The sequence below is a fragment of the Panicum hallii genome, chromosome 1 (assembly GCF_002211085.1).
Source record: "Panicum hallii strain FIL2 chromosome 1, PHallii_v3.1, whole genome shotgun sequence".
NCBI lineage: Eukaryota > Viridiplantae > Streptophyta > Magnoliopsida > Poales > Poaceae > Panicum > Panicum hallii.
Window position 1 is genome coordinate 7378530 of NC_038042.1, and position 68350 is coordinate 7446879.

The window sequence follows — 68350 nt, forward strand, 5'->3', positions numbered from 1 at the left end:
TGTTATTTGACGAAACTATTCCATCGTTTTGTTGGCTCTTCGAGACCTTTTTAACAGCAATGTCAGGCAAGCATCCAAGTATAAATTTCACCGATCAGGACGCAGCCATGGCAGGTGCAATTGCTTATGTACTTCCAAACACAAGTCATCATCTTTGTTTATGGCATATTTATCTTAATGCTCCTAAACATCTCGGGCATATAATTCAGAAGCATCCTCAGAAGTTTCTACCTGCTTTTAAGAGTTGTGTCCACGAAGACAGATCAGAGTTTTACTTCAATAAGAAATGGCATGAGTTGTTGCGGGACTACAACCTTGAGGAGAATCAATGGATGTCAAACCTATATGGTTTGAGGAAGAAATGGGCTATTGTCTATCGTGACTCATTTACAGCTGATATGAATCTACTCAAAGGAGTGAAGGAATGAATAACGTCTTCAAGAAAAGATTTCGCCGGAAACTTGGTCTTTCAGAGCTCCTTGTAGAGTGTGATAAGGTATGTGCTAGTCTTCGTGCAAATGAGGTGGATGCAGATTTTCAGTCACGTCGAAAGAGCCAAATTACATACAGTCCACATTTACCTATGCTAAAGACTGCAGCTGAATCATATACAAGTAGAATGTATTCGGAGTTTGAGGCAGAATTTAAAGAGCAATTTGTGTTAACTGGACAATTGTTAAAAGCTGAGGGCTCAAAACTGACATATAAGGTTATGCATATGCAATCTGATCACGGAGCAACAGTTGTATTTAACATTACAGATTTGACCATCTCATGTTCTTGCAGAAAGTAAGAATGTGTAGGCATATTATGCAAGCATGCCCTCAAAGTCTTCAACATAAATGATGTTTTTGTTTTGCCACCACAATAAGAGATGGACAAAATATGCAAAAAGAGAATTTCTTGTAGAGAAAAAAGGAGCCGAGAAGGAAAATTTGACAACCCAAGCTGCATGTATATCACGGAAGGCAACATCTATTGCACTGAAGTGTTCGGTGTCAAAAGAGCTTCTTGATGCTCTAGAGAAAGCCATTGATAAGTTGGACTTGGAAGCGGATGATGGGATAAGCAAGGTGCAAGAAAAAGCCAATGAGGTTTCAACTGTTTGTCCAACTGATGCATTATCAGGAAAAGTAACATTTAGAGTTCCTAATGTGGTAAAAGGCCCAAAGAATAAACGTGGAACCATATCCCTGGAAAAGAGAAAAGGAAAGAAAAAGAAAAGTGTGAGCAACAAAGGTATTGATAATTACCAATTTTAGCCACTTAAGCATAATGTGCTCCTGTATTTTCTATACTATTTGTTTTAATTTTTACTACTGATTTCAGGAAAAGATGTTAATACCAGTACAATTGATGGTAGTAGCCAATCTGCAACCGTGGCAATGCCATCAGTTCAAGGAGGGGAAGCTCATGCCACAATGCCAACCTTAGATATGTACGTGAGTTCTTCTGTTATGGAGGCAGATGCTATGCAAGTAGGATATATAAGTCTCTTAGTGGGAGTTGATAAAGATGCTCTGTCAGCTGTTAGGAAATTGCAATTCGATGGAGTGCCAAATAATGAAAACATATGATGGTAAATGGTTTGTAGTCCGGTTCAATTACTCAGTGATGTTGTATTGTACACTAGAGAATTCTGTCAAGGTGAGATTGTAAGGTGGAAGCCTGGATTAGATGTTTTGATGTTACATCATTTTGTAACGGAAGAGCTGAAAGGAGAATGAAACATTGCAGCCTGTTCATTTTGACAAAAACTGCTGGGAAGGAGGCTGCCGCCACCGCATCCACCACCGTTGGGGAAGGATTTCCTTTTTTTTCCGTGCCGAAGACGAGCCCGTGCGGAGCCACGCCGATAATTGGTTGGAGCCGAGCCTGGACCGATCAGAAAGCGCGTGGAGGCGTTGTGCGCCCGATGGTCTCCAGGTCCACGCGTCGAGCATCGGGACTACGTCCGCACGAAGGCGTTGTGTGGCCGTCTCGCACGTAATTTTTTTCCAAAACGTCTACTGTTGGGCGTGTACGTGGATGACTTGATCATCACCGGCGCCGACCCGGGTGAGATCGAGACGTTCAAGAAGGAGATGAAGAGCTCATTCAAGATGAGCGACCTCGGCTGCCTCAGCTACTACCTGGGCATCGAGGTGAAGCAGGAACGTGGGCGCATCACGTTAAGTCAAGCAGCGTATGCAACGAAGCTACTCGAGAAGGCAGGGATGAACAGCTGCAACAGTGCGCTGGTGCCCATGGAGACACGCCTGAAATTGAGTAAGAACAGCTCTAATCCGGCCGTCGATCCTACTTTATATCAGAGTATTGTTGGGAGTCCGCGCTACTTGGTACATACCCGGCCGGACATCAGTTTCGCGGTCGGGTACGTGAGCCGCTTCATGGCGAACCCGACGATGGAGCACATGAACGCCGTCAAGCACCTTCTATGCTACGTCGCGGGCACACTGCATTATGGACTCATCTACACCAAGGACGGCAACGATCTCAAGCTCCAAGGCTTCAGCGATGCGGACATGGCGAGAGACATGGACGATCGAAGAGTACCACAGTCGTGCTGTTTTGTCTCGGCCGAGCTCCAGTAACTTGCAATCACAGAAGCAGCCCATGGTGGCCCTTTCGTCATGCGATGCCGAGTACATCGCGGCCTCAACCGCGGCGTGCCAGGGCATCTGGCTCGGGCGTTTGCTGGGGAGCTTCTACAGGCGAGAAGCGAGCGGCGCCACCATCTTCGTCGACAACCAGTCGGCGATTCAGCTCTGCAAGAATCCGGTCTTTCATGGCCGGAGCAAACACATCGAGACGCGCTTCCATTACATCAGGGAGTGCGTCGAGGGTGGCCACGTCGCCATCCAGAAGATCCACACCGACGATCAGCTGGCGGACATATTGACCAAACCACTTGGCCGGGTGCGATCCCTGCACTTGCGCTCAAAGATCGGCGTCGTCGACATCATCAACAACTAGATTAGGGGGAGTTTGTTAGATAATCTTGTTGTTTCAGTTTATTTTTCCCTTTTTTTCTTTCTGTTACTGAGCTTGTAATCCTAGGTGGAGCTCTCGGTGAGTTTGTTAGAGCCGTGACCGAGCTCCTGGTTGAGCATGCCTCCACGCTGCGCCATGCGAGCGACATGCGCGTCGCGGATGTCGTGCGCGGATCCCCCGCTGGTGCCACGAAATGGCCGGGCCACGACTTGTTCGTAGAAGAATAAAAGGAAGAGGAATAGATCAGGAAACGCTTCCTGGTTCTTTTGGGTAGCACCAAAACTTCGTGTGTTCTTGCGCGCGTGCGTGCGTGAGTTCTAGTCAACAACCTCCGCGCCCGTCGCCATTCGCGCCCCGTCCTCCGCGCCACCGCCGCTCCTGCCTCGGCGCCCGCCGCCGCTAGCACCTGCCGCGGTTTGCATCACCGTCCGTCGTGGGGAGGCCGCGCCACCGCCTCTGTCCGACGCTGGTACGCGGTCCCTTACGCACGCTCATGGCTAGCCCATTTTCCGCGAACCATGCCGCCGCCGTCTGCTCTCGTAGCGCCCGTCGCACGCTCGTCCAAGTTCCCATGACTAAAGGAACGACGTCCCAAGTATCGTCCCAGGCATCGACCCGGCGTACGTACCGCGGTGATCCCGATCCCGATTTGGAAGGAACGATCCCGGGCGCGGATCGTGGCTACGTACCGCGATCCGTGTGACTGTGCGTCCACCATGTCATTATCAGCTGTCCCGACGTCGTGGACGGTGGGGCTCTAACTGTATACCGGCGAGGTTGGAGTTCGTGGCCGGTCAGCTCTTGCGTAGAAAGCCTTGTCCTCCTCGTCATCCGACATGTGGTACCGCACCGGCGGTGTCGATTCCTCCTCCTCGGGGCCTCTCCATCCTCTTCCTGCCGCCGCCATTACATGAAACGAACCGGATTCCTGAATCGAGGAATCCGACTCCCTGTATCATCGTGATAGTCCCTGGATCAAGCGCTATCACATACAGAACTCATTTCAGGCATAATATCACAGTCATACTCATTATGAGGTCAATCACGGGTTTAATTATTACATAAATCCAGAGGATCTGTAGTACGGAATTTATTACAAGCCTCTCAGCTAAATCGAACAAGCAGAAGGCGCAAAACGGTAGCTAGGTCTTCGGCCATCCTTCATCTTCGGGAACCTCCTCCACAGGCGACTTGAGCGTAGCTCGGGCCTCAGTCGTACCATCCATCGTCGTTGGGGTCGAATTCCGGGTCGGATCCTGCATCGTACCAGGCTATCCCCAAGGAATGGGATAGGTTCACGTCACCATCTGTATGCAAGCTTTATTGTGGTCTACATTACGGATAAACAAGAGTTCAAGAGGTAAAGCTGGGGGTTTCCCTATGCATGCAATATATATATAAGAATACACAACTTCTTTCATTCCCGACTCGGGCTCTTCCGGCATTCCGGACTCCCGGTCACACACACCTTCCATAACCACCAAGTCGATGCGAGGACTCCCTCTCCTCGCATCTCAACTGCCCCCTGGCAGGAAAAATAATCTAGAGGGAGGTAAAAAACATGAGTAACACTAACTAATAAGAGCAACAGAGGAGTAGGGATGTCCATAACCGAGGACGCGGCTATACGTATAGTTTTCACCCTGCAGGGGTTGTACACCTGGACCCACTCGAATCGACACTAGCCGGAGATCAGCCGACTAGTATACGAAACACCGGTCTACTGAAACGGAATTAGGAGCCACGGCACCATCCGGCTTTCTCGGGTCTTGGGCGCATCCTCCCGCGAGAGGTCGCCCCGGGACTGTGAAGCCTCCCATGCGTCTCGGGGAACGTGAGGTCAGCACCTCCTCCCCCTGCACCGATACTCGATCCTCCTACCGGCTTGGTACCGCGCTTGCTAACCCCGGACCGGGCCCACCCTCATAATGGGTAAGTGGTGTGCACGCTTAACAAATTCCCACAAGTCATGGTTACTCTCACCCGGTCCTTATCTGCCGGAGCGGGCATCTTCGTCAAAAGCGTATCCACCACGGTGGTCCGCAACTGCACCCTTAACAGGTGCCCCAAACACCTCAAATACGTAACCAAAACTGTACCCGCCACAGGTACTCCGTAGGGTGTGCCAAGATACACACCCCAAGCCCTCGATCCACGATCGGGTTAGGTTGCCCACTCCCGGCTAAACCCTAATCACCAACTCCTGAAGAGAACCACTTCACACACGCCAAGACTATCCATCCATATCCCACACATACACATTCAAGGATTTTCAAGGCATTTCATATAATAAACAAGTAAGATAGGTTGGCAAGGAGTATGGTTCATAAAAGAGGCCATGCAGGTTTATCTCGATATACGTATATACACATACAGCGATAGCATATCTACAAGCAAATGCCTAATAGGGATTCAAATCCTAGATGGGCGTGAACCTGGTGTCTCGTCGAAGTCCTCCTGGGCCTCCGGGTAGTCCTGGTCGTTGGTCAACTCCTCGCGGTCGGGTCCTATTCGTAAATACGAGTAAGAGTAGGGACCAAAGTGCAAAAGTGCACAAAAAGGTTGCAAATAAGATCCAAATCACCACAATGCCTATTCTAACAGGTGGTTCTTGATTTTAGAAGAATTATGAAACTGGTTTCATAATTTCCGGAGGTCCGGATAATTTATTATGAATTTCCTAAGGAAAAATCTATTTCTGAAATTAATAAAAAGGATTTTGGAAAAGAAAACCATTAAACAGAGACACGTGGCAGCACCAGGGTGTGCCACGTGGCATGCAGACGTCAGCATGACGTCATCAGGGGGGGTCCGGGATGCTAACATCAGCAATGGGCCCTGCTGACGTCAGCGTTGACCGGTCAACGGTCAAGGTGGGGTCTGCGGTCAACGGGCCCCACCGGTCAGCCTCACCCCGAGGCTGACAGACGGGCCCCACGGGTCAGGCCAGAACAGAAAAAGAAAAAGGGTTCGGTCTGGGTCGGTTTTGGGCCAAAAGAGGTGATGGGCCGGCTCGAGGCCCAGCTAAGCTCGGCTAGGCTCGCGGTTCAGCCCGGCCTGCGGCTTAGCAGGCCGGCTCGGGCAGGTGGGCTATCCAGCCGTGTAGGCCGGCTCGGCTCGGGTCCTTCACGGGTCGGCTTCTTCTTGGGCCGCGTCGATCCTTGGGCCTTGGCGGCAGGCGGCCTTCTCCCTTCGGCTCCTCCTCCTCGCTGGGCTGGGCTGCTTCGTTGCCTTCTCCTCGCGGCCCGACAGCTTCTGCTATCCTTCTCTTCTCACTGACAGGTCGGGCTCAGGTGCGGCAGACGGGTGCGCGCGCGTGCATGCGGGCGACGCGGGCGCGTGCGGGGACGGACGTCCAGCTGGTGTTCGGGGAAAAGCCCCAAAGAATCGGCCGCGACGCGAACGCGATGTCGCGGCGCCAGCGTGTGGTCACCGCGCACGGCAAGGCTGTGGCGGGGCCGTGGCGAGGCAAGGCTGGGTTGCGGCCAGAAGTGGGGGTAGGCTCGGCCGTGTCGGTCTGTGCGGAGGTGTGTGTGCGCGCGGCACGGTGAAGGCGAGGCCAGTGGCGTCGCGGCGGCGGAAGGGCGACGGCGGCTGCGGGTCGATGGGCGGCGCGACGGGTCCCTGCACAAGAATGGCACAGAGGCCGGAAGGGGAAGGGGAGTCCTACGGCTGGCTACGGATGGCTCATCGGCGGCCCATGGCTCACGTCGGCAGCAGGGGAAAGAAAAGGGGCGGCGGCAGAGATGCTCACCGGCGGGGCTGAAGGGGAAAGGGCTTGACGCGGTGGCGGGTCGGTGCCGGTGGGTCGGGGCCGTGCAGGGCGCGTGGCAGCGTCGAGGGCGTCGTACGGGGCGCCGGCCTGGTGAAGCTCCGGGGAGGGGGGGCGGCGTCCTCCTCCTCCTCCTCGTGCTCACCTCCTCCTTCTCCTCCTCTCTGTGTGGCGGCGGCGAAAGGGAGACCGGGGCTTCTAGGGTTTGGGGCGAAGCGGCTTCGGGGTTCTTATGCGGCGGCCCTAGGGTTCGGGGGTGGCTGCGGCCGGGAGTTCTCGACGGCCGGGCCGGGACGCGTGGCGGCATCGCTGCGGCTGCGGCACGGGGCTAGGGCTAGGGCTCGCGGCGCGGGTGGTCGAGGCGCGGAGGAAAGAGGGGGGCGCGCGCGCGGGCGGTTACGCCGGGTTGTCGTGGAGCGGGGCGGCGCGCGGGGCTGGCGGATGACGCGAGCGAGCGGGGCCGCAGTGGGGGAGAAAAGGGAAAAAAGGCGCGGGCGGAGGGAAAAGCAGGTGCGCGGCGGTTGGGCTCCCTGTCGCGGAGCGGGGCGAGCGGCGTCGCGAGGCGGAGCGGGGCGGAGCTGCGGGGGTGGAGCGGAGCGGTTCAAGGCGCTGCGGGGCGGAGCAGAAGCTTCGGGTTGCGACGGGAGAGGGAGGAAGGGGAAGGGGAAAGCTGACAGCGGGGCCCGCTCGTCAGCCGTCCCGGGGGAAGGTGAAGGGCTGAGCGCGGGGGCGAGCGACGGACCGGGCTGGGCTGCGGTTGCTCGTGGGCCGTGTGGGCCGTGCGTGTGTTGTGCTGCGCGGGGGAAGGAAGAGGGAGCTGGGCCGGCTTGTGGGCTGCGCACAAGGTTTCGGCCCACAGGGGTTTCAAGGGAGAGCAATTGAGTTTGAATTTGAATGCCCATCTCAAATTCAAATTCCACACAATGGAATCACGCAAAAATGAAAATCAAACAAGAATATCCAACAACAAATTTAAAACAAGGAAGGTTGCAATAAAATATAAAGACTTCAAATATTCACACTAGCATTTAATAGTCCTTAATTTCACTTGAATTTTACTAAGAGTTCAAAATGGAGAGAACTTAGGCTTAAATTTCGATCTAGCTAAGCACAAACACGAAAAAGTTTTTGAAATTCATAATTTTTGCACCAAGATAACATTCCGGAAAAATCCGGGATGTTACATTACAGCTCTCAGATCGAATCCGTAGTTCCTTTTTCCGTTATATATGCGCAGGAGGCCCGGAACTTCGTAGGGTCGATCGCCGATACGGTGACGAGTCCGTTCAGGATTATTCCTCGTCGGACGTCGGAGTCCGGGTCCGACTCGGTGGGTAAGACGCGCGCCTCGAGCACTCCCGGTCAGTTGAGCTGGTTTGTTCAGATCAATCTCCGTCAAAATCGCCAACGCCTACACCTACGCGCACGAGGCAGTTGAAGTAGGAAACATGAACACTGGTTCGTTCAGCTGGAGTAGAGAAACGGCATGGCTGAGCTATCAGCTACCGTTGAAAGCTCGCGGCACCTGAAAACGACAGCACAACTGACTAAGGGCCTGTTCGTATCCTGCTATCTAAACTTTAGACCCATCGCATCAAAGAGAATCTTGTTATTTAGAAGTATTAAATAAAATCTGTTTATAAAACTTTTTGCACAGCTAGGTGCTAATTCGCGAGACAAATTTAATGAGCCTAATTAATCCATAATTTACCACAGTGATGCTACAGTAATTATTCGCTAATCATAGACTAATATACCTCATTAGATTCGTCTCGCGAATTAGCACTAGGGTTCTGCAATTAGTTTTATAATTAGATTTTATTTAATACTTCTAAATGATAAGATTCTCTTTGATGTGACCCATCTAAAGTTTAGGTACCCGGAAACGAACAAACCCTAACTCACGGTCAGTGAGCAGTGACCCCTCTGGCCCTTGCTGCCATCATTTTCCTCGCCACTATCCAGTTGCTGCCACTGGCCTTTCCGGATTCAAGAATTTTTTTGAAGGGTTCTAGAAGGGAGGACCGCATAAAATACTCCAGTTGCTCGATCAGAAAAGAAGATAGAATGCAATCCATAGGGACGGGCAAAATTGGCTCAGTCTGCTAGGATTCTGAAAGAATTCTTACACCCCTTTTTGCTAGGATTGTCAATCTATACCACCTAGATTGACAGCCGGGGATGAAGACGAGTTTGAATTACAATAGGAAGGTACCGTAATACCAAGAACTTCGGGTGTAGGAGCAAAGAAAAATCTCGTTTTCAAAACCTGCAAAATTACAGCCAGCGGAGCGTAGAATTTTTTGTGTGTGTGTCCCCTCTATTCGCGTCCTTTCGATTTTTTATTTTTCAAAGGCTATCACAATCGCATCACCAACATTGTTGAATCGCAGGTGCTAACTAAGTGCCTGTTTGGATCCAAGGGCAAATGGCAAAAGGGCAAATGGTAAAATTTTTGCTCCTGTCACATCAGATGTTTGGACGCTAATTAGAAGTATTAAATATAGTTTAATTAAAAACTAATTACATAGATGAGGACTAAATGACGAGACGAATCTATTAAGCCTAATTAATCCATAATTAGCAAAATTACGGTAGCATTTGACTTTTTGCACTTTGGGATGTTTGGATCCAAAAGTGCAAAAAAAAAAGTAAAAAAGCAAAAGTTTTGCACTTTCTCTTTCTCTTTTCCGTTGGATCCAAACAGCCCCTAATCCATCCTTGCGTAGCCACAGCAAAAGCAGTGTAGCTGGAGGTGGAAGAAGGCGAGGCCAGCAGCAAGACGAAGGCGGTGATGCAGCCAAGATTCGGGGGCCTCTCTCTCCTCCTCTTTCTGCTCCTCGCAGCCTCGCCCTGTTCCCCGCAGGAGCAAGAACACGACGTCGCCGGCGCCCTCCACGAGAGCTTCCTCCGCTGCGTCGCCAACGTCTCACCGACCACCGCCGACCCGTCCCGGATCGTCCACGCGCCGTCGGAGCCCTCCTACCCTTCCCTGCTGAACGCCACCATCCAGAACCTCCGCTTCGCCTCGCCACGGACGCCGCACCCGACGCTGCTCCTCACGCCGGCGACCGCCGGCGAGGCGCGGGCCTGCGTCGCCTGCTGCCGGCGCCACGGGCTCACGGTCCGCGCCCGCAGCGGCGGGCACGACTACGAGGGCCTCTCCTACCGCGCGGTGCTGCCCCGCGCCGCCGGGGCCCGCCCCTTCGCGGTCGTCGACGTCGCCGCGCTCCGCGATGTGCGCGTGGACCCGGCGCGGCGCGAGGCGCGGGTCGGCCCGGGCGCCACGCTCGGGGAGCTCTACTACGCCGTGGCGCGCGAGAGCGGGGGGACGCTCGGGTTCCCCGCCGGGATCTGCCCCACGGTCTGCGTCGGGGGCCACCTCAGCGGCGGCGGGTTCGGGCCCATGATGCGGAAGCACGGCCTCGCCGCCGACAACGTGGTGGGCGCCGAGGTGGTGGACGCCGAGGGGAGGTTCCTGGACCGGGCGGCCATGGGCGAGGGCCTCTTCTGGGCGCTCCGCGGCGGCGGCGGCGGCAGCTTCGGCGTCGTGGTCTCCTGGACGGTGCAGCTGGTGCCCGTGCCGCGCGTCGTGTCCGCCTTCACCGTCCGCCGCCTCCTCCGGCGCGGAGACCAGCGGCAAACCCAATCAACGCTCCGCCTCCTGACGAAGTGGCAGCGCGTGGCGCACGCGCTCCCCGACGACCTTTTCGTCAAGGCGGCCATAGAACCCAAGCTCGACTCCGCCGGTGAGAGGCACCCACTGGTGGTCTTCAAGTCGCTGTTCCTCGGCAACTGCAGCGGCATGGTCGCCGAGATGAGCACCCATCTGCCGGAGCTCGGCGTTAAGCCCAGCGACTGTAGGGACATGAGCTGGATCCAATCCATGCTCTACTTCTACGGCTACACCAACGGCCAGCCCGCCGAGGTGCTGCTCGACCGGACCCTGCAGCCCAAGGACTACTACAAGATCAAGCTGGACTACCTGACCTCCCCGATCCCGGCCGCCGGCCTGGCCGGCCTCCTCGCGAGGATCGTCGAGGACAGGGGCGGGTCCATCGACATCGACCCGCAGGGCGGCGCGATGGGCGCGACGCCGGAGTCCGCCACGCCGTACGCGCACCGGCGACGGTACCTGTACAACGTGCAGTACTTCGTCAAGTGGGGCGGCGACGCGAACGTGTCCTACGAGGACGGGCACCTCGGGTGGGTGAGGGGGGTGCACGGGTTCATGACGCCGTACGCGAGCTCGAGGCCCCGGGCGGCGTACATCAACTTCAGGGACCTTGACCTGGGGCGGAACGTGGAGGGGGAGACGAGCTACGAGGCGGCCAGGGCGTGGGGGGAGATGTACTTCAGGGGCAACTTCAGGAGGCTGGCCATGGTGAAGGGCGTGGTGGATCCCGAGCAGGTGTTCTGGAGCGAGCAGAGCATCCCTCCCCTGGTTGTGGCGGATGCAGGGGAGAAGCAGAGTGAGAGTGGATTGGTTTTGGACAGCTGATTGATGAGATGCATTGAGCTTCTGTTCTTGCAAACGCTGTGTAGGAGTGTGTATTACTGTAGGCTGATGTTGCAGTGGGCCAGTGGAGGTTGATAGGGAATGCGAGTTCCTACAATGCAGCGGAGCCGAGCTTGCTCAGCCGCCATTTCTGGTAGAACAAAGGGGTAAGAGGGGGGGTCAGCCGCCAATGGGTCAAATGGCGCTCTCGATTCGAGGTGGCTCCGCCAATGGCCCAAGATATCTATCTGATCGGGAAAGTTTGGATTTCACAAGGCAGAATCCGTTTTGTGCTTTCCAGCGCATCTTCAGCACCGACGATTGGAGTCAAGGAGCATTTTCAAACTTGAAGCGTCTCCGAAGATACCCAGCAGTCTCATGATCGTCCCGGTTTCTTGAGTTGCAGGGGAGGTGAACATAATTGTAGGAGAATAAATTGCGTATAATGAATGGATTGTATTGCATTAAGGCCTCGGCCCGTATATATAGAGTATATAGATTTGGGGGCAAGGCTCCCCTACGTATTGCAGTCTACAACTGCCAAATATACTCTAACAATAAATAACGTCGTCAGCATAGAAGCTGCAGTGGAACTTGACGGGCTCAAGACCAGTGGGTTGTAGAATGCCGACTACTGCTGCTTTTCTGATCACCCGATCAAGAATATCCATTGCAAGTATGAACAACATTGGAGAGAGTGGATCACCCTGACGAACTCCTCTAAAATGCTGAATCTTCTTGCCCGGAGATCCATTCAGCAGCACCTCGGAAGAAACAGTAGACAACAGAGCCGCGATATCGAGCTGCACCATCTATCACTGAATCCCCTAGCTCTTAAAACCTCCAGAAGAGAAGGCCAAAAAAGAGTATCGAAAGCTTTGGATATGTCCAATTTAAGCAATAATTTGGGAATCTTCTTCTTTTTGAAGAGAGACGCAGCACATTGGACAAATTTTCGTTATCCAAGATCGAGCGACCTTTGATGAAGGCGCTCTGGTTGCTTCCACTCTTATCGGCTAGCCTGGGTGCTAGGCGATTAGCCAACAGTTTGGAGAGCAACTTCGCAAAGCTATGAATCAAAGCAATCGGTCTGTAATCTCTTGCCTCCTTCGCTTCAGCCGTCTTTGGTAGAAGTACCAGGAGACCACTGTTAAGACAGCTGAAACTGCTCTTTGCAGAAGAGAAGAAAGAGTTGATCGCCCACATCGCATCACCTCTAATTATCTGCCAAGCTGTGAAGCTGATGTAGTATCAGTCACAAGTTACAAAACGCGATCTGATTTCTGAATCTTGCGAGAGGTCATGCGCTTTTCCCTTTGTTGCTTGTTCAGTTATCTCGGAACATTGCTAGTTTCAGCATTTTCCAATTCCAACACTGAAACAGCAGATCCTCGGCTGATGTTGCAGTGGAGGTTGATAGGGAATGCGAGTTCCTATGGTGCGGCGGAGCCGAGCTTGCTCAGCAGCCATTTCTGTTAGAACAAAGGGATAAGAGGGGGATAAGAGGGGGTCAGCCGCCAATGGGCCAAATGGCTCTCGCGATTCGAGGTGGCTCCGCTTGGCCTCACCTGGCTTGTTTGTTTGAGGCAAGTGGCGAGAGCGGCGGAGCCGAGTGACCGCAGCAGTAGCGAACCGTCGCAGCAATCCAAAGCTGGTCGCCTTTATTACCACCAGCTAGTTCAGTGCAAAGCAAAAAACCAGCGGCGCAGAGACCAAGCCCAAAAAGCCCACAGCTTTCCTCCCTCTCCCCCTCCCCGGCGCCGCCCAGCTCCTCCACCTCCGTCCCGGCATGGCGGCGCTGTCCCGCGCGGCCTCCTGCTTGACCCGGCGGCCGCAGATGCAGCCGTCGAGGCTGCAGGCGGCGAGGGCGATGGCGTCGTCGCTGTTCGGCCACGTCGAGCCGGCGCCCAAGGACCCCATCCTCGGCGTCACCGAGGCCTACCTCGCCGACCCCTCGCCCGACAAGGTCAACGTCGGCGTCGTAAGTCCTCTGATCCCCTCGCCGCGACCGGCGAATCTTGCTTTTGCTTGCTTTGCTTGTCCGAGGTTCCTGATGAAACGGGGCCGTGCTTTTCGCCGCAGGGCGCCTACCGGGACGACAACGGCAAGCCCCTCGTACTCGACTGCGTGCGCGAGGCCGAGCGCCGGATTGCCGGCAACCTCAACATGTCAGTGAGATCTCCCCCTCCTGCTCCTTGCCAGGGCCGTACCAAAGTTTTTGAGGCCATGGTTCGAAATATAAAATGTGGCCCCCACCTTTAGAAATCCAAATACCAAAAATGTATTTTGATTTCATTATATAACTTCATGTATTTTGTAATCCTAAGAAGTATCATAGGAATTCACGCGTTTGAGAAAATTTCAAGTCCATCTTGCTTCTTGTGATTTGAGGACTACATCAGTAATCTCTAACTCTAGAAGACATGACAAAGTAAATCACAAATAGAACAAAGCTAAATTAAGAATAAAGAGGAAATTCATGGTTATTAGTGGACAATTTGCTTTGCTTGTGATCAAATTTTGATGCAAATGTGATGACGCCAGGTTAATAGAACTGAAGTGTAAGCATCCACCGATCCACTAGATGAACAGAAGTAATCAAGGAGATAAGAAGCCAATCCAATAACACACTTAGATACCGTGGCATCCTAATTGAGAAATAAAAAATTAGAATATTATATGAGACATAGGAGGGCATGACTGCAACGGCAGGACTCCAATAACAGCATGCGTCCCCTTTCAAAAAATAATAGCATGCAGCAGCTCCAGGACAGCAGGACCTGTACTCGGCAGACAGCAACTCGCAGCAGCGGCGATGCAGCCCTTATGCTTATTGCCGATCGCGTCATGCATCCTGCATCGAAACCGCGAAGGCAAGGCTTTGAGTCGTGCTACATTAGTCTGCGAGATTTTGGTGCATGTTGAAGTGGATTCGTGGAAAGTAACTGATGCTTAGGTGGGCTAATTGCTGATTACGGGGCCCTTTAAATTTGGGGTCCCTGTGCGGTCGCGCCACTTGCGGCATGCCTTATATGGGCCTGCTCCTTGCCTCAGCCTCATGCTGCCGGCCGTTCTTCTTGCTTTCTTCCCTCTTCTTTTTCCTTCGATATCGCGAAAATGACATTTTTGGAGTGATGCTGCGTGTTTCTTCCTGAACGGTCTCTACTGTCCAGCTCATGGCTTAGCATTTCCCCATTTGCTCCATCTTACTTACCAGGATGCTGATTTGGACTTGCTCTTAGGATTCTGTAGCACAACAGTTGCTTCCATACTGCAATTGTGAAATTGGTCTGTTCATCCAAGACATGGTGCTACCGATTTGTAGAAGAACAGGATGCTATGGGTTCTGATCACCCTCCTGTTATTGATTCAGTGCAATTTTTTGAAACAGGGAGTACCTCCCAATGGGAGGCAGTGTAAAGATGATCGAAGAATCGCTGAAGCTGGCGTACGGAGAGGATTCCGAACTCATCAAAGACAAGAGGATCGCGGCAGTGCAGGCGCTTTCAGGCACTGGTGCCTGTCGGCTCTTTGCTGATTTCCAAAAGCGATTCTTGCCCGATTCGCAAATCTATATACCTACACCAACGTGGTCCAAGTGAGTTGGCATCATGATGTGACACTGGTTGATATTTTGTTTACTTAAAAAAAAAGAGTGAAACAGAGCTATGGAGATTAGTGCATTCCATTGCTATTTATTTGAGAGGGAGTTAGTCTCACTGTAATTCTAGCTGCTATGGTAGCCATCCAGGATTTTTCACTGGATTACCTTTGGCCTGTCAGTATTATTTATAAAATATTATAGCTAACTTCAATCTGGGAATTTCTCCAGCCATCACAATATTTGGAGGGATGCTCAAGTGCCACAGAAGACATACACATACTACCATCCAGAGTCGAGAGGGCTTGATTTTGCAGGATTAATGAATGATATCAAGGTGATTCATTTCTTTAGCATTTTTACAAGTTCAATATTGTTTCTTTTGACTTCTTCCATTCTTGCTGCTTCCTGTATCAACCTTTTTAAACATTTTTGTTATAAGATCTCGTGGCTAAGCAGCTACCAACTTAGCTTCTCTTGTTACTTTTGTCAGTCTTGCCTTGAGATCTCTTATGTGCATTTATAGTTCTTTTGGCACAATACAAATACCTAGTCACTTGAAACTTGGACATTGGAACCCAGAGAGACTAACTATTTTCTGCTCTGTGGCTCTGGCCTGCTGACAATTTGTCTGAAATTGCTTGTGTTTATGTTTTCTCTGTCATCTGCAGAATGCTCCAGATGGTTCGTTCTTTATGCTCCATGCATGTGCTCATAATCCTACTGGAGTAGATCCTACAGAGGAACAATGGAGAGAAATATCCCATCAGTTCAAGGTAAGGGGGACACAAAAGTATCAGACAACAGTATTACCTGCACTGAACTCCTACTAGCCACAACTGTCAAATTTCACTTTTCTTCCTCTACAGGTGAAAAAACATTTTCCATTCTTTGACATGGCATACCAAGGGTTTGCCAGCGGTGATCCAGAGAGAGATGCTAAGGCAATCCGAATTTTCCTTGAAGATGGACACCAAATTGGATGTGCTCAGTCATACGCAAAGAACATGGGACTTTATGGACAGAGAGTAGGATGCCTGAGGTATTTTTTACATATAGCATTATCACCTACAGTGCTTCTTAGTATAACGACATGCATACTTGTGTGAGATGAAGTATGGTCACTGGCAAATTTTGAGAAAAATAGCTGTTGGATTTCTCAAGATATAAAGCATTCAAAAGGAAGGGGAAAATACTTGACTTAGTGAATTTCAATTCGAGTGCTCCTTATTCCATTCTATCTGTAGCTAATTGGATGACATTAAATACTAGGTGGTCCTTTTAAACCTTTGGTCCAATAGTGACTATAGTCTTATCACATTTATTTCTTTAGACAATGGTAGTACAGCTCAGGCATCTGTGTCAACTAGGCATGCACAACCAGTTCTTGTCACTATAATAATTTGTGTTTGTTACCAACATGCAGTATTTTGTGTGATGATGAGATGCAAGCAGTTGCTGTCAAGAGCCAACTGCAACAGATTGCAAGACCAATGTACAGCAACCCACCTGTTCATGGTGCACTTGTTGTTTCTATAATCCTCAATGATCCAGAATTGAAGAGTTTATGGTTAAAAGAGGTCAAGGTAAACTGTGAAACCTACATAACTACTTAAGTTCTTGAATGTCCAAATGCTTAAATCTATTTTAAGTGCATAAAGAAATAATTGCATTAACAAACAATTTCAATCACCATTTATTGTCTCAGGGTATGGCTGATCGTATCATTGGAATGCGGACGGCACTTAAGGAAAATCTTGAAAAGCTAGGTTCATCTTTGTCATGGGAGCACATCACTAATCAGGTAAAGACAACTCTGAATATAGTTGTTGATATTATTTAGAGTGACTCAGTGACATGTGTATTCCACCAGTTTACAAGAGTGTCATCTATATTATTAGGGGTCGTTTGGGTTGTATCTTAATGTTGTTGAAGTACATTCAGCGCAGGGTTTGGATTAGTAAATCATTTACAAATACAAGGCCCTGTTGAGCTGGCTCACCTTGGTACTAACAGTTGGGAGTGGAGAATGACACAGAATCCCTAACGTTGTGGCTGACATGTTTTTTTCTGTCGCAAAGGCATCTAGTGTTGCTAGTTTTGGCTTCTTCTCGTGTACCTGATTCTTTGAACATACCAGTCTAAAATACAACTTTTCAACCATTGATTTTCTAGTGACTTGCTAGCAGGTATTACAACAGGTGTTTTTTCAGGAGGAATCCATCAGTACTGTTTTCATGCAACAAAAATAGTTCATGCATATTAGTGCTTAAAATTTTCTAAAATGTTGAGTGCGGAGTGCATGCATTCTAGGCAACAAAGTAGAATGGAAGGACTATATCCAAATTTTTGAAGTTTGAAACTAAGAGCAAACAACATCAGCCAATTGCGCTTTAAGTATACAGAATTACAGAGTTACCAACCCAGACCAATCTCTTGTGGTTCTGAACTGCTGATATCTTCAGCTGGATAGGAATGCTCTGCAACTTAGATATCTTTATGTTCTTTTTTCCACCACTACATTTCATTCAAATGTTGTTTCTTTTGAGGTCAGACTCCACATGCAACATTATAATTTGTTATTTGTTGAATTTGTATATGAATAAATGGTACGTGTCTTTGTACAGATTGGAATGTTCTGCTACAGTGGGATGACACCTGAACAAGTTGACAGGTTGACAAATGAATTCCATATTTACATGACCCGCAACGGGAGGATAAGGTATAACACTTCTCAATTTTTTACATCACATTGATGCAATGTTGTATCTCTTCATACTTTCTGGAGATTGGAGAAAACAAAAGAATCTTACGTAAGTCCTGTGCCTATTTCAGCATGGCTGGTGTAACGACAGGAAATGTTGGTTACTTGGCAAATGCTATTCACGAGGTTACCAAATAGAATTGAGTTTGGCCCTCCTACCCTCGTCGGCCGATGAAATGAGGCTTTCAAGTGGCTTTTTTGGTGCCTGACATATCAACATTATCATTCTCGAGAAATAAGTTAAGCCTGTTGGGGCTGTCCAAAGGTGAATTTCACATGTACGAGAACTATAGATGTGAAACTCCAGTCTTAAGAGCTACATGATCCTGTTTCTTTTCTTTTTCTTTCTTTATTCCCCATCTTGTCATGGCAATTTTTACACTTACCTGCAAATGGTTGTAGCATGATCTACAGTTCTGAAGAAAATAAATATGGCGAAATTGAGAACCTAATGTGTTTCATACTTTCAGCATGCCCGGCGCTTCAGCCACTTCAGTTGCGGATTAGTGAAAATGCATATTCTGTCAAACAGAGGCCGTGAGAATTTTAACCAAAGCTCGATCTTGTTGCAACTTCTCAGTGAGAATTTTAACCAAAGCTTCTGCTAATGACCAATTTCTTCAGAAGAAACATTTAAATTCGCTTTGGTTGGGGTGCGCCAGGCCCTGCCAGCAGTGCAACGGCTGGGCGACGCTCAAGGGCTCCAATGGCAAGCCACTGTGGTTAGCCCTTCCCCACAAAAAATAAATTTAATATCGAAGTGGGTCCATGACCCACATATCAGATATTAAACTGATAAGAACAGATACTACACTTGATCTTAGCCAAAAGGCCGAGAAAGGTATGAGTTGCAGCCGGGCACCCCTGCCTCTTCTTATAGCGCGCGTAGAGCTCCATCGTAGCTCAGCTAGCGAGGTGGGACTAAACGGCTAAACGCTGCTGCGCGCCGTGGTCCGGCGCAGTGGCGCTCCCCCCGCGCGCGCTTTGCTTGTTTGGGCCCAATGCTGGTTGCGGTTCGCGCCCGGTCTCCTTTCTCCGCCGGCGGCCCAGGTTGGGAGACTCGTGGGCCGTAGACGTTCCAGTACTCTGTTCCTCTCCAGTCTCCAACCTCCTACGTTGTCATGCCCTCGTCCCGTTTGCTCATGAGAAATCGCATTTTGTCCTCGTCCCGTTTGCTCATGAGAAATCGCATTTTGTTGCCAATCGAGCTGTTCTTGAACCCAAGTTCAACAACAAATGAAAAAAGAAAATAAACAGAGAAAGACCTGTTTATGGCCTGAGAAAGGTGAAAAGGAGCTAAGTAGCCTTTGGAGATATCACTGACACTGTGGATTTGTGGTCGATGATTCAGATCGAAACACGAGGAATTACGGCCTGATATCAAGTTGCTACGACTGGAGAAATGTGAGTGTTTTTTTCTTTTTTGATAAAAGAGGCAATGTGATGTTAGAACAGCATATATTTGTCATGGAAATAAGCTCTCCGTCAATATTTCGAACAACTCATGGTACAAATCTGACTACCAGCGTAAGGACCGCAGAAGCAAAGCAAAGTTAGGGGTAAACATAGAGATTTGAACTGGCCGGATCATGGGACAATATGACCATGATGATCTCCCTAGTTCCAAGTTCAAAATGGTCTCTAAGGTGCACCACCCCCCACCCCCAGCAAACTCTTCACAACTAGAACTACATCCAGGATATACATGTTTTGTACAATTTCGTCGTTTTTCTCTTCCATTTCTCCCCCCCCCCCCCCCCCCCCCCCCAACAAGACCTACAGCAATAACTGTCATCTGGGACCAGACAGCTCAATTGGCTCTATTATGAAGGACGACGAATCATGAGGATCCTCATGTCGGATAGAGAAACCGTAAGGGCCTCCATAAGGAAGAGGTTCTCTATTCAACTCGATGCTGCTCTCTGCCAGTGTGACGTTCGCTTCAAGAGCGTGCAGAACTTCTGACATCTTAGGCCGAAGGATAGGGTTGGTCTGCGTACATTGGATAATCACGTCAACGGAACACTCCAGCTCCGCAGCATCAAATGAATCCTTGAGATCCCTGTCAACCAGCTTATCCAGTTTCTTTTCCTCCTTCAGTTCTCTAACCTGGAGAGGAACATGGGTGTTAAATATCTCCCACTTGCGAGTTAAATGCAGTAAATAGTACAGAAATATGTGCATAGGAGTTTACCCAATCTAGAATCATGCCCTTCTGAGACTGTCCATGTCCATTGCTTAAGGTTTTAGGACCAGTAATCAATTCCAACAGGAGAATACCAAACCCATAAACATCAGTCTTTTCTGAGGACTGTCCAGTTGAAAGATACTCAGGAGCAATATGCCCAATAGTGCCCCGAACTGCAGTAGTAACATGTGATTCTTGTCGGTCAAGAAGTTTCGCCAATCCAAAATCCCCGACGATTGCTTCAAAACTTTCATCAAGCAATATGTTTGCAGCTTTGACATCTCTGTGAATGATCTTAGGATTGCATTGTTCATGAAGGTAAAGTAATCCCCTGGCAGCCCCAAGAGCAATGCGCATGCGTTTACTCCAATCAAGAGATGGTTTTCCGTTACGGTAATCTGAAATTTGTAACTCCGTATTAGAGCAATGAAAGGCTATATAAGCAAAGGATAACATGAACCAACCAAAACACATACTAAAAGAAAAATATTTGCAAGCAATGAGAAAGACTAGCAAAAATGACAATTCTAGACAATATAACAAACATTGAAAATGTTGCGGACAGACAGTTAAAATTACCTCTCAAGCGGTCAGCAACACTGCCATTTGGCATATATGGATACACAAGTAACCGCTCTTTCGAGGTCATGCAAAACCCATACAAGCGCAAGAGATTCCTGTGCACAGCAAGACCAATCAACTCAACTTCTGTTTGAAATTGAACTTCACCAGTAACATCAGGATCTTTTAATCTCTTCACTGCCACTAAAGGTCCATTTCTCAGACAGCCTTTGTAAACAATACCAAAGCCTCCTTGACCTAATACATTCTTCGAATTAAAATTGTCCGTTGCACTTTGCAGATCATGAAATGAGAAATGCTTCAGATGACCCAATTCAAACTCTAGATCTTGATCTACAGATAAACAAAAGAAAGAATTCATCAAATCATGTACTTATTCACCAGTAAGAGAGCATGCAGTTAGATGATTACCAGCAGAAGCAAAAGGCAAGCGCCATCTGCAGTAACTTAGCCAATACACGAACAACAAAACTAATACTGTGGAACAGGTGACGCTTAGAGAAATTGCCAGCGCTAATTGATGATGGTTCTTTGCCTTTTGCACCTGTCTAGACGTTGTCCCTGCCATTAATATTTACAGTTAAGTTCCAGTTTCTAAGAATAGACATGTTAAAGATAGGGCATCTGGTAAAGTAACTACCATTAGTCATTGCTGTCAAATCCGAACAGCCATGTATAATTGATGAATTGCAAAGGAACCGATTTCCCGCAAGACTGATAAGCAAAGGAAAGAGTGATTTAAAGTGAATTATTATCAGAAAAGAAAAAGGTGTGCTCAGTTTGAGCAAAACCAGTTGAACTGCGTAGGCAGGAAATAATCATTCACTGCAGCTGATCAAAGATTTTGGATAATTGGATGGAGCAAAATAGTACTGCATTCATTTAAAAGATGTACATCTTAAAGTTTTGTAAATCTTCTTCCGACATATAAGGCAGATGTGCAAATTTAATGACCTTTTCTCTCTTCTGCCCTCATTTGTCCTCCCTCTCTTCAATAGTTTTTAATAACCAACTACACTAACTATCCTATTTCTTATTATTGAGAGATTCAAATCATGGATGCCATGGCCTCAAGGTGCTTGATCGAATACACTTAAAAAGACATTTTGAGTAAGAGAAACGGAAGCTTATTGTACACATACTCCTGACACTCACCTGTAGTCATGTGCATAGATTTTTGGAACTGGGCCACTTAAATTGTTGAATGATAAGTCACTGAAACATATTTCCTTGTCAGTTTAAAGCCAATAGTTACACAGAGGTCACTTATGTGAATAGAGAAAACAAACAAGTAGGAAAGAAACGTACAGGAATGTGAGACCTGGAAGCTTAGCAACATCCACAGGGATCTGCCCAGACAAGTTATTCCTATCAAGGCGCCTGACAGATTGACAATACAACAGTCAATACAAAATACATGTTGCAAACTTAAAGAAGTGTTTTGATATCAACTCACAGATAATTTAGTCGAGTCAACTGCCCCAATGAACTTGGAATATCACCAACAAACTCATTGCTAGAAAGGTCAAGAGCGTTTAGATTGGTCAGCTTCCCTATTTCTGGAGGAATATCACCTGATATTTTGTTATTTTGTAGTGACCTGAAATAAAAAGGCAAAGAAGCTAAGCTATTGAGCACATATATTATCTCATTTTCACAAGGATGGATGGTAAATTGATAATCAGTGAAACCCCGCAGCAAGTAAGATACAGGTCCGCAATTGAGATGAGCAAGTACTGTTAGGAGATCATCAAATACCCGAATGCCCTAGCATTTTACGATGGGTGAACAATATGCCATAATTTTAAAATTGGATGGCCATCCCACCAACACAATCAGACAGTTCTGCTCTTGCTGTCTCATTCCAGGACAATCAGCAATTTAAGCAAATAGTACTGCCAGTAATTTCATAGTAACAAAACGTCTGAGGTGAAGGTTCTACATCCAACAGACCAACACTAGGCCCGTGTAGCACAACTATATACTATAAACCCACGATGCGTGGTTGAATGGCCTTATAAGAAAGGAATAGTGTAATTGAAATTGTCACAAAAGGGGGGAAATCTAGCTTTATGTACCTAATTCCAGCAAATGCAGAACCACTGAACGATATCTTAACATGTTTATAATTTAAACTAAACAGAAAAACAAACAACAAATCATCTTACATTGTGATACATTCAAGCCAATCGTAAACAAAGTATCAACATCACGTGCAATTACACAATCCAATCGGTCTGGATTCACAAAAGTAGCACACATATAGGCAACCTTCCATAGAGTTAGGACTTAGGAGCTATAACACAAATAGCAGCAACATGTGTATACAAATGGTATTATGTGTTTGAAGAATTCATAGAAGGTTGAGGGCACCCTGATCGGAACTATATTTATGGTAGAACGCTGGCTCTATTTGCTTTCATATGATTCCAAAAAGAACTGGGTACAACGAAACACCTTATTTCCAATAAAAAGGAAAAAAGGTGCCATCGGGAAAGGTTGTGGTTGTGGTGCCCATCATCTCTTGTATAGTGAACTATTATATCATATTACACTAAGTTGTGGTTGTACTGACCTCGCAGAGTTGAGAATTCAGGCTAATAAGTGGCGAATAGATCCTATGTATGATTTTCATTAACTTAGTAATAGACCAAGAGATTACTGTAATCTTCCTCCTACCGTCAATTAACAGCTCCGAAACTGACATGATAGTGACACATCAGTTGCTGTTGGACAAACGAACAAAGAAGTTGGAGAAACTTGACACTCTTGTTCCTACTCACTGTCGTTTTCCAATTTTCAATCACGCCCACGAGCCATGCAATTCTGGATCAAACACCCAGCTCGAAAACGCACCAATTTTACAGTGTCACGAGACAGGCCGTGTAAGAGTAGCTGATAACGAAATAAAACAAGCAGCAGCCATGACGGAAGAGGTGAAACCCTTACATTGTCTGCAGGTGGCTGAGGTTCCCGATGCTCGGCGACAGCGTCCCGGACAAGCCGTTGTTGGCCATCTGGCTGCAGCTCCCGCGCGAGGCCAAACAGAACGCCGTCATTGACCCGCAACAATCAGCAAAGCAGCAGCCCAGCCCAACTGGAGGAAAGGGCGGGATCGGACAGAAATGGGGGGAGGGTTCGCGGAGGGAGCTCACTCACAGCGAGACGACGAACTTGTCGGGGGAGCAGGCGACCATGGACCAGGTGCAGGGGTCGACGGAGTTGATGTCCCACAGCGCCATGACCCCCTTCTCGTCTCGCAGCCGGCTCTTCACGGCCATCAGCGCCGCCACTGCAGCACAAGCGAAACGACGCAGCATCAGCAACCCCGTCCCGTCCCATCCCTCCCTCGAGGATAAGGAAGAAGCAAGCGGCCGAACCCTAAACCCTCTCAACCCCACCCCCGCGGACGCGCGCGCGCACCTTCGTAGTTGAGCCCCTTGGGCGAGAGCGGCGGGTCCCCGGCCGCGGCCCAACCCGCAGCAGCCAGTACCCACGCCGCCGCCAGGGCCGCGGCGAAGGGAGAGAGCCGCGGCGATGCCGCCGCCATGGCGAGAGCGGGAGCGAGAGAGACTGCTGGGAAAGCGCGGCGCGAGCGGAGATGGCGGCGGCGAGGGCGTGGGTGGCCATGGTATATTACCCCACCGGGCTGTGGGCTGGGGGGGGGGGTGCGTATCGAGCGCTGTGACGGAGTAGATTAGTGCAGGTTAATTAAGGCGCGCGGGTGCGTGGGGGTGGGGATTTGGGACGTTGTTAATTAAGAGGGGCGATTAGTGGGGCGCTGTCCGAGAGGGGGGATTCCAGTGGAGACGGGTGGCTGGGGCGGGTGGGGAATTGTGCCCGGTGTTTGGGCGTCCCGGGCCGGCCTCGATTCCCCTTCTCTTTTGTCGCCGCGGTTTTGTTTTTCTTTGTGGGTGCGACTGCAAGAGAGATCCTCGAGATGGATGGATGGAAGGGGTGGCTGACCAGGGAATTGGCGCTTCCGGTCTGCCAATTGCGCCACCTGCTGCTCCTTCGCCTGTTTGTTTGTTCGTGCTTGTTTTTTCGTCCCTCTCCCGACACAGTAGTTTGTTCTTTTCTTGGGAAAGTCCAGATGATGTTTTTCTTAATTCGACTAGCATTTTACTAGCACATGGATGGTCACTAAAAGTCAATGCCTTTGCCATCTATTGACGGTTTTTCCTCCTCCCTCTCACATAGTTGTTTGTTGTGGTTTATCTACTGCTCTCTTAGTTCTAAATTACAATTCCTTTTAGATTTTTCTTTATACATAGTTTTTCTATTTGCTATGTATAGATACAGTATACATTCAGATGCATAGCAAAATATATGTATCTAGAAAAATTTAAATAAATTGTAATTTGGGACGGAGGTAATAGCATAGTTTCTATGATCAGTTGTTTGTTCTCTTTGATAAAGTTCAAATACCTTTTTTCTCATAATATTATATTATAGCACGTCCTTTATTGAACAAATTCTGAAAATTCACTAATATAAAGCTTCTTCCCTAACCCAAGATGTATTTGCAATTAAACTGACGTGTCTTTGTAGAAATTGCCAATCAAACTGTCGTCTCAACTCTCAAGATCCGTATCAATATCAAGAGGCGAACCATGGACGAGATTATGGATTAATCATATTGTAGCAGACTAATTGCAGCGGGTAAATCGTCATTAGAAGCTCGTGTGCTTGACGTGTCTGAACAACCATAAGCATATGCTGTGGATCCCATGCATGCACATAATGTGTTCGGCAAAACGCTTGTCAGCAGTAGCACCACCTGCTCTGCTACGTGGCTATACGCTATAGCTTCCCTTGCCCCTTCAAGCTCAGAAGTACCATCCGCCCAGCGACCAGCATCTTGGTGGGCTCCGGGGGACGCATCTTCCCAAAAGATCAATGAAAAGGGGAGATTAGAAATGCAAGTGCTAAGTCTGGTCCGAGCTCCAAATGACCTTTACTCCTACTCAACTGACTGACGGAATCCACCATGGCTCCACCTGCTCACTTGGCAACCAGCAGCATGCCAGTACCGTGATTATTGACCATAGAACACTGAAAATTATGCAGGGAGCCACCGTGTCAAATCCAAGTATCAACCAGTGTGAAATCAACAAGCCTTCAAAGAGGAAAACAATGGCATGCTTTAGCAACTTGGTGGCCGCCAGGTCAACTCCAAAAGCCGTTGAGACAGAAAACTGAGCAGGTGTATCACGGTGTCGGCGTCGCGATGAAGCGAATAAATGGCGGCCTGCTCAACCACGCTAACGAACAGAATCAATCGCCAGTGGACCACGCCGCGGCGGCCGACAGAACCCATTCGCCCTCGCCTGTGCCTTTTATTCCCCATTATAGCTTTGTTTGGCTCTTCTTCCATGCATTAGACACATGCCCATTTCATGCTACTTCAAAGACAATTCATCCAGGGTCAGATCATCCGTAACATAAAAAAGTTTAGAAATTGATAGTAAGGATGACAGTAGATTCCGATAAATCCCACTTGCATGATGCCAGGGGAAATAATTGTAAACAATTCCGATCCATGTTTTGACAATGAAAAAAAAATTACTTGATTCCAACAAAACAGGTATATGTGAGTGGAGTTGGCGAGTCGAAGGATAAACGACTTGATAATTACCATAACACAGGATAATTTCCCATCAATAACATTTACAGAATTACATTGACTGACACCCAGGGATAAGGAACACTTACAGGCGCACTACAGCATTTAACATTGGAGAAAGTAATAAGATAGTAGGGATTAAATTCCTTCAATAGCTTACCAATACACCACCCCCTTCCCTCCCGCTACTTAGGCTAAATTGGATGGAGCATTAAAACAGGTGACGAGGGCTGGCTGCACGAAACACACATCTCCTTATGCAACACATTGGCACCAGCTCACGTTTGGCTTTCCAATAATGGTCAGATTCTACATCTTAAATGTGAGGACATGCAGGTTGCCCTTTGGCACAAAGAAGCATAGGAAGCGCAAGGTAAAAGCACCATACAGCTTCCCTATGGTCCAGCTGCGGGCAAGAAAGTGAGCCCAAGATGTCGCCTAGCATGGTCTGGGATCAACCTGTTGATAAGCTCAGGAGAAGCATTTGCTAGCTGCAAATTAACAGACAAATATGTCGGTATCTTTCAAATGTAGAAAAGCATTTACTTTTTAGACACTTCCTTATTTGCCATTGGTGTGTCAATGATACATGGGCCCCACCTGTTTTACTGAAAGTGGGAAATAAGGGACTGCGCAAATTTGCAATGGCATGAAAATAATTATTCCTTTATTTTTCAGCTGAGCAATGTGTTGACTGCATGCTGAAGTTACCATTTCAGTCAAACACAACTACACTTGCCCACATGGTTTGCCTAGTTTCTCAAATAAAAAGCACATGGCAAGCATTAATAAGGTGTATCAGTCTTGAAACTACTTACTTCCTGTTTAAAGTTAAACAGTGGAGGGAATGGCCGTCCGTTTGGCAACCTTGCATGTGGTTCTCGCAACTCATCAAAGAATGGATGTGCGCATGCCTCAAGCTGCCAGAGTTACAAGAATTAGCAAAAAAATCAACACAGAGGAGTAGCAGGAGTGGTTAGGCATCTCAAACTTGATGCATTACATCGTTGTCCTCTTAAAAAAAAAGATGCTCGTCATACAGACATCTTTTCAAGTTTAATGATTATCATTTCCTAATCAAAGGGGAGGACGCTCACAACATAGGAATTATGTAAAGAATAGACATCCAGCCGAGAGTAGTACATGCAACAAACTCCATAGAGACTCTTAGCCTCTTGAGTCCTGACAAGGTAATCTAGTGAAATCTGTATACACCAATAAATCAACCAAAGACCTCCTTGGTTCTTTTTTAATACGTGGCCGTCAATTTGAAGAGATGAAAAGCTCATTGAGAAGTCATTCATTTTGGATGGCATAAAGTGAAACATTTTCTTCCCACTAAGGATACCATGTTGGCTTGTACACCACTCATGAGATAGTAAGGGGAAAAACACTATAAAGATGACATCATATCCAATCATTAATAGTAGCTTTTATACACATGAAACATTTAACAGCTAACTAGAAAGTGATGGGGCGAACATGACTGACCAACTAGGAAGAAACAATCATTGTCATTACTAATGCTTGCCAATAATTGATAGGTAGATGGCTTCTTTAGTTGACTAGAATCAGTCAAGGAGGAGAAAAGAACTCACAGCAGTGCATCGTAGATTTGGTGAATACTGGAGCAGACGTGAAGCAAGATCTATAGCTTCTGGAGGCATCCGCTTGTGGAAAATCTGCAACAGGAAAGGCATTTCAGTTCAAGTTATGCATCATTAGACCACTCAATGAAACAAGCTGACAAAATAAAAAATTTCCCATACCTTGTGCCATGGATGAGCTTTGATCTGAGGGAATCTAAATTCAGTGTAGTTCGGGTTCATACATCGGATCTCCTCGCGTGTTGGAGTACCAAGAACCTGCCACCAAAGCAAATTCGTTCAATACATGGAAATTAAAAAAACACTACTGAGTACATTTCTTTAGAACTAATAGAACAACAAAGTACCTTTATTATCTCAACAAGCTGATCCACAGCACTTTCACCAGGGAAGAGAGGCTGATAAAATCATTGTAACAGAAAGATATTTAGTTCTAAGTTTGTTGCTCAGATGGATACATAACCATAGCCAGATCTGTGGGAAAAGCAGAGAACAGAACTAACTTGGCCAAGAAGCAGCTCAGCAAGAACACATCCAGCTGACCAGATATCAATTGATGTTGTGTACTCAGTCGCCCCAAATATGAGCTCTGGAGCACGGTAATAACGTGAGCATATATATGATATGTTCGCTTCACCTTTGACCTGACCAGATTGTGAATTAAAATGGGATTAGGATGGGTAAGCAATATAATTCTGCATATCAAGAAACTTGAAAAGCCACAAAATGGCCCGCATTAAATGAGCAGAAAAAGACGAGGGCGTTCAGGTGTGACAATGGATTCTTCTCTCATCCCTCGAAAGCCACTCAGAGCAGTTGCTTAATTTTGAGTCCCGACTCCAGACATATCCTCAAAGGGAAGTTCATTACTCAGTAGTTTATAGGGAATTTTCTCTAAGAAGGCTAGCATCCTAAGTTTAGAGAATCAATAGAAACATTTAATAACAAAAAGGAGCTACTTCATCACCAAAAAAGATGCATGCAGATCAAACTGCTGAGCTACACCTTCTCTAGAACAATAAAGAAAAACTCTGATCTAATTAGCTGTAGAAAAGCTACAAGACTGAATACTGCATTTACTTACCAACATTTTGGCACTCCCAAAATCACATATCTTCACTTGGTGAGTCAGAGGATCAACCTATAACCAATGAAGTGAATATAAGCTTAATTAAGAATTAAGACATTGTGAGAACAAATTAAAAAGTAGGGAAAGGGCATACCAAAAGATTCTGAGGTTTCACATCCCTGTGGCAAACGCCAGGTACAGTGTGAATATAGGCTAAACCCCGAAATATCTGCATAAAAAGACCAAGCAAAAATGAAATCACATCCAAACTATTGTAGTTTTCTCAATAAAGAGCAGTAGAAGTTCCAAAAGAATGTAGGTGATATTTTACCTGGTAGGTGTATAACTTGACATATATAAGCGGCATCCTCTGGTTCATATTGCTGTAATGCTTCAATACACGATACAGTGACTCAGGAACAAACTCCATCACCAAGTTAAGGAAAAGTTCATCTCTGCTTGTGGTAGAGAAGAAGCAATGCTTCAAGGAGACGACATTGCAGTGATCCATGGATCGCATGATTTGCAGCTCCCTATTCTTGTACCGCTTGTCCTGTAAAACCTTCTTAATCGCAACAGTCTCACCAGTCTCCAGACATTTAGCCTACATGTACATGCAACAGAAAAACAATCAGGGCAATTACAAAAAAACTCAGGAAGGAAAAAGTATGTACAAAAGCAACCAACGCTTTACCTGGAAGACGATTCCGAATGATCCAGTTCCCACAACTCTCTCAGCCATGTAGCTGATCGTCTACGAAGCACAAAAGCATACAACCAAAGTTAGGAAACAGATCGTTGTATCCATAAGGTCCTGCGACTTCTGAGTTTGCTAAAAGTTACCCTTTTAGGTTCTCCATTCTTGCCTCCAATGGTTGTTGAGATTATGTGACCAGTGACTGGATCACCCCCTTCAATCATAGAACCGGCATGCTGTCACAAAATAGAGCCCATAAGAAAAGACAACATATAGCCGGAGCAAGCAAAGATAACATAACAACTTAAAAAGCACTTATTAACAACCAAATTTGTGGCATCCAGTGTTCAAAAAGCCTAAGTGTGCGTGCATCACCAATGGTCACAAAGCAGAGGAATCGCTCAATCACAGCCCACCATACTATTGCTAACCTCATGCAAACTAGGCTTGCTAGGATCCCAACAAGACAAAACATATACATCATGAACTTTGCTACGTTCCAATCGCACCACAGTTTTGCAACAAGAGTAAGATTAACGGTTATAATCATCTCAAAACAATAATTAACTAGTTTGATTCCCCATTTGGAACACCTATGTCATGATTACCTAGTAAGTATACAGCAGTACAGGAGGAAAAACTTGCAAAGGTGCCCCAAGCAGGGGGCTTAGACGCTTGCATAGCGCACACGCAAAGACCAGACCAAAGGAAGGCAGCCCATCTCCTTCCCGGCAAGCAACGCTCCTCCACCTCTAACTCCCTAATCACAAGAGAAATCGCGCCCGGGGGATGTGGGGGACGCAGCAGCCCCAAGCCTAGCCGCGCGCGGCGCAGATCTACGCGCGGATCGAACGCGGGAACCAACAAACATCAAGAGGGAAAAAAACGAAACGCGGGCTCAGAGAGATCCCACGGCCCCCGGCGCAACCGCTCCTGGCCGCCGGAACCACCCGCCAGCGGCGGAGGAGAATCGCTCACCTTGGCGTCCGCGGGGACGGGCGCTGCTGCCGCGGCGGCGGCGGGGCGCGGCTGGTCCACCTGCATCGGGTCCGCAGCGCCGGCGGCGTGGGCCCCACCCGGCAGCGCGGCCATGTGGAGGGTGGGGCTGCGGGCGGAGACGACGCGGAAATGGAACCTCCTCTCTCCTCTCCTGTGTCCTGTCCTCTCTCTCTCTCCTCGGTGAGGAGGTTGGGGAGGCGGCTAGGCTTGCGCCATGAGACCCGCCCCTCGCCTTCTTTTCCCCTTGTTTTTTATTCCCGTCCTCCGCCACCCACTACGCTGCTACGGGAAGGAGGCGTTTTTTCGGACAAGGGCCGGCAGTTTCGCGAATGCCGCGCCGGTGCTGATGCCTCTGCGCAAGTTTTGCATATGGGTCCCTCTATGGATGTCCTTGTAATTCTAAGGAGTACGGGGTGGAAGAATGGGGTTTTGCAATGGTGGGGGAGGGGGACATGGTCAATGTGTCAGTCCGGCTGGCACTTGGAATCTCCCTTGCAGAACGGCTTTTCCCCTCTCTCTCTCTCTCTCTCGCTTCGGCTGGTGGGGCCCACCCGGTCTGAGAAGAAAAAACGGAAGGGTGTCACAGCTCACAGGTTTACCGTTCAACGGTGCGCAGGTGGGTGTGAAAGCTGACGTGGAGGAACCTCGCTGGATGGGGGTTGTTTTTCAATTTCAAGGCACCGTTGGTGTGGTTTAGGATTAAGGGCCGTTTGGCATGGTCAAACCCGGTGAAGCCAAAACTGGCTTCATCCAACGTTACACTATCTCCATTTGTATGAAATAGATGAAGATAAAACCAAATAAGTCATGCCAAATATGAACAATGATGTGGAGATTTCTAGTTGCCAAAGTGTGGATCAAAATTCTTTTATTGATTGAGAATACATACACACCTCATAGGTTAGGTGGTGAAGAATCAAACATGGTATTGATGTTATTTTCGTGATGATAGCTTGTTTCGCTTATATTTCCTATGCATCATTTGACAAATTCTAAGAATAATTTTATATAGTTACGTGGTAATATCCATTACCAATAAATGATGGGCATTGACATGATGTTCATCATTTTGTATGGAGTTCTAGAATAAGAATAAGGGCTTACCGTAGTTTGATATGACGTAACACTCATAACTATCTAATTGGGTTCTGATTAATTGACAAGAATGGTTCGAGGACTACTCTTGTGGCTCCATCGGACATGGCGTCCATGGTATCTGTCGGAGGAAATCTCAAGCCAGGTGGCGGAATGCACCGACTAATCCTAGTTTAGGATGAGTTTGGGGAAGACCTAGGAACGCTTGATCAAAGGACGGACGAACAGGGGAAAGACACGAGGATTTAGAGTGGCTCGGGCCGCCGGAGCATAATACCGTACGTCCACTTGTGTGTTGTATTGCTTGAGAAAGCTTGGGAAATTGCTGGGCCTCGTGAATCCTATGGACTTGTTGACTTGTGTTCTAACGAGCGCACTCTCCCTTTTATAGACTCAAGGGGAGTGTGTACACTATGCGGAACCCCGACAGGTGGGCCCGGCGACTGGAACCTGTAATACGAGAGAGCTGGAGATCTTCCTCTCCAGCTCCTCCCTAGAGTCCTCTCGATCGAGAAGTTGATGTGCGTATCTGCAGCCAGGGTATGATCATGTGCCGCCTTACCGGCACAGTACCTGCTGTCATTGTTACGCACAGTGGAAGACGTGCTGTCACTGTTGGACTAGTACCCTCTGACAGGTGAGGGGGGCTGCGCTGACCCGCCGCGCCGTCGCCTCCGCGGGTACACTGTGGCAGCGCACGTCTCGGCTCTCCTGCAGCAGACCATCGTCACCCCTTGCTCACGCGCGCGGCGCAGTGAGTTGACTGTACGCCGCGTGTCCGTGCATAATGCACAGCGACGCGCCGCCTTGGAAACAGGCGGGCTTACCGTGGTGTCAGCACACCTGCCCGGTGTGTCAGTGGGCAGGCCATACCCTGTCTTGGGCACGCGCAGCCCACCTACCTGCATTTAATGCGGTAGTTGGGCTGGCGTCCCGCGGAGGGCCTTCTGCCACGAGCACGTGGCAGGGCCGGCCCTGCGGCCGCCTCCTTGGCAGCTTAAGGTGGCACGTAGCGGCACCGGACCCCCTCTCGGGGGAAGGGGAGGTCCGGGCCCCCGAGGCCAGTCCGGATGGACAGGCCCAGAGGGGTCTGGCTCCCACACATGGCGGCACCGAACCTCCTGGGGGGTCTGGGCCTGTGGAGGCCATTCCCGAGCACCCTGTCCTCTTGGGCATGTGGAGGCGCCGGACCTATATGAGCACGGGGGGGAGGTCCGGAGACCATAATCCCAGCTGTCAGGCCCGGACCGAACGCCCCGTCGCCCATAAGACAAGGGCGAGGTCACGGATAACCTTGCGCCCATCTGGTTGAAGATCCTGTCAGATGACTTACTAATAGACGGGGCCCGCGGAGAGGCAGGTCTCCTCGCAGCGGGCTACCCCGACCTTCTGGTCGTTGAGCAGCTCCTTAGCGATGATGGAGGATAGGAGGCCGAGTATATGGTGGCGCGCGTCCACCACGATGCGCTTGGCGCACACGCCGGAGCCGGACACCATCGCGCCCTTACGTGTGAGGCGGCAGCGACGCGCTAAGGGTCTGGACACCCTAGCAAAAGGTACCCCTATCTGTATGTACCGATGTTACCTCTTTCCCAAAACAGTAGTGGAGAATAAATGGAGCGAGCCTAGGGCACTAGATAACGGAGCGAGAAAGACGAGGGAGGCCACTTCCTCTTCTATCAAATCTTTTCCCTTAAAAATGATTGATGTACATCTTGTGATCAAGATTTGTTCTGTTTGATTGCCATGTCTACCATACTAGTAGAGTGCAGTGGAGTTCAAATAATACACGCTTTGTGTTGTGGGGGAGAGGCGGTCCCTCCCGCCCTTGCCATGTTCAGCTGACGCGCCGCCATGCACGAAACATGCTACTCCTTCCATACTCTTCTCTCCTTTTGGTCTACATGCCGCTTGCTCATTACGCGGTTCAACATCGAAAAATAGCGAGCGGTCAGACCGCGTGCACAAAAGGCAGACATTTTAGGGCGTAGGCTACATTCCGGATTCAAATTGTACCAACAAGAGCTCCCATTTTTGGAGTAAAATTGGCTTGGTTTCGTACACTTTTCACACAATTTCGTGTTGTTCGATGGCCGATTTTCCACCTTCCCGTGAGGTCGTGAACCGATCGGGCAAAATACAGTACAAACGATGCATATATATGTGTGAGCAGCTGTTCAGTGCGCGAGCTGCTGAGCAGAGCATGGTCGTCCTGTTCCTTCGTCTTCACAGATGCGCTTTCTTCTACGAGGAGAAGAATATAAAAACATGGTAATTGGTGACGCTGCTGCTGCTGTGCGTTTATTATCATGCAGGCCATGGGCCCTGACATGGCCCAAGCGATGCAGGCCTCATCCGGACAGAAGCGCCGAACAGCAAATAAAAGCCCAGCACAGAACAAATAGTACGACCAGCCGCGCAAGTCCATCCAGACCGTCAACGAGCCCAACAAACAAAAGCAAATAAGCTTACTAGAGAATTATTGGGCCGAAGCGGAGTACCAGGCCGCCACTCTTTCGAGGAAGGAGAAAAAAAAGGGCCCATATCCAGCCTGCCTGCTGGTCCGACACGGACCTAATTTCAAATTTTCTAAATATAGTTGCGTGAACTTTTAATCGTATTCTCTCTTCGTTCTAACACAAGGCGTGCCTTTTTCTTATATATATAAAAAAAATCAAAGTTTGTTAGTTCCAATCAACTACTCCCTCCATCCCAGAATATATCTACTTTAAGGTTTGTCCTAAGTCAAAAAAAATTTAACAAATTATACACATGTAGATATTTTCTTATCTTCTTTTTTTTTCTTATAAAATTTATGTCTCTTAAATTACTAGCCCCTAGACCCATGGATGCTTAACTTGCATCCATGGATTTTGTTTCAAAACATCGCACCAGCTGCTTATCATATTTCGTTATCAGATTCTTCACTCAGAAATGTTTCACCTTCAACTTGTGTTTTTCCCCTCGCAAAAAGAAAAAGATAATGGATTACAGTCTCCAGCCTGCGCACCGGATTGGAACGCACAGTGTTTAAGAAACATAAGTTGCAGGTGCTGAATCAAAAGATCCTTCCGGCTCCTCGCAAAAAGAAAAAAAAATAATCTTTCTGACGATTGGCATCCGGAATACTGGATTCCATTCTCGTGACGCCATTAATGGCGACCTCGACGCCGGCCGGCCCGGTCGATTATCCTCCGCCCTGGATCGTGGAAACAGAGCAACTCCGGCTGTACAGAAAACATGCATGGGTGGGCAGGCGCATGTGTGTGTAGCTTGTCCTCGAGGCAAAAGTCCTGACGGGACCAGGAGAGCCCAATCATTCGTGTTGATTCGTGAAGGCAAACAGCGGCAGCCCCCTGGAGGAGCAGGCAAGGCGAGCAGGCCGGCCTCGGCCTGAATCTGCTGCGGCTCTCCGTGCATTGATTTGCAGCTGCCTTCCTTGACAATTCCCCCGCTGTTTATGTGCCGCTTGAGACTTGCTGCCGGTTGCCGTAGCTGACTGCAGATAAGTTTTCCAGCCTTGCTAGCTGCAAAGTGCAAGCAAGAATGCAGGATGTACATGCCAGATGTGGAAATGCAACGAGGAGCTGTTCCAATGATTTCCCCTCGTTTCTTCCCCTGTACCTCCAGGGCATGAATAAATTGATAAATGTTCACGTGGATTTCTTTTCCTCTCAATAATAAGCACATCAGAGGGCATATCACAGCATTTACGTTTCACAAAAGATGGATAAAGCACTCATATAGTTTGCTTTTACTGAAAATTCAACAAAAGTTTATGCTTCATCAACGACCATCACGAGCGCGCCCTGTTCATGGATTAAAAAATGCTATGAGCCGGCTTAGAGGCAGCCGTTGGAGGAGGCCTTATGGGAAAAACAAGGTATATGCATCTTAAAATGTACTTGGCCTTTTGATCATTATGACATCATCATAGCTCCTTCCAAAATGTAAGAATAGCTAGGAAGGTAAAAATATATCATAAGAAAGCCATATTCAATATGTATGATCTGTCAAGTAGGACACATGTACTTCAGCAACTTATTTTCTATAGCAACTTGAGCACAAAATTAGTAACTTGTTGTGCGTACTTACTTGAGATTTGAGGACAAGAAGGAAGATACTTCACCTAATGCGACAAAGGTCCCCTTTAGGCACATGGTAAAAAGATTCCCCACAACTAACCAAAGCACCCCGTGCTATGCTACCGCAAGCAGACAGGGAACTGCAACTAACCCCGGCCACCTTCTCGCTCGCTCTGCATGCACACCATGGCCAGACCAATCGCCATTGGGCATTCACTAACAACTAGGGAGTACTTCCTCTTCCTCTCCAGCAGGACCTTAGACCTCTGCCATGTCCCTCGTTATTCTCGCTATCCCCAACTTGGTAGTATAACCTGCAGCAAAGGTCTGGCCGTACTCTGGGAAGAAGCTTATTCAAACAATCAAATGTGTACACAGTGCAGGACATGGATCGGTCACAGGTCGTCTGCTTCGTCCTCTTCGCACGGCCAGGCCACAAGGCTCCAAACCCCGCATGTGCCGGTGCCGCGATGCGCTGCAGGGTCGCTCCACTCCACCAGCTAATACGAATCCAAGTCGAGAAACGCAACTGCTCTCTGCAGCATCGGCCGTCATGTTTATCCATGGCTATTTGCTGCAGCATGCACGCATGCTCATCCATGGCGTCTGCTAGCTTTGCTCAGGTCCAAGTCCAACCATGCGGTCGTACCGGCGGCACAAGGTGCCAGGAAACGTCAAACGGGCACCAGCTAGCGTTTCATGCACGTACCAGGCCGGGGTCTCTGTCAGGGGCATGGTCGAGCCAGCGCACCCTGCCTTGGCCTCTTCTCTCTCTACCAAGACAGTTGCAGGCGCCCGGCTACAGATCCACAGCAGGGCCGGGTCATCATTTTGTGTTTGATTAGTCCTAGGGCTCCTAGCTATGGCCGCTGTACAGTGCATACTGCCAACTGTCACGGTGTCACAGTACTACAGCACTACTACATTAGAGTCCCACGTTATCAGTTGGTAAAAATCAGCTATCATCGATAAACTAAGTGGCCATCGGTTGGCAATTCAAGATTTCTCAAGTGATGATCGATCAAGAAAGTGACCTATACCGACGGCAATGTAATCAGCGTATTGGGACTGTGGTACATACAGTGTATAGATTTTCTTGTCAATTTGCTTCCAAATGGTGAATCGCTTGATCGGTGATGAGATGAAAAAATATTTAGCAGATTACACCGGTTATGGTGCGGCTTAGATAATCTACCATCATCGCGATTCCTTATAACCATGCATTCACCTCAACAACAAAGCGTTCGTTCATGGCGTAAAAAATGGCTGCATCGATCGGCTGCACCGAGCAGAAGCGAACAGACAATGGCACACAGATTAGATCTCTGGTGAGCACTCTCCTTTTTGAAAGATAACTACCTCCCGCGTACTTGTCTTAGGTAGTACGTTTTTTATCATGCGAAACGTCAACTTTACTTGAATTTTTGAATCACGCGGGATACATTGACTAGGACTCTGCACTAGCTCGCTGGGTTCAAGTTTTAAATTTTTGTTCATGATTCTGATGTTTGCAGCATAAAGCCCTTGATAGGGTGCTGGCAGAGGTGAAAGGTTGAAGAGCCTAGTTGAGTGTGAATCTAAGTGCTGCTTCACAGGTAGGGAAATTTTTACTATTTCAGCTACTTGCCATGTTTGCTCTGAACGTACCATTATTCATTATTTCAGCTAGTCATAAGTCATAACTCTGCTTGAGAGAGTGGAGTTCCCGAAGATCTGTGTAGGATTTAAGAGTCATGAGCTACTTGCAGGTCACATATCCTGGTGTAGGAAATAAAAGGTAACTACTTGCAGCGCAATCATCCACAAAATGGTTTTCTTTAGGGCTAGCAGTTCAACGGTCACTCAAACACATGAGAAGTTCTTCAATAGTCATTCAAGCACAAGTCCCTGGAAAATAAGGCTGCAGATTAGATAATAGTGGCTTTAGATATAATAGTTGATATGAATAACTTCAATTGATTCACCTTTGTATATATGTGTAATGTAATCAAATGTATTGAACATATGTATTTGTGATGGATATAAGATCTATTTCATATCCTCTTTTCCTTTTTTTTGTTTTTTCAATTCATCATTACAGACGCGTTTTAGCAATCAGCGTATCTGCTGAGGCTTTATCACATACGCGTTTTAGCAATCCGCGTCTCTGATGAGTCCTCGTCACAAACGCGTTTTTTTACATGTGTGATGTGAGTGGCAATATAAATGATGCGTTTTTTCCGCGTCACTAATAACTGTCTAGACGCGTCTCTAATATGCTTTTCTAGCATAGTGTAATTCATACAACATTAATGATCTTTTGCTAGTCCACACCATATCTCTTTCCTTCTCTCTCGCATGCATAGGAGTGCCAATAGAGCTAGAAGATTGATCTTAAGCTGAGATCGTGTATTCTCTCTCCTTCACGTTATCAATGGTCCTCCGACGTTGGGCTTACAGCCCATTGTTGCTTCTACTCTTGCTCTAATCTTATTTGCAGCAGCCGTTGGCTTCAAGTTGCCACAGTGATCTTCAACTTGTCCCAATTAGCCTCGGAAAGGATTAGCACGCTTAACCGTCGACCAATTATAGCTATCACATTTCGCGTGCCTCCCTGGATACACACGGTTGGGTGCAAAAGAAGGGATGGTGGAGCTTAAAAGGAGGTAAAGCAGGAGATGCGCTTCATGATTAACGACACAGCTAATACAATCCCGGCCTGATTCACAACAACAGCTCACATGGCCATGATAGCGCCAGCCCAACCAGCGGCCGCAAAACCCCCATCCTCTAAGCCAATCGTTCGCCGTTGGATGCGGGGGGTACGGCATCCTCCCGCTGGACGCTGGTCAGCACCGGCCTGATGGATTGGCGCCAGTCAGGTCAGGTCAGCCCCTCCAAAAGTGTGTGTTTGGGAGTAGGGCAGGGCAGGGGTAGGCCACGGACACCTGTGCCTACCTAACTATGCTCAATTGGAAAGAAAACCAAGAACAGTTCAAAAAGAAAGGAAGAAAAGAGAACCAGGAATGAAGTGGTTGCTTGTACATATGCTTCTTGCAATGGGAGGATATTCTCACTCAGCTAGTGGTTGGATATTATTGGAATAAACATAAAGTTATGTATTTTTAATTTAAATGTGGTCGAGTACTTAGGCCAGCTAATAAATATTTGCTGGTTTTCTGTGTGAAAATGTTTCGGCGCCTTTTGGATGTATTCACATATATAGTAACGAACCTTTTAAGTCCACAAGGTGAACACTTACGTGGTTAGCGCATTCGGATTTTCATAGTTGGCGCTGGACTTCGAGTTCAGATTTCTGGATTTCAGAAATGGATTCGAGGACTTTTCGTTTTGGTTGCTTACATTCCAGCAAGTAGATGTAAATAAAAAATTGCAATTAGGAATTGAACTGAGGGTGAGAAACTTCCACGCACTCGGGTTACTCATTGCTACATTGCCCACAGGTGGTGGCCCCTCTCTCCTGAGTTTTACACCAGCGTGAGCACACACAGGATAATCTAGCTACTGAATGCTTGCATTGCTCATGAGTGGTTTCAGAAGTTGTACATGATGTGAATGCCTTACTGAGGCAAAAGCATTCTCATGAGGGACAAAAATAGGTTTTACTCATCTGTAACATTATCGACCTATTTCTTGCTCGCGTTCTCCGTCTCTATTTCCAGCAAAAGAGAGCTGAGGGCCCAGGGCGCTCCAGAACCCTGCGATTATATTCCTAGTTTTATCTGCTCCGTGGATGCAGCGCATCGACTCCAGTTCAGCATTGCCGATGCAAACTCGACCGTACGTCCTACGCAGCAATGATTGACCATTCTAATGATTGTGATCTTTAGGCCCTGCTAGTTACCATCAACATTCATCCCAACTGGACGTGTCCCAGACTTTTGAGGGGCTGTTTGTATCCGAGGACTAATTTTTAGTCCGGATTGCATCAGATGTCTGGATGTTTGGAACAGGATAAATTTTAGTCCGTCCGGCTGAATGATTAAAGCTGCTCCTCCTCTGATTTACGTGTTGATCACACTATTGAATCTCGATGAGCAGGCAGAAATTATTGGAATTTGATTTGCCAGGGAAAATTATTATTTTTGCATGGATGTATGTTTTCTCCTTTGTGTTTATCCCCCGACAGCCGTCGGCCCGGAATATTTGGCTACTGATAGGCATGCACGTGAACTTTGTCCAGTTGCAGCTGCATGTTCTAGGGACAAATCAGCTTTGCAGAGTAAAACAGGTTCGTTATCTCTCTGGTGAATGGCAACGTGAACCACAAGCCAGAACAACTCCTAATTAAGTGGTGGGAACACCCGCAATAAAGGCACAAGTTGTTTAACATTTTTCGGTAGGAAATTAAACAGCACAGAAACGTCAAAATTTTCAACAAACAAAATATGATGTTCCAAGTTGGGCCTAAACTTTCAGTTATTATGTGGATTAAACACTTACATAGCTCAACGGATGCAGTTTTCCACATGTAGCTAACCCTTCACAACATTCATACAGTTCCTCACAAAAGGGAAAGTAGTTTTGGCTAGAGGTTTTTTAAGTGAAATGGCAGGGGAAGGGCTATTTCATTTCATTCACTGATTCTAATTGGTAATTTGCTTCTAAGTTGCCGACATCTTTCATTATCAATAGTAGCCTAAAGTAACCCCTAAGTTTGCACATAAAATACCCACATTTGACACTGTGAACAACAGAACCCCCTAATCTACATCTAAATTATCTAGCGCTGTCATTAAAAAATAATCTAAAGTATTTAACCAACCTAAATTCGCATCTAAATTACTCCATGCATGTGTTATTGTGAAAACATATAACCTGAAGTACCCCCCTATATATATGCTTTTCAATCATCCTATATTAATATATGAAAAATGTTCCAAGCTTCCAAATAAAATGTTTCCAATTTATTTCACATTTTCCAAGGATGAATCCAAATTGTTGGATTTTTAACTTAGTGGTTAGAAAAGCAACATATTATTTCACTCATGAAATGTGTCAACAGATAATTAGTTTTTTTTACGAAAGATACAGTACACATGCAGACGCTCACAAATTGAAACAGCGATCAAAAGATTCGAGACGATCTTGAGCCAATAAATTTTGATGTTGCATTTATAATGAATTGCAATTAGTTTAATCAAATCTTATCTTGTCATAGTTGTCCTTATACCTTTAGCGCTGTCATTATTTGGGTTGCACCACGCCGTTCTTCCACCTTTTTCATCGGCGCCGTATACATTCACACCCCAGGCACATCTTGACAAAACAAGTGGTCTACGAGCTATCACGGCGCAACACACGCGTGCGCATACGCCCAAGCTACGCGTAGCGTACGTACGTACGTACGCGGCTGTTGTACGCCATCGATATGGCGATATTTGGCACTCGCTGGCCGATCGCGACGTCCCCGGCCGGCCGGGTCCCAAAAGGTCGACGACAGTCGGGCACACGCCCACGGGGGCCGGGCGATGCACTGCCCGCCTCCGCCGTGCTAGGTGTTCCCGGCTCGGTACGCCGTCGTCGCCGGCGGCCCTCACTCACCTACCTACCTACCATGTACCCCCACCGTCACCGTACCCGAGTTACCAAACGCCGCCGTAACACACGCCACTGCATGCCCATGCACACATCCATACCTGCTCGTACTCCTAGGCAAGATAGATAGATACATATTGAGCAGGCAGTTAGTTATTCGAATCAGCTTGCGGCAAGAGGATGGGGGTCGGTCCAGCGGTTGAAGTGTTTAATAACTGAGCAAATGGATCCGTGCCGGGCGCCATTCGGTCACGGACGGGAACTCGGCTCATGTCTGCTCTGCTCCGTGCCGGGCCACGCGTGCAACCACTGCGCGCAATCGGCCACTATATAGCTCAGGGGGCGCCGTGCAGGCTCGGCACCAGCTTGGAGGCGGCAGCAGCTAGCAGCTAGCTACTCTCGTTCCATCCCAAGTCGAGCAAGTAGATACGTACGGGGAGAGGAGAGCGGGAGAGCGAGTTTGCTAGTACCAGCATCTAAGCTATCCATGGCGTCGGCCGTGATGTCGTTGAGGCGGGCGGCGGCGGCGGCCGTGGCGTGCGTGCTCGCGCTCGGCGCGGCGGCGCAGCTCACGCCGACGTTCTACGACGGGAGCTGCCCGAGCCTGCAGTCCATCGTGCGCTCCGGGATGGCCGCCGCCGTGCAGCAGGAGCCGCGGATGGGGGCCTCCATCCTTCGCCTCTTCTTCCACGACTGCTTCGTCCAGGTACCCATTCAATTCGCGCGGTTGCAGCTGCCGGCTGTTTGCGCGCGCGCGGCATCTGAATGCGCGCCCCGCTGGAGCGACGCTGACGTCTGCGCTGTCGTCGCGGCGCGTGCGTTTTCCTTGCAGGGGTGCGACGCGTCGGTGCTGCTGGACGACTCGCCGGCGCTGACGGGGGAGAAGAACGCCGGGCCCAACGCCAACTCCCTCCGCGGCTACGAGGTCATCGACTCCATCAAGTCCCAGGTCGAGGCCGCCTGCCCCGGCGTCGTCTCCTGCGCCGACATCCTCGCCCTCGCCGCCCGCGACGGCGTCAACCTGGTCAGTGAACTAGTTAGTAACTGGAGTACTACCAGTAGCAGTAGTCTAGTACACCACCACCTGCCGACACCCGTACCACCTGCTGCCACCAGTCACCATGCATGTCGACCGGTAAATCACCAAGCTCATCTCGCATTGCTCACTTCACCGTGCACGCACTCGACTCGACATGGACTCGACCGATCGGGTCCCGTCAAACATGCTCCGGGCGGCGTGGGGGCCGACGGCCAGCCTTCCTCACCAACCGCTCAGGCCTGCCGGGGGACGGGTGCTTCCTGATCTGAGCGAGCTCGTTTTGTCGCCGAACGCCCACTGAGCATGTGCCCACTGTTCCTGTCTGTTCAGTGACACAGTCGCAAGTTGCAGTCCATGGCACTCGAGATTTCCCCATGCATACAGATCCAATATTCCAATGGCTGCTACCTCATGCGAATAACAAACCAACAAAAAAAAATACGTAGTTGTTGATGCATAATTTGATCATCAGTTCGTCTGAATTTGGTTCCATGTTTTTACCAATGCAGCTGAGCGGTCCGACGTGGGCGGTACCGCTGGGCCGCCGCGACACGCGCACGGCGAGCCAGGCGGCGGCGAACAGCAACCTCCCCTCCCCGTCCTCGAGCGCGGCGGCGCTGGTGTCGGCGTTCGCGTCCAAGGGCCTGGACTCGCGCGACCTGGTGGCGCTCTCGGGCGCGCACACCGTGGGCTCCGCGCGGTGCGCGAGCTTCCGGTCCCGCGTCTACAACGACAGCAACATCAACGCCGGGTTCGCGGCGAAGCGGCGGCAGATCTGCCAGCCGCAGGCCGGCGCCACCGACGGGAACCTGGCGCCGCTGGACGCGCTGAGCCCCGTCCGCTTCGACAACGGCTACTTCCGCAACGTCGTCTCACAGTTCGGCCTGCTCCACTCCGACCAGGAGCTCTTCGGCGGCGGGCAGGTGGACGGCGTCACGGCGCAGTACGCGCGCAACGGCGCGGCCTTCACGCGGGACTTCGTGACGGCCATGATCAAGATGGGGAACATCAGCCCGCTCACGGGGTCCAGCGGCGAGATCCGCGCCAACTGCCGGAAGCCCAACTGATAAGCCGGGGCCCGGCGCCGGCCGGCCTTGAGATTCGTGCGGGGCGAAGGGACGGCGCGGATGGGGTCGACACGGCCAGCTAAGAGGAGTGCGGCTTTGTGCGTGGAAAAGTGTGGAGTGCGTTGGAAGGGAGCGGCGGCTGGCCGGAGATGATGATGATTGAGGGAGGATTTGGTGGGTGGAGCGGCGCTGTCAAGGGGAGGGGGAGGAGGGGAGGGAGAGACGAAGGTGGGGCCCAGCGTGCCGTGACACATCGATCACGCGCTGCTGCATGGCCACTGCTGCTGCTTTTTGGTTTGGTTGCATTCTTTCCTTGTACCATACGGTGGCGACGACGGCTCGAGCATGTAAGTTTGTACGTACGTGGCCGATTCATGATTATTTTTCAGGGAGGGACACGAATAAGAACAGATGAAAAATGTGCTTTCTTTTCAAGAAAATTACAGAAATACTATGTGTTGATGAGCAAGTACGTGCACATCGATCGGAACTAGATTAGGCAGGGTACAAGTACGTGTACACTAGCACAGTGGTTGAACAGAACTGAATTAGGCAGGGTACAAGTACGTGCAACTAGTACCATGATTAGTTTGCCCTCTGCTGCATGCGACGGGCCGGACATGCATGGCTGGCCGGGCCCGGCGGCCCTCTGGTGTTGATGTGAGAGCGAGGTAATGGCTGATGAGCAACGTGCCGGTTGTGGCCATTTGCCACACACAGCGGCCATCATGACCTATCACTACTATAAAATCCATCGTCGCAAAGGCTTCGTCACCACAGATTTGATTCGAACCGGCGGTGATAACCGGCGGTGATTATCACCGCCGGTTGTGATAACACCGCCTACAAACCAGTGGTGATATCTTCGAAGGGCATCACCATCGGATTGTAGTAATTCGACCCGGTGGTGAAGCATTCAACACCCTCCTCCTATTTTTTCCTCTTCCGATCTCTCTCACTATTCTGCCTCTCATTATCTCCCCTCCCGATCCTTCTCCTCCCCGTTGCTCCCCCCCCCCCGCCACCTCCCCCGTCATCGCCTACTCCCACCTTCTTCCCCAGCACCCCCTCCCTGCCTTCATCCCCTCCTCTCCCCTGCACCACCTCCCCCGTTATCTTCGCCCCTCCCCATCGGCTCACCTCCCGCCGCCGCCCCTATGCGCACGCAGATCTGCGCACCCCCATCTCTTCCCCTCTCCTCCTCTCCTCCCCTCCGCTCCCCCCCTTCGGCTGCCCGACGCCATGTGGGGCTGCGGCGGCCCTCCCCTGCCCCTCCCCAGCAGCGCGGTGCCGCATGTGGTGGCCGCGGCGTCTTGCGTGGCCTATGGCCATGGCGGCGCGAGGGGCCGTCGGTGTGTGGGTCCGCGGTGGTTTTCCCCTCCCCTCACTCTCCCTCTCCGTGGCAGCGCGACACCGGCGTGTGGTGGCTGTGGCGGCGCGCGTGGTAGCGGTGGTGCGTGCAGCGGCCCTCCCCCCTAGGGCTAGATAACGAGCCAGCTCGGCTCAGTCCGGCTAGTTAAGATAACGAGCTAGCTTGGTTTGGCTAGGCTCGGCTCGCTATCCTAACGAGCACAAAAGCCTGCTCGGCTCGGCTCAGTCCAGCTCGCGAGCCATAACGTCAATATCAGCTGTTCATGCTCCTCCTCCATGGTAGCTCCTGGTGGTGCTTCCCATGGCCATGCGCCTCTGCCCCTACCCCTAGTACTCGGAGCAGAGAGCCCAGAGGGGAGCATGCAGGAGAGATGGGAGCAGGGGAGCGAGAGAGAGAGAGCTGCAGGGGACCAGCGGGCGGTGAGCTAGCGACCGTCCTTTTGTGTTAGGGCCGGTGCCCTAGCAGCTTGGCGGCGCGATTCGAGGGAGATGGGAGTAGGGAGGCTAGAGGGGAGCGACAGCGAGGGGAGCTGCAGGGGCTAGCGACTGTCGGTGTTTTACCGCCACGCCCACCGAGGGATACCCCCGAGGTGGTGAGTTTGTAGGTAGGGTGTCGCCGAGATCAGGAACTTGAAGGTGCAAGGAATACAATGTTTAGACAGTTTCAGGCCGCCGAGAGCGTAGTACCCTACGTCCTGTGTGGTTTGCATTATCTTTGATGGTGATCGGGTGATTCTCTTGGAGGGGGTCCCTGTCCGCCCTTATATAGTTTGGGGGGACAGGTTTACATGGAAGTCCTAGTCGGATACATACCCTAAAGTCCTACCCGAGTACTTTTCTAGTAGTTTTCCACTGTATCCGACTAGTTTTACTACTCTAGGAGTAGTTCTACTAGGCTACGAGTAGTTACAATAGATGTAGGACATGGGCCATATACCATTCTTTATCCTAGGAAAAGTACACCATGTGCACAGTCCCGTGTACTGGGTCTGACAACAACCTCCCAAGCATCGGTGCCTGGTTGCCCAGTGGCCTGGCGGCGCAACTTGAGGGAGGAGATAGGAGCAGGGAGGCCGGAGGAGCACGGCCGCGAGGGAGGCTGCAGGGGCGGCAGGCGGCGAGCCGGGACCGTCCCTATAACAGTCCGGGTTTTTCCGGAATGTTATAATTGTGCAAAATTTTGAATTTTTAAAAACCTTTCGTGTATGTGCTTTTAGCTAGTTCCAAATATAAGCTTGGGTTCTCTTTATCTCGAAATCTCAGTAATTCAACCCAACAATTTTAATTAAAGACCATTAAAATGTTAGTGTGAAATAATTTGGAGTTTTTCAAATCTCTTTTAAACTTGATTGGTTGAAAAATGTTGTGGAATTTAATTTGAGTTGAGCCATTCAAATTAAATTCAAAAGCTAAACTCAAACCTTCAGCCCAGCTGGCCATCCCGGCCCAACAGAGTCAGCCCAGCATGCGTCATCTTCTCTTTCCCCACCAGCACAGCCCGCACGGCCCACGTGGCCCTCTCGTCCTGGCCTGCCTCGCGCGCCTCTCAACCAGCCCACGTCGCGGCCCAGCCCAGCTCGCTGCCTCGCCGCCAACACGCTGCGCGACCCTTCACCTTCCCCGCGCTGCCGCTGCCGCCCTGACCCCACACGTCAGACGCGCCTCCCCTTCCCCCTTTCTTCCTCCTCGTTGCTTTACCGCCGACGACCGCCGTCCGGGGGAGCTTCACCGAGCCTGCGCTCGTACGCCCAAGCCACCATAGCCGTGCAACCTGCACGGTCTCGACTCACACTGCGTCAACCTGCCACCGCACCGAGACCCTCACCTATGAGCCCAACTGGTGAGCACCGCCGCATTTCCGTCCTACCCCCTGCTGCCGGCGTGATGCCTTACGCCGCCGATGAGCCGTCCGCAGCAGCCATAGGACCACCCTACCACCCTTCTCGTGCAGGAGCCCAATGCGCCGCCATGCTTCCTACAGCCCCCGTCGCCCTCTTGCCGCTACACCGGGTCGCGGGCCCAGAGCACCGGTGCCCCGCGCACGGCACAACCACATCGCGGTCCTGGGGTACCAGGACCCACGCGTGTGCATGGCACCCAAGCCACGAGGCCATGTCCTTGCCTCGCCACCCTTGACCGCCGGTCGTCCTCCCACCTCACCACGCCGCACCGTCGTGTCGTGGCCCTGGACCGCCAGGTGCTCGCGAACGCGAGCTCATTCCCAGCTAATGGCGAAAGGCCGTGCCCTTGCCCCTGTCCGAGCAAGGCCGCACTGCCCCGCCATGCCTGCCGCGCCACGGTTCTGCCGTGCATGGTCACCACCCCAGCGCGGCTGCAACGTCGCTTTTGCGTTGCGGCCAGGCCAGTGCGGCCTTTCGTCGAACACATCCTGGCGCACGCCACACACACACACCAGCCCACACGCACTCAAACCCACACGGGCCCAAGCCGCACTGGATCTGGCCGCCACACCAGATCCTAAGCGAGACCGACATGAGGGACCCGCTCGCCAGGGGGAGCAAGGGGCGCTGCCCCTAGGCCCGCTCTGTCAGAGAGAGAGGGGGAGGAAATGGACCGTGGGCCGGCCTGCTGAGCTGAGCCGGCCTACCATGCCCAGCCAACCCGTGTGCCCAAGCCGGCCTGCTGAGCCGCAGGCCGAGCTGACCCGTTTAAGCCAAGCCAGGCTGAGTTGGGCCTTGAGCAGGCCCAACCACTTTCGGCCCAAAAACCAGAGCTGAGCCCCTTTCTTTTTCTCTTACCTGGCCTGATCGAGGGCCCCACCTGTCAGCCTCGGGGTGAGGCTGACCCGTGGGTCCCACTGACCGGCTGACCCCGTTGACCGTTGACCCGTCAGCGTTGACCGGTCAACGCTGACGTCTGCAGGGCCCATTGCTGACGTCAGCAGATGCTGACCTCCTGCTGATGTCAGCAAGCCACGTGGCACTCTCTGGTGCTGCCACGTGTCACCGCTATGTGTTTTTCTTTTCCAAAATTATTTTATTAATTTTATAAATAGGTTTTTGCTTAAAAAATTCATAATAAATTAACCGGTCCTCCGAAAATTATGAAACTAATTCTATAATTCCTCTAAAATCATGAACTACCCGTTAGAGTAGGTTTTGTGGTGATTTGGGTCTTATTTGGCATCTTTTGTGCACTTTTGCATTTTGGTCCTTACTCTTACTCGTATTTACGAATAGGCCCCGACTACGAGGAGTTGATTGACGGCCAGGACCACCCGGAGGCTCAGGAGGACTTTGAAGAACCGCCAGGTTCACGTCCATCTATGATCTGATTACCTATTAGGTATTGCTTGCTAGTTGTGCTAGCGCTTCATGATGTATTACTTTGGGATGAACCAGCATAGCCTATTTTATTTAACTGTACTCCTTGCAATCCTATCACACTCGAATATTATATGAAATGCCTTGCTATGCATGTGTATGTGTGGGAATGGATGGATAGTCTTGGCATGAGTAGAGTTACACTTTCCAGGAGTTGGTGAATAGGGTTTTAGCCAGGAGCGGACGAACTTAACTCGATCGTGGATCGAGGGCTTGGGGTTTGTATCTTGGCACACCCTACGGAGTACCTGTGGCAGGTACAACTTGTTGGATACTTGGTTGAGGTGTTAGGGGGCACCCGTAATGGGTGCAGTTGCGGACCATTACGGTGGAGATGCATTCGACGAAGATGCCCGCTTTAGCAATTGAGCACCGAGTGAGAGTAACTATGATTAGTGGGACTATGTTAAGCATGTACACCACTTACCCATTATGAGGGTGGGCTCGGTTCGGGGCTAGCAAGTGCGGTACCAAGCCGGTAGGAGGATCGAGTATCGGTGCAGGGGAAGGAGGTGCTGACCTCATGTTCCTCGAGACGCAAGGGAGGTTTCACAGTCCCGGGGCGACCTCTTGCAGGAGGATGCGTCCAAGATCCGGGAAAGCTGGATGGTGTCGTGGCTCCTAGTCCTGTTTCAGTAGACCGGTGTTTGATCGCTCAGTCGGCTGATCCCCGGCTGGCGTCGATTTGAGTGGGTCCAGGTGTACAACCCCTGCAGGGTGAAAACTATATGTATAGCCGAGTCTTCGGTTATGGACAACCCTACTCTTCTATTGCTCTTATTAGCTAGTGTTACTCATGATTTCTACCTCCCTCTAGAGATGACTTCCTGCCAGGGGCAGTTGAAATGCGAGGAGAGGGAGTCCTCGCATCGACTTGGTGGTTTTGGAAGGTGTGTGTTGGACCGGGAGTCCGGGATGCCGGAAGGGTCCGAGTCCGAAGTTGGAAGAAGTTATATATATATATATATTTATGTTGATGCGCATGCATAGGAAACCTCAGCTTAATCCCTTGAACTTTTGTAATACCCTTAGTATAGTCCACTTTAAAGCTTGCATTCGGATGGTGACACGAACCTATCCCATATCTTGGGGATAGCCTGGTATGATGCAGGATTCGATTCGGAGTTTGACACCCCAACGATGACGGTTGGTACGATTGAAGCCCGTGCTACTGTGACGCCCTGAAAATTCACTTAATAAAATCATGCGCTAGAGTAATTCGTAAAAACGGTTCGACGTCAAAACCCTAACCCTAACCGGAGTGCTGTTCCGTTTCGCATCGCCCGCCCACGCGCGACCGTCTGCCGTGATTAACGCAGACGCGACTCCCTTCCTTTTTTTCCTCTCCTCGCGCGAATCCCGCGCGCGTGGCCGACCGGCTGCGACCGCTGCCGCAAATTGCGCCGGCGCTCCTCGTGCCGCGCGCGAATCCCCGCGCGCGCGTGGCCGACCGGCCGCGGTCGCCGCCGCGACCGGCGCCGACACGCCCTTCCCCCTCTCTCTCCTTTTTCTCCCTCCCATTTCTTCCTTTTCTTTTTTTTTTCCAATCTCTCTCTCTCTCTCTCTCTTTCTTTCTTTCCTTTCCTTTCTTCCCTTTCCCTTTCTTTTTCCCTTTTTCCTCCCTTCTTCCTTTTCCCTTCTCTCTTCTTCTCTCCTCTCTTTCCCCTGCCTCTGCTCCCGAGCGCCCGCACGCCGCCCAGGCCGAGCGCCTGCACCGCCCCGGCCGTGCCGCGCACGCGCCCGCCCCGCGTGCTCCGCGTGTCCCGCGTAGGCCACGCATCTCGCCGCGCCGCCCGTCGCCCGCACGCCCGCCCTGGCCCGCGCCTCGCCGCGCCGCCCGCGCGCGCACGAGCGCGTGCCGCGCCGCCCGTCGCTGGCGCCCTGCCCGACCGCGCGCGCCGTCGCCCTGTGCCACGTGCACCGCCCCGCCCCCTGGCCGCGCCGTGCCGCGCCGTACGCGCACGCGTGCACGAACGCCGCATCGCGACGACGGCAAGCGGCCGAGGCGCCATTAATGGCGCCCCGCACCGGCCACCGTCGCGACCACCCCTCCACCGCCTCCCCCGGGTTATAAATAGGGCCCCCGCGTAGCCCCGACGACCACCAACGCCTAGCCACCGCGCGCCTCCCTCCCCGAAGCTCGCCGCGCCACCACCGCCTCTGGCTCTGCCGCCGCCCGCCGGCCCCCGTCGTCGCACCTCCTCGCTGCATCCCAAGCCGAGGTGAGGAGGGGAATAGGACCCCCTCGCCTCCCTCCTTCTTTTTCCCCCGCCTCGACCGCCGCCAGGCCCCGGGCCGGCCGGAATCCCCGCCGCCGGACCTCCTCCTCCCTCCCCTGTTTCCTGTCAACGGGAGAGGAGGAAGAATGGGCAAAATGCCCGATAACCCCCTGCCCTTGCTCTCTTTTCTAAATAAGGACCCCCCCCTCTCTAATAGCCCCCTTTCGCAAAAGAAACCCTGCCCATCCTATTATTTCGAATTGAATCCCTCCATTACATAAAAACCCAACAACGCCCGACACCCTTTTGCATACTCTGGATATTTCTAGGGTTCGCAAATAAACCCCTGCCCTCTTTAGATAATTACGACCAAGCCCCTGGACCCCCGTTTAAGCCCTGAAACCACCTTTAGCGCGTCATTTTATGTGCGAAACGACCTCCGATTGACCCGAAACTTTACCACTCCGCTTCTAGTATAGTTTTAGCCATGCCATTAAGAAACCACCCAAAGATATCACCCCTAACTCCGTAACTAAATTATTTCCGATTCAAGCTCGACGATAAAAGCTTTTAGTTTTTGTGCTTGATTGTGTGATTGCGTCGTAGGACACGGAGTGAACGAGGAAGGTCCCGACTGTGACCAAGCGAACGAGGACCAGTTCCGCGACCCCGAACCCGAGGGGCAGTGCTTCGACCAGGACTTCCCGCAAGGATTTGACGATGGCAAGTTCAATTCCGCCCTTTGATGCATGTTTCTGTCCTAGTTTTTATAAACACAACCCAGTGGCCTGTTTTATAAAATTGCATGGTTTTGCGTGCTGAAAACATGGTAGGATAGCCACCCTTGTTTGAGATAACCCTACCTTGACCACCTGATTTTATAAAGAAAATGTGTGTGTGTGGGAAGGGATACAATGTGGTTTTGAAAGACGAGTTAGACGGGATGGATGGCATTTCTGTGTGAATTGCCGTTGGTGTGCTCGTACCTGTGTGGTTGAGCGAGGAAGGGAGATATCCATCCTGTCACCCCTAAGGACCGAGTTGATGTGACATCTCACCTAGCTTCTTGTCGTGCGAACCACTTGACCGTTGTATGGGCAACGGCTTAGCATAAATCCCACTAGTTAGCCTGATAGCCATCAGGAGAGCTGAGAGCAACGGGTGATCAAGGAGACGGGATAAGCTCTGTGTGACTTATGCCCCGGTTTAACCTCGGTGATAGGTCGAATGACCCCTTGATGGATCCCGTGGTGGCTAGTCAGGTCTAGCTAAGGTGGGTAATGGCTTTGTTGGGATCTGCACCGGCACTAAGGTGTTCGTGCTGTGGTACCCCACCTGTGGGTAAAGTTGCACACCTCTGCAGAGTTAAAAATCTATTCGAATAGCCGTGCCCACGGTATTGGGTAAGTTACGGTGTGGTCACATAACTAGTGTTTCACTCTGGGAATGGATGGGCTGGTGTGAGTTGTTTGGAAGGTGTCCGGCAGTTGTGCCGTGTGCTACGGCGGACGGGGAGTCCGGTAGCAGTTTAAAACTTGGATCCTGTGTGGATCAACATCGTGTGCTCCTTGGTATTGGAAAACTTGTTTTGAAAATGTTTTCAAAATGAACCCTTGCATATAACCGAGTTTTCCGCAAATAAACCCTAACCGTATCCTTGGATTGTCCTTTGCATTAATCTCTGTTATACCCCCTCCGTGGGTGTGATTGGACTTGCTGAGTACGTTTGTACTCACCCCATTCGTACTTTTACAGTGGAAGACCCAGACTACGTCCCCGAAGACAACGAGTAGGGTTTCGTCCTGCACCCAGTCTTGCCTGTGGTTGAGGCCACCGTTGGATTCCGCATGGCGCAAGACTCTGATGATCCTTTGTTCGTAGCTAGTATAGTTGTGTGGGTTTTGGTTGTAATCCTCGCGATAGTGGCGCTTCACTGCCCATTACCGCGTAGAGTTGTACGGTGATGTACTATCTGATGTAATAAAAGTGTTATCAGCCTCCTGGGACTGATAGAGCAACACTTTTAAGTCTTCCCTGATGGGGGGACGCTTCAGCTACGCTCGAGTTGCCTGTGGAGGAGGTTCCAGAAGATGAAGGGCGATCAGGAGCCTAGATACTGCTTTCCGTTTTCTGCTTGTTCGCTCTAGCCGAGAGGCTTGTAATGAATCCTGTACTATAAATCCTATGGATTTATGTAATAATTAAACCCGTAATTGACCTTATGCGAAGTATGACTATGATATATATGTTTTGAATGAGTTCTGTATGTGATAGCACTTGATCCAGGGACTATCACAATGATACAGGAAGTCGGATTCTCGATTTGGGAATCCAGTTGTTTCAGTCTCTGGCATCGGCGCGTGGTGCTCCGACGGCCTGGCGGCGCGACTGGAGGGAGAGGGAGAGGATGAGAGGGACAAGTTTTTTTTAGGGTGAGTGGGTAACGGGAATTGGAACTGCTCCATTAAACAAGTCGCTCTAGGGTTCATGCGGTAAGTGGGCCGTGGGGCTTATCAGACCGTGTTTGGGCTGGTGGCCTGCTGGTACACATGGCTTGTTGAGCTCGCGAGCTGGCTTGAACTCGTTCGTTATACTAAGAGCATAAAGTCTTGCTTAGCTCATTAGGAATTGGACCGAGTCAAGCCGAGCCGGCTGCGAATCGAGCGAACTCACGAGCCACGAGCATTTTTTCACCCCTACTCCCCACTCTGTGACAGCGCGGCGGGGCAGCAGCAGGCATGCCGCGTGCGGGTATGCTTTTTTCTTTTTTTTCTTTTTTTTTAACAGGCATCACTTATAACCAGCGGTGATGCCTCTCCCGTCACCGTCGATTTAAATCCAGCGGGCTCTCGTACCGTTTGGTGATGCCCATTTTGAACCGGCGGTGACGGGGCGCATTAATAGTGTATCACAAAAACAGAGGGGCAATCTGGTTTATCATTGCAAGAACTGCCTGTACCTAGTGCCTGGTGATTGAGGTGAGATTTTTTTTTGCCCCCAACACGCAAAAGCTTTGAGGAGGTGAGAGGAAGAGGAAGTATGCTCAAGGCCGAGCGTGCCGCGACACATCCCTAATTTCGTTTCAGCTGTCCGAGTAACCGTCGAAGTATATTTCAGCTTTGAGCCGGCTGCAGCTGCACAGCCGAACGCTCGTGAGCGTCCACATGAGACGATGCTTGCTGGGGGAGATGAATGGAACGGAAACTAGGATGAGACCAGAGCGGGAGGGGAGTACCGCTGGTGGAAACAGGGCGCGGAATGTTATTGCACCATGCAAATCCGACGGTGGTTGGAGCGGTGTTGTCAAAGGGAGGAGGGAGACGAGGCGGGGCCCAGCGTGCCGTGACACGTCGATCACTGCACAGCCATTGCTGCTCTGTCCTGGTTGCGTTCTGTCTTCCTAGTTTGTGATGACGATATTAGAGGCCGTTTGGAAGGGCTTTCCTCCAAACGGAAGCCGGTAAAAAAAAAAGGCTTAATTCAGGGTCAGTTTACAAAACGGTTTCACACTGCAGTAGCTCAATTTGCATGAAACTGATGAAGTCGAAGCCGAAATAAGCCCAGCCAAACAGGCATAGTAAGCTAGAACAGATGGAATGCGTTCTTTTCCCCAAGTAATTACATGTTTTATGTTTCTTTATTAATACAATATGCAGCTCTCATGCCTATGCTTATTTTGTTTTTTTAATAAAACAGTCACGATCTTCCTTGGATCTGTCAATGGGCTAGCATGCACTAGCAGAGTAGTTGCACGCTCGACCAAAATTGATAAACAGGATTAGGCGCTAGCTAGTACTAGTACTAGCACTCTAGCAGCATGCCAGCATGATGACCGTCGTTGCTTCTTCCTGCATTCGTTGGACGGGCCGGGTGCCCGGGTACCTACGGCGCGCGTATGGTATGGTGTGTGATGTGACTGTGAGAGGCCACGCTCATGAGCAAAACGCGTGGCGGCCATGGCCATCCGTCATGTCACACCCGCAGGGTTGTATGGTTGCGGTCATCGCAAGATCGAACGGAAGCGGCAGAGAATTGAATGTGACTAGGAACGGCGGCTCTGGTTACGCCGATGTGGTTTGTTGCGTGCGTGGCTTGCTTGGCTGTGTAGCAGCTGGTCTCGCCGGACGTTGCATGGTCGGATCGAGGCGCGTGGTTCGCTCAAGGCAAAGCTTTGGCTCGGTTTGCGGCAGCACCAGCCGATCGTCCTCGTTCGTACGGTGTCCGCTGCCAGCTCAGCTAGAGAAACTGATCCGCGACTTGAAGGAGGACTGGAGGGGGCCTTACCTGCTGGACCTGAAAGGCTCGAAGAAGAAGCCATGCGCCCGCTGCGAAGTGCATGTCTTCGGCTCTCATAACTTCCGGAAGATGGATAAGCTTAGGCCAAATTAGATTCAATACTTTTTAAAAATAGTTCAACATTTTAACATAATAGATCCAACATTTTTTTACAAACTCTTTCAACATTTTGACATAATAGATTCAATATTTTTCAAACCTACGTCAACATTTTATGAAAAAAACCCGGGGTGCCCCCTTCCTCTCCGGCGGGCCGGGCCGCGGGGCAACAGCGGCGCGGCCGGCTGCGGTGCCCCGGAGGCGTGGATGCGACGACGGCGCAGGGGCTGCACGCCGTGGCGGCGGCCTATCGTGGCGTGATAGTGACGGCACACGGGTGGAGGAAAAAGGAGGCGACGAGGGTAGCAGGGTTAGGGTTTGAGGGAAGGGATGAATGAGGATCCGGCGGATGAGATTGGTTGCACGAATCTTGAAGGTAGGCAAGAAAAAATCTCCTAGAAGATATATAGGAATTCCAGCATATGCTGCGGGTCTAACCATCAGCCCACCAAGCCCATCGAAACCCACCCGTGGGCCGTGGTGGCAGCAGCGAGTGTTGTTAGGCCGTGCAACGCGGTCGTGCGGCCCGAGACGAGCGTCCGCCACCGAACCCCACCACCACCAGGCGCGGCGCCCGCACCCACCGGCACGACGACGCGAGCGCCACTGCCGTGAGCGGCCGCTCCACCGTCCATTGCCCGCCCAGAAACTCCACCAGGACAAACCAACCGGTGGTTGCGCTTGCCGCCCGCCCGCACGGCACAGGGCACACGACCCAACCTACGCGCAGCAGGTGTAAGCGTAATCGTGCGCCGCGCGATTGCGATTCGACGGCCGCTACGTGCGTCCGTGCAGTCGCGGCAGGTTCGGCCGCGGCGGCGCCAACCCGAGGAAATAGAAGGTGCCCATGCCGGACGCGGACCCCGGACCCAACCTAGCGTGGCGCCGAGGCCCGAGGGAATGGACGGACCGGGACGGGTCGAGCTAGATTCCCGTCGCCCCCACGCCCGCACGGCCACAATCATCCGCGCGTTTACCGCCACCATGGACGCACGCGCGATGCTGGCCGCCTGGCTTTGCTTGCTCCTACTGCCACTCTGCCAGTGGTGGAGGTGCGCCCGCCAGTGCCCCCACTCAGCCACTGATGCGCTTGACCGATAACACTGTTACTGCTGCCTGCATTCCGCCCGGATAGCGAGCGGCTCAAGCTTCACATCGTCTGCTTCCTCCGGATAGGTGGTGGTGGATAGCCATGGCGGTGCCGCGGCTGCTCCTGGCGGCGGCGCTCGTCCTACTCCTGCTGGCGGTGGGCGCGCTCCCGCGCGGCGCGGACGCGCAGCTCTCGGCGGGGTTCTACTCAGCGAGCTGCCCCGCCGTGCACGGCGTCGTGCGCCAGGTCGTGTCGCAGGCCGTCATGAACGACTCCCGCAGCGGAGCCGCCATCCTCCGCCTCTTCTACCACGACTGCTTCGTCAACGTGAGTAGACAAACAATCGTGCCGCGTGCCACTGCATTCGATTCGCGCTCCGACCTGGCCAGTCCACGTGCGGTGATTAATCCCACATTTATCGCGCAGGGCTGCGACGCCTCGGTGCTGCTGGACGACACGCCCGCGACGCCCGGCGAGAAGGGCGCCGGCGCCAACGCGGGCGGCTCCACCTTCGGCTTCGACCTCATCGACGCCATCAAGACGCAGGTCGAGGCCGCGTGCCCGGGCACCGTCTCCTGCGCTGACATCCTCGCCCTCGCCGCGCGCGACAGCGTCAACCTGGTCCGTGCCTCTTCCCCTCTATCCTCACATTTTGTAGCCAGCGATGCCGCGCCATGTCTGTCTCCCTCTAACGCGCGCATGCCAATTAAGCGAGCAGCTCGGCGGCCCGAGCTGGGCGGTCCCGCTCGGCCGGCGCGACGCGACGTTCCCGAACGCGACGGGCGCGGCGACGGACCTCCCGGGCCCGGGCTCGGACCTCGACCGCCTCGTGGCCGCCTTCGCCGCCAAGGGCCTCACGTCGCGGGACCTCGCGGCGCTGTCGGGTGCGCACACGGTGGGCATGGCGCGGTGCCTCAGCTTCCGCGCGCGCGCCTACTGCGACGACAACGTGAGCCCCGCGTTCGCGGCCCAGATGCGGGGGGCCTGCCCGGCGTCCGGCGGGGACGACGCGGCCGCGCCGCTGGACGCGGCCACCCCCAGCGAGTTCGACAACGGATACTACCGGAACCTGGTGGCCGGCGCGGGGCTGCTGCACTCCGACCAGGAGCTCTTCAACAACGGGCCCCTCGACGCGCTTGTGCGGCTCTACAGCGCCAACGGCGCCGCCTTCTCGTCGGACTTCGCCGCGTCCATGGTCAGGCTCGGGAACGTCGGACCGCTCACGGGCTCCGCGGGGGAGGTCAGGCTCGACTGCAGGAAAGTAAACTCGTCGTGATGTGCTTTGCATCCACGATGTCAGCTTGATGCTAATTCGATGGCCGAGCACGAACGAGCCAGATTCATTAGCAGACTGATAATAGTTTTTTCTGTACCTGAACTTTGTAGAGTTTTTATTTGTTCGGAGCTATGTATGCATACATTTCTCTTTTTGGAAATATACTGCGCTGCGCATTCTTTTATTTACTTTACTTCAAACTTACTAGTAGTAGTTGTCATCAGTAACAAAAGCCATCGCTGAAACAGCCCAGTATTCTCAGCCATTGACTGGAAGGATTCCTCATCCTACAACTGGACGAATAAGTTCAGTCGCTTGAAGTGATTCGCCTGCTGAACAAAAGCATAGCTCCAAGATTTCTGTCCAAGATGTCGCGTGCGCGGCTTTGCGAACAGCCCTGAGCGGACCAGTGGCCCACAGCCCAAGTACTGGCGGATGCCCGTGATGGAATAGAAGGATCCGGCGGAGAGATCGGCAGGAAAGACGAGAAGTCCGGCGAGACGCGCACGTCGGGCGTGATGTACTGATGCGGTTTCTGAATGCTTCTAAAACCCTGGAAAATGACATGCCAACAAACAAAAATGCGCGCGGAGATTGTCCGAACTTGGTGTGGTTTTATCGGCACATAGTCTCCGATTGCTCTCCCGGCGCATGGACCGGCCAATTTGTTCAGTCCCTTTTTACCCACCCATGACCAATGCTCTGCACATAGCTATATGCCCATCGATTTGAAGATTCTGCATGATGGCCACGCCTACAGGTTAGGGCTCTATAACGAGCCAGCTCGGCTTGGTTCGGCTCGATCCGGCTCGCTAAGATAAGGAGCTGGCTCGGCTCGGCTAGTTAACCTAACGAGCATAAAAGTCTGCTCAGCTCGGCTCGGTCCAGTTCGTGAGCTGGCTCGGATAGCTTGCGAGCCAAACAACGTACTCTCCTAGGTGATATACATCCAGATCAAATAAAAAAACATTAAGATAACATATAGTTCCATTTTCATACTTTCAGGACCATATATAATTTCACATATGATACTTCCATGATTCATCAACAATACATATTCCATCAATAACATATGCCCATAAGGTAGCCTAATAAGCAAAGAGATTACAAAATACCGAGTCTTGGTCTCTCAGATACATAAATTGATCGATCCATTGGACATTAGATAAGCATAAAGGTACAAAGGAAATATTGAATCTTGGCTTCTAGACGGCCTATAACGTAAGTTGAAATCATGTGGTACACGTAACTCGTTTGGCTTGCGAGCAGCTCGCGAGCTGGCTTGAACTCGCTCGTTATACTAACGAGCATAAAATTATGCTCGACTCGTTAGGAATTGGACCGAACCGAGCCAAACCGAGCCGGCTAACAAGCCATGATCAACTTTTCCAGCTCTACTACAGGTGTACTTTAATTTGAAAACGGAGAGAGGTACTGACTAATTAAATGCGGTTAAAATTGATTTTAGGTTTGTTGGGTTTGTTCCTGCCATGATCTAGCAAAAACATTGCTCATCTCATAAAAGTTAATCAGATCATAACTGTTTTGAGATGTGTGGTTAATATTTGCTCTCTTTTTTTAAAAAAGAAATGACAACCAAAAAGTGCCTAATACCTGATATTTATCAAGGAAACAATACCTTGTATAAAAGGAAAAAACGGTGACACAAAACGACCTATAAGAAAATAAAATTACATCAAAGATGAATGTCCGCGCGCCTTCTTCCTTCGATTGTTCGCCACCCCTCAAGAACTTGAAAAATGCATTGAAGAGGCAGTAATCTTTTCCTTATTTTGAAAAGGGATGCATGGTAATCTTGCTTGGATGAGGCAAAGATATAAATTTGTTTCCTTCAAGAAAAGAATTCCGAAAACAAGTCAACCAAATAGGGCATCCCTGCGGTCCCAGCCCACAAGGGACGAGCCTCCTCCTCCAACACCCATTAGCTAGCTCATAGAAATCCAACTCATTATTTTTCTTACATGAAAGAAAGAGAAGGTGAGGAGAAAGAGTGCACTATATCTTCTTCAAGAGCTAGCTCATAGAGAAAAAAAAATAAGCAACCTACTTTATTAATGAGAGAGAGGTTGTGGAATCCAACATGCTTTGAACAATGTACTATAAGATAAACTAACTGAGAGGTTAGTCTTTTTTATCTCTTGTATAAGGTGGATAAGCTTGGAGCCAGTGCACCAGCTCCAGCTTAGAGGTGTTTGGTTCCCTGAGGTTTAAAAAAGCCTCGTCACATAGACTAATTAGGAGTATTAGACATAGACTAATGGCAAAATAAATTTCAAAACTCTAGACTTATTCGCAAGGTGAATCTATTAAACCTAATTAGTCTATGATTAGCCCATATGATGCTACAGTAAATATATGCTAATCATAGATTAATTAGATTTAATAGATTCGTCTCGTGAATAAGCCTATGCTTATGCAGTTAGTTTTATAATTAGCTTATATTTAGTATTTCTAATTAGCATTAAAATATTCGATGTGACATGACTTAAAATAAGCTCTAAGGAACCAAGCACCCTCTATAAGCATTGGAGGCGGTCTAAGAAAGGTGGGTTGTTTTCGAGCTCAACAAATCTGCATCATGCTCACCCTACAAATGGTATGGGGTGTAACAGTTTTAATGGTTTGGATTTTGCTTTGCGCTTCTTTAGACGGGGTGCTAATAGACCAACAGTATAAATGAATCGTTCCATTTGGGCTTCAGTATCCAGTAGTTTGGTGTGAATCTGGTGTGGATGGGTAACGATTCGATTTCATAAGGGCTGTAACCTTAGGTTCTGTCGTGGTTCCTCATATGGGCTGACTCGCACTCACGATTCGATTTTTGCCCTCACGGCATCAGCCTCTGCTTCCCTGCCGCCGCACCCGCCCCCTCCGCCTCGCTGCTGCTTCCCGAATTGCATCTGGACGCTCGCTTGCAGCCGCCGCCACCACCATAGCCACTCACTGCAACTTCTTGTACTGCCTCGGGCCTGCCGGCTCCGTGTCCTCATCCTCCTCCGCCAGCTGATGCCGCCGCTCCTGCCCGGAAGGTCAATCTCGAGGCCTATGCCGGATATGACCAGCTCCTCCGCGCGCTCCAGGACATTTTCTTCTCCCAGTTCACCGTCCGTAAGTACCACCCCACTGCCTCGCTTGCTTCTGGTTACTGCAGCAGTACTTTGCTCTATTTGGTTGAGCGTTCCAGCTGATGAGGGTTGTTTGCCTGGAAACCGTGCAGCGAAGTTTCCACGTACGTGCTAAGCTATTGGACGCAGTGAACGGGACAAAGTACGAGGACAAGGACGGTGACTGGATGCCTGTCGTCGACGTCCCTGGAAGTGAGCTCCTTCAAACCGTTCTCCTACTTCCCCTAATTCATCGATTATTATTACTGCAGTAAAATAATTATGTCAAGAAAATGCTATTGGCATATTTTTGCACATGGAAGTTGATAGCTATCATTCTTATTTATGTCAAGAAAATAATTCTGCTCTAGTTCACAAATTTCAAATCAAGTTGGAAAAAACTCGTGCACCAAAATTTGAAATTGACATCTATTTTGAAGAAGATTATGTTGAGGATATTGAAAATTTTGACATTTTAGCTTGGTGGAAGGCACATGCCGAGAAATTCCCAGTCTTATCAACCATGGCACGTGATTTCCTTGCAATACCTTTTAGTACCGTGCCTTCCGAACAAGCCTTTAGCCTTGAAGGTAGGATTCTTGGGGAGTCCAGAAGCTCGCTAACTCCTGAAATGTTAGAAGCTCTAGTACGTAGAAAAGATTGGTTGTTCAATGAAAAAGAAGAAGACATTGAAGGTATAACAATTATTTGCATAAATTCCTTATTTTATTATTGTCTATTATTTTTTCAAGCAAAGGCGATACTAACACGTGCATTGCAGGTCAAGTTCTTTGTGAAGATCAGTCAACCAATACTGCTGCCCAACAACTCATTCTTGATGAAAAGTTAATTATATTTTTTGTTCCTTGCATAGGTTGCTGTAGTAGTAATGAGTTCCTGAACAATATTGGTCAATGTATCAGGTACAAATCTATCATTTAAAGGTTAAGATCCTAGTCAAGGTCCTGCAGTCTTGTGAAGTTCTGGTCATCATGTAAGTTCTTATTTAGTTTGTTCAGTTACATTAATGCAGAATATTAATTTGCTAAGCGAAGCTGCAATGGTTTAGTTTGTTCAGTTATATTAAGGTGCAATGGTTCTCATGTAGTCATGTAAGGTCTGTTGATGCATCATGCTATAGCAGATCACCGCTTTTGTCTTTTGTTCCCGACATCATGCTGCTCAATTCAACATCTGTTAAAATCTGTTGGGCTTCCTATATAAGCTGTATATGTTGACTTTATGCCTTGTTTTGATTTTTTGAAAGTATTATTTGCCCGCAGGTGCCTTATCTCTAGCTCTGAGAAAACATTGGACGCTACATTGGTCAGTAGCAGACAAGGAGGACTAGTTGATCTACAAGGACTGCAAGCTTCATACTCATTTTAGTGTTTCACTGTTTCAGCTACGTAGCTTCAGCAAATCAACATTGTAATTTGGTCTATGTTTGTAACTGAATTTGTTACAATATTTATTATTTTATATTTTCTATGATGACAGTAAAGAGCAACAGAATATTTATCAAGCTTGGCTTGATCCGTCAAGCTTATTTTGGTTAGTCTAGCTGCCTAGCTTGTATTAGTATGACGCATACAGTTTGGGAAACAGGTTGTTTTTAGCTTGTAACCATAGTTTGTCTAATAATTTATTACATTAGGCACTAAAATGTCTGGGCTGGATTGGTGTACGGCGGTGGATGTCAAACCAGGATACACGGGACTGTACACGTGATATACTTTTCCTAGGATAAGGGTTGGGACATGACCCACGCCCTACATTTATTATAACTACGTAGAACTACTCCTACAATAATTAAACTAGTCGGATACAATAGGGAACTACCAGAAAAGTATTCGGGTAGGACTCTAGGGCATGTATCTGACTAGAAATTCCATGTACACCTGACTCCAGACTATATAAGGACGGACATGACCCCCTTCAAAGGAGAATAACCCAGGAGATCACCCAATCACCATCAAAGGCAATACAAACCACACAGAATGTAGGGATTTACGCTCTCGGCGGCCCGAACCTGTCTAAACCTTGTGTTCCTTGCACCTTTGAGTTTCTGATCTCGGCGACACCCTATGTACAAACTCACCACCTCGGGGGTATCCTCGGTGGGCGTGGCGGTAAAACACCGTCAACTACAAGCCCGGACCGAGGAGGACTCGAGGACGGGTGAGTCACCGCTTGTCGGGAGGCCCCAATTCTCGTTATCTAGTCGCAACCCGATGATTACTCCGAGTCGTTTTCAGATAATCATCCGGGTTTAACCATAGCATCTACGCTGCAAGGCCGTTTCATGTACAGAAAGGGTCTAGAGCCCTCCGAGTTACTCGAAAACGACTCCTGCCTTGTTGCAGAATTTGACTACCCCGCTCAACCCCAGGGAGACGGAAGAATTTGACTACCCCGCTCAACATCGACGCGCTGCAGCGACGACCTCGACTGCTCACCTCGCGTCACAGTCACGACTGCTTCGTCAAATTGGCAGTGCCAACGACAACTTCAACAACTCGTCTCGACTAGAAACTAGTCGGGAACGAGCCGCAAACTATTTGGCGACTAGCTCCGCACGGTCAATAACAAGTCAGAATCAGCTCCGACTAGTTGGCTCCATCGACAAATCGCACGCTGATCAAGATTGGTTTGAGACAGTTCAACCCGGGATCCTCTCCGCATTGGAAGAGGATCTTGATCATCCTCCACTCAGAGAAGGAGAAGCCACCGCTTGTTGGGGGGTTATCGTTTCCGATAACTACTCGGATTCGGCTACTCATGTGACCCATGGTTTGGTAAGGGGATCAGATTAGTTGGGCAGGTTTGAGCATCGGAAGGGTATGAAACCCTCCAGGTCCCTCAAATTAAGTCCACCACGATTCATTGCCACACCCGGGGAACTCCCTTTTCAAGAATGCAGACCCCTCCCCCCATCTGACGACGAAGACGAGGGCCAGGTAGTGCGGAGTGCCAAACGCTTCGCTCCCAATAGAGAAGTACTCATGATTCACGCTGACGAGAACTGTGAATGCCTAGAGTGGGTCGAGCTAGATGACTACGACGACTACCTCCTTGATCCACTCGACGAAGACGTGGACCTAACAATGGATAGGCAATGCTCATCCAACATCAAGGTGAATGACACAAATGACATCCAGAAGGAATGCCGCAGGCTCATCAATGCAAAGCGCGCCCAACGCAGGCACCGCACCGTCAAGACAAACCAGCAGGTGAGCAGTAACCTCCACAACTACTCCACGGGCGACCTTCATGCCATCCTCAATGCTGGCAGGGACGTCTGTAATGTCATCATGGCTAGGTAGCAGGAGCGCCAAGAAGTGGAAGCCTAAAGCCCCATCCGCTATCAACTCCCTCTCGACTACTTGAAGACTACTCGGAAGCGCAAGCCAGAAGCCATGGAACAATCCATCTATAGAAAAAAGACTCCCGGTTCAAAGAAACGACTCAAGGAAGCCCTCCACGGGCAATGCCTGTGCCACCCGAAGAGCAAGCATTCTATGTTTGAATGTCAAGCCCTTCGGAGGGCCCTTGGAGCTCTGTCAAGTCTATGAAGAAAGGCGACGGGACTACCCGACTAATGATTTACTCATAAATTAAGTACCCGGCTCAAGAAGATTTTCTGGGGTCTTTTAGGTGTTGCATTTGTTTAAACCATTGTTTTGGGATTATATCTTGAAACAAGGGGTTCCGTATGCCTAAAAGCACCCCTTTGGTACCACTTAGCCACGGTCGCTAGTTATGTTCATTATTCGGGTGAATCACGACTCCTTGCTAAACTCAGGGAACCCTCTCACAGCCAAACCATACGACCGCCAAAAGTGGTGGCCTCGTTTGGCCATAATTAGTGGAACCCGTCAATTAGTCAAATACATCACCTACATGATTGTCTATCAAACACTTCTAGTAACGCACACATTACTAATTCCCAACTAGTTTTCTATGTTATTGAAGGGACCTCGCCCCAAACTACCAGTAACCCCCCTAGATTACAAGTTTACGACTAGTTTTCTATATTACTGAAGGGGCCTTACTCCCAAACTTCCAGTAACACTCCGTTTACTAGTTTTCGACTAGTATTACATGTAGTTTACTGAAGGGGCCTTGCTCCCGCACATCCTTGCCAACGGCCTCACCGGAAATCAATTTTTCCCGACTAGAAGAAGCCTGAAGCAACCGTACCACGCGCACGGAAATCAACCGTGCAATTGACAACTCGATCGACGACTTGTAACCCCTCAAACCGAATCCCCCTCGGTCAGAGGTCCCCTACGACAACTCAGAGGAGGATGTGGATCGTCTACGACAAGTAGGAGGAGGATCTGGACGTCTACTACAAGGCGAAGGAGGATTTGGGTCATCTACTACAAGTCAGAGAAGGATTTGGATCGTCTACTACAAGTCGGAGAAGAACTACCCAGCATCCATCGAAGGGCTCCCGTCCCCGACAACTACTCGGACTTCATCAACGATGCCATACCTTTACCGAATGGCCACCACGGCCTAATGGCGCCTCCATCTTGGTTGGGCGGGCCAGGGCATTGGAACGGCATGAGTCCTCCAAGCCACCTGACTCAGCCCACCTTTTTGCACCTCAATCTTGGTAGGACAGGCCAGGGCATTGGAAGGGCACGAGTCCTCCAAGCTACCTGGCTCAGCCCACCATTTCCCGCCTCAATCTTGGTAGGACGGGCCAGGGCATCGGAAGGGCACGTGTCCTCCAAGCTACTCGGCTCAGCCCACCTTTTTGCGCCTCAATTTTGCTAGGGCGAGCCAGGGCATTGGAAGCGCACGAGTCCTCCAAGCTAACCAGCTCAGCCCACCTTTTTGTGCCTCAATCTTGGTAGGACGGGCCAGAGTATCGGAAGGGCATGGAGCCCTCCAAGGTACCCAGCTTAGCCCACCTTTTTGTGCCACCAACCTCGATAACATGTCGGGCCAAGCACTGCTCCAAGCAGGCACGACCCTCGACTCCTCGACGACTACTTCGCCATCGCGAGGGCACTCGACGACCCACCAACGACTACTTTGACTACACGACCAGTCGGGAGCGGGGCTCACACCACTAGTGACTTGTTGGAATTGATTCAGACTAGTCGGGATCTTCAACAAACCGGCGCAGCTTCATCAACAAGTGACATGGCTTCATCGGCAATCACCAACAAATCAAGATCGCCAATTACCCACGAAAAGACTAAGACCCGATTCAAGAAGGTTTTATGGAGATCTTTAGGGAATTTATTTAACCACTGTCTCGAGTTTTATCTTGACACAAGGGGTTTTTCCCAAAAAATTTGTACAACCACTTGGTTAGGGGATGAAGGAGTTTACCCAAAACAGGGTATACTTGTTCACCCTTACTTCAGAGCCATGCGACTTGTTTTGGCCCGCTCAAGGTATTTCTTCGGGCCAACCGAGACATTTTTGCATGACACTTAAGACTTGTCTTGGCCTGCCCAAGGAACTCATCACCCCATATGAAGGACCTTTTCATCAACCCCTTTGGGCCAACCGTGATGTTTTCACAAGTCTACATGTGAATTCTCATGGTCCATCCAAGGATATGACTAAAGCTACCAGCAAGATTTATTTCTCCCTCGCTAATTGACCTCTAGTCACTCTCATATACTTCTAGTACAACTCTGTTTACTGGTTCACGACTGGTATATGTGCAAGTTTACTCAAAGGGCCTTTGTCGGAGGAATTCTCCAGTCGGGTGGCGGAAAGCACCCGCCTAATCCTAGTTAAGGATGAGTTTGGAGGAGACTTAGAAGCGCTCGATCGGTGGACAGGTGAACGCAGAAAGGACACGAAGATTTAGAGTGGTTCGGGCCGCCGAAGCGTAATACCCTACGTCCACCTTGGTATTGTATTGGCCGCGTGAGCCTGAATGGAAAGCAGCATAAGCTTGTGTGTGTGCAACCTGGAACTTGTCTCTAGCGAGTACACTCTCCCTTTTATAGTTCAAGGGGGTGTTTACACTGTACGGGACCCCGACAGGTGGGTCCGGCCAACAGGGTCCTACTCTAAGTGATATGGAAATCTCCTTCTCTAGCCCCCTGTCGCAACCTTCTCGGTTGGGAAGATTTCGTGCGTATCCACAACTCGGATACGGTCGTGTGCCGTCCTGCAGACACTGTGACCGCTGTCAGTGTTACCCAACAGTGGTGCTGTGCTGCCACTGTTGGGTGGGAACCTGTCAGGCGAAGGAGCAGCGCTGACCCGCCGCTCCGTTGCCTCCGCACGCACTGTTGCAGCGCACGCCTCGGCTCTCCTGTTACAGCCCATCATCACGCCGCTGGTGCACTGTAACGGTGATACGACGCGCCGCCTCGGAAACAGGCGGGCTTACCGTGGTGTCAGCCTACCTGCCCCGCGTGTCAGGGGCAGGCCACACTTTTTGACTTGGGCACGTCCGGCCCAACTATCGCATTAAATGCTGGTAGGTGGGCTGGAGACCCGCGAAGGGCCTCCTGCCACAGGCACGTGGCAGGGCCAGCTCCGCTCCCTCCGCAGGGGCGGCACGTGGCGGCACCGGACCCCTCCCCGGGGGAAGGAGGTCCGGGCCCCGAGGCCGGTTAGGGCAGTCTGGCCCGTGATGGTCCGGCCATCACACGTGGCGGCCCCGGACCTCTCTAGGGAGTCCGGGTCCGCGGGGGCTACCCGAGAGCTGCCTTGCCTTCCGTGGCATGCGGAGGTCCTGGACCTCAGAGAGCTCGGGGAGGGTCCAGAGACCATGGTCCCAGCCGTCAGGCTTGGGCCATATGCCACGTCCCCCAAGAGGCGAGGGAGAGATCACGTATGGTGATACGCTAAGGGTCTGGACACACTAGCAGGAGGTACCCCTGTCCGTATGTACCGACAGCCTTCCTCCCATACTTTCTGTAACAGATTACTAGTTTCCGACTAATATTCTTCATTACTGAAGGGGTTTTGCTCCCCAACTTCCAATACAACTCCGTTCTACTGGTTTACGACCAGTATTACGTGCAGGTTTACTGAAGGGGTCTTGTTCCCATACTTCCAGTAACTTCGTTTACTAGTTTCCGACTAGTACTACACGTAGTTTAGTGAAGGGGCTTCGCTTCCATACTTCCAGTATATCTCCATTTACTAGTTCTCGACTAGTACTACGCGTAGTTTACTAAAGGGGCATCGCTCCCAGACTTCTAGTAATACTTCATACTTCCAGTAATACTTCATTTTACTAGTTCTCAACTAATACTACGCGTAGTTTACTGAAGGGGTCTCGCTCCCATATTTCCAGTAACACTCCGTTTACTAGTTTTCGACCAGTACTACGCGTAGTTTACTGAAGGGGCCTCGCTCTAGTAACACTCCGTTTACTAGTTTTCAACTAGTACTACGCGTAGTTTACTGAAGTGGTCTCAGTCCTATAATTCCCGTACACTCCGTTTACTAGTTCTCGACTAATACTATGCGTAGTTTACTGAAGAGGCCTCGCTCCTATAATTCCAATACAACTCTATTTACTAGTTTCCGACTAGTACTACGTATAGTTTACTGAAGGGGCCTTACTTCTATAATTCCAGTAATACTCCGTTTACTAGTTCTCGAGTATTACGCGTAGTTTATTGAAGGGGCATCGCTCCCATACTTCCAGTAGCACTCTGTTTATTAGTTCTCGACTAGTACTACGTGTAATTTATTAAAGGGATCTCGCTCTCATACTTCCAGAAATGCTTTGATTACTAGTTACCAACTAGTATTCTATGTTACCGAAGGGATTTTAATCCTATACTTTCTGTAACGTTCAAACTACTAGTTACTGACGGGGGCCTTGCTCCCATACTTTCAATATTTCTCCGTTTACTAGTTTTCAACTAGTTATACATGAAGTTTATTGCAAGGGCAAAGCTCCCAACACGGTTTCATATCTATCAGTTACAATATACTTTTATGTTTACCTTGCAGGGGACTTGATATGGACCGTACTACTGGGCGAGTTGGATTCAACTCCGATCAGTTGGCTTCATCAACATTCACCAACGACTACTCCAACTTTGCAAGAACGCTCGCCTACACGTTGCTGACTACAACGACTGCTCGTCGGATTCGACACCGACTAGTTGGGTTCATCAACAAATGTCGGCGACTACTGGACTTCGTGAAGAATACACGGCGACGCGCTGGCGATTACTTCGACTACTCGTTTCGCCTACAAGCTAGTCGGAATCGACTCTGCTCGGTGATTCGCTGGTGACTACTTCAAAACTTGTCGGAATTGACTCCGACTAGCCTGCTTCATCGACAGTTCAACATTTAGC

The 68350-nt window shown here is 50.1% G+C and overlaps 6 protein-coding genes, 1 long non-coding RNA gene and 1 other non-coding gene across 14 annotated transcripts; 5 read left to right on the forward strand and 3 right to left on the reverse strand.

The window, feature by feature from the left end:
* The first annotated feature begins 8916 nt into the window (after positions 1–8916).
* LOC112881676 (berberine bridge enzyme-like 13) lies at positions 8917–11793 on the forward strand. Its single transcript, XM_025946486.1, has 2 exons — positions 8917–9170; positions 9481–11793. Exon 2 carries the CDS (start codon positions 9561–9563, stop codon positions 11265–11267), a length of 1707 nt encoding a protein of 568 aa, XP_025802271.1. The 5' UTR covers positions 8917–9170; positions 9481–9560; the 3' UTR covers positions 11268–11793.
* Positions 11794–12946: 1153 nt separating this feature from the next.
* Positions 12947–18081, forward strand: LOC112881683 (aspartate aminotransferase, mitochondrial-like). The gene is made up of 10 exons (XM_025946498.1): positions 12947–13245; positions 13347–13432; positions 14656–14862; positions 15097–15202; positions 15537–15641; positions 15735–15907; positions 16292–16451; positions 16574–16669; positions 17493–17587; positions 17701–18081. Exons 1-10 carry the CDS (start codon positions 13054–13056, stop codon positions 17765–17767), a joined length of 1287 nt encoding a protein of 428 aa, XP_025802283.1. The 5' UTR covers positions 12947–13053; the 3' UTR covers positions 17768–18081.
* A 196-nt stretch (positions 18082–18277) lies between these two features.
* On the reverse strand, positions 18278–18474 carry LOC112879158. The gene has a single exon (XR_003225983.1). It is a non-coding gene; the product is annotated as a U2 spliceosomal RNA (small nuclear RNA).
* Positions 18475–19070: 596 nt separating this feature from the next.
* LOC112879020 (probable LRR receptor-like serine/threonine-protein kinase At5g45780) lies at positions 19071–24446 on the reverse strand. Of its 3 annotated transcripts, none has more exons than XM_025943343.1 (11): positions 23823–24446; positions 23559–23691; positions 23349–23420; positions 21856–21999; positions 21708–21779; positions 21555–21614; positions 21040–21113; positions 20811–20960; positions 20397–20732; positions 19824–20215; positions 19071–19738 (listed from the first exon to the last, which is right to left on the reverse strand). In XM_025943343.1, the coding sequence occupies exons 1-11, from the start codon at positions 23947–23949 to the stop codon at positions 19421–19423; spliced, it is 1878 nt and encodes a 625-aa protein (XP_025799128.1). In that variant the 5' UTR covers positions 23950–24446; the 3' UTR covers positions 19071–19420. The 3 variants fall into 3 exon arrangements, with proteins under 3 accessions (XP_025799128.1, XP_025799135.1, XP_025799143.1); XM_025943350.1 differs by having other exon boundaries at positions 23780–23959; XM_025943358.1 differs by lacking the exon at positions 23823–24446 and having other exon boundaries at positions 23555–23657.
* Positions 24447–25312: 866 nt separating this feature from the next.
* Positions 25313–30652, reverse strand: LOC112879043 (shaggy-related protein kinase eta). 2 transcript variants are annotated; one of them, XM_025943373.1, is made up of 12 exons: positions 30377–30652; positions 29545–29634; positions 29396–29455; positions 29033–29305; positions 28856–28930; positions 28717–28773; positions 28136–28276; positions 27980–28030; positions 27795–27890; positions 27624–27707; positions 26844–26945; positions 25313–25804 (listed from the first exon to the last, which is right to left on the reverse strand). In XM_025943373.1, exons 1-12 carry the CDS (start codon positions 30488–30490, stop codon positions 25802–25804), a joined length of 1146 nt encoding a protein of 381 aa, XP_025799158.1. In that variant the 5' UTR covers positions 30491–30652; the 3' UTR covers positions 25313–25801. The 2 variants fall into 2 exon arrangements, with proteins under 2 accessions (XP_025799158.1, XP_025799154.1); XM_025943369.1 differs by lacking the exon at positions 25313–25804 and adding an exon at positions 25969–26516 and having other exon boundaries at positions 30377–30649.
* Positions 30653–41300: 10648 nt separating this feature from the next.
* Positions 41301–43690, forward strand: LOC112901931 (peroxidase P7-like). 2 transcript variants are annotated; one of them, XM_025970806.1, is made up of 3 exons: positions 41301–41821; positions 41948–42151; positions 42664–43690. In XM_025970806.1, the coding sequence occupies exons 1-3, from the start codon at positions 41603–41605 to the stop codon at positions 43219–43221; spliced, it is 981 nt and encodes a 326-aa protein (XP_025826591.1). In that variant the 5' UTR covers positions 41301–41602; the 3' UTR covers positions 43222–43690. The 2 variants fall into 2 exon arrangements, with proteins under 2 accessions (XP_025826591.1, XP_025826600.1); XM_025970815.1 differs by having other exon boundaries at positions 41948–42139.
* An 11847-nt stretch (positions 43691–55537) lies between these two features.
* On the forward strand, positions 55538–57104 carry LOC112901917 (peroxidase P7-like). 3 transcript variants are annotated; one of them, XM_025970793.1, is made up of 3 exons: positions 55539–55967; positions 56067–56261; positions 56352–57104. In XM_025970793.1, exons 1-3 carry the CDS (start codon positions 55743–55745, stop codon positions 56943–56945), a joined length of 1014 nt encoding a protein of 337 aa, XP_025826578.1. In that variant the 5' UTR covers positions 55539–55742; the 3' UTR covers positions 56946–57104. The 3 variants fall into 3 exon arrangements, with proteins under 3 accessions (XP_025826572.1, XP_025826578.1, XP_025826585.1); XM_025970800.1 differs by having other exon boundaries at positions 55542–55967; positions 56359–57104; XM_025970787.1 differs by having other exon boundaries at positions 55538–55967; positions 56067–57104.
* A 2658-nt stretch (positions 57105–59762) lies between these two features.
* On the forward strand, positions 59763–61580 carry LOC112901988. The gene is made up of 4 exons (XR_003230452.1): positions 59763–60045; positions 60155–60254; positions 60823–61035; positions 61325–61580. It is a non-coding gene; the product is annotated as an uncharacterized LOC112901988 (long non-coding RNA).
* The last annotated feature ends 6770 nt before the right edge of the window (positions 61581–68350 follow it).

Excerpts from the sequence above, each read along its gene's own strand:
- LOC112881676 (XM_025946486.1), top strand. The coding sequence starts at position 9,561 with ATGCAGCCAAGATTCGGGGGCCTCTCTCTCCTCCTCTTTCTGCTCCTC.
- LOC112881683 (XM_025946498.1), top strand. The coding sequence starts at position 13,054 with ATGGCGGCGCTGTCCCGCGCGGCCTCCTGCTTGACCCGGCGGCCGCAG. Across the intron at positions 13,246-13,346 it reads ACAAGGTCAACGTCGGCGTC|GGCGCCTACCGGGACGACAA; the intron begins GTAAGTCCTCTG and ends TTTTCGCCGCAG. Across the intron at positions 16,452-16,573 it reads TATGGTTAAAAGAGGTCAAG|GGTATGGCTGATCGTATCAT; the intron begins GTAAACTGTGAA and ends TTATTGTCTCAG.
- LOC112879020 (XM_025943343.1), bottom strand. The coding sequence starts at position 23,949 with ATGGCGGCGGCATCGCCGCGGCTCTCTCCCTTCGCCGCGGCCCTGGCG. Across the intron at positions 21,615-21,707 it reads CTTCCAGGTCTCACATTCCT|TGACTTATCATTCAACAATT; the intron begins GTACGTTTCTTT and ends AATATGTTTCAG. Across the intron at positions 20,961-21,039 it reads TTTGACAGCAATGACTAATG|GGACAACGTCTAGACAGGTG; the intron begins GTAGTTACTTTA and ends TATTAATGGCAG.
- LOC112879043 (XM_025943369.1), bottom strand. The coding sequence starts at position 30,490 with ATGGCCGCGCTGCCGGGTGGGGCCCACGCCGCCGGCGCTGCGGACCCG. Across the intron at positions 28,931-29,032 it reads TCAAGTTATACACCTACCAG|ATATTTCGGGGTTTAGCCTA; the intron begins GTAAAATATCAC and ends CTTTTTATGCAG. Across the intron at positions 28,774-28,855 it reads TGAAACCTCAGAATCTTTTG|GTTGATCCTCTGACTCACCA; the intron begins GTATGCCCTTTC and ends CATTGGTTATAG.
- LOC112901931 (XM_025970806.1), top strand. The coding sequence starts at position 41,603 with ATGGCGTCGGCCGTGATGTCGTTGAGGCGGGCGGCGGCGGCGGCCGTG. Across the intron at positions 41,822-41,947 it reads TCCACGACTGCTTCGTCCAG|GGGTGCGACGCGTCGGTGCT; the intron begins GTACCCATTCAA and ends TTTTCCTTGCAG. Across the intron at positions 42,152-42,663 it reads TCAACCTGGTCAGTGAACTA|CTGAGCGGTCCGACGTGGGC; the intron begins GTTAGTAACTGG and ends TTACCAATGCAG.
- LOC112901917 (XM_025970787.1), top strand. The coding sequence starts at position 55,743 with ATGGCGGTGCCGCGGCTGCTCCTGGCGGCGGCGCTCGTCCTACTCCTG. Across the intron at positions 55,968-56,066 it reads ACCACGACTGCTTCGTCAAC|GGCTGCGACGCCTCGGTGCT; the intron begins GTGAGTAGACAA and ends TTTATCGCGCAG.